The following is a 60,948-nucleotide window of genomic DNA, read 5'->3' as shown; positions in this document are numbered from 1 at the left end:
AAAAGCACTATGTAAATACAGACCATTTACCTTAGTGTGCAATTTTATGCAGCTGCTGTGATGACTCCGCCCACATTGAGGAGGTGCTATACGGCAATGGAAACACAACCAAACCGGGTAGAGGCGAGCTGAGAACATGTGGTGGACCATTACAGGTAAATATTCAATTCAATTCAATTTTATTTGTATAGCGCCAAATCATAACATACATGATCTCAGGTCTCTGTACATAGATAACATCAAGGAGAGCAGAGAAACACAACAGTTCACACAATGAGCAAACACTAGGCATCAGTGGAGAGAAAACAGAAGAAGAAATCTGTGACAGAACCAGGCTCACACATGTACAGCATCTGCCTCGACCGGTTGGGGTGAAAGGAAAATGGGGGACAGAGGAGAGGTGGTGGACAGAAAGGGGGGAGAGAAAGGACAAGAGGGAGATGAGGTAGAGACAGAATAGAGAGAGAGAGACCTGGAGCAGATACACAACAACTGTATCAAGTTATAATACACTGTAAAAAAAAAAAAACTGTAAAAAAACGGTAAAAGCACTGGCAGCAAAGTTTCCAAACGAATACCGTAAAATTACAGTAAATAACCGTATCACAGAACTACATACAATAACTGTAAAAATATAGGACTACATTTTACAGTCAAAATCAATTAAACTACAGTATATTATAGTTGATAAATACCAATTATAATGTAAAATAACATTCATATTATGTCAAAACACATTAAAATCAGATACCTTTCCGGTTAATCTATGTGATTTCACAGAATAAAATATTTATTTTAGGAAACAGCCAAGTCTATTTACAGTAATTTCATGTTAAAATAAATTTTTCCCCATGTGAAATAACAACGTTATAACGTATAAAAACAAACTACTCTCATAAAACTAAAGATAAATGTCTGCAAATTTACAGTATTAATCTGTCATTTTAGAGAATTAGTAGATTAAAAAACAACCATTGGACAGTGGAAAAAAGAGCTAAATACATTACAAATACATCAAAAATAGCTACATTTAAGGCCAATCTCTGTAAATTAAGGATATTCAGAATTTTTTTTCATTGAATGGCCTTGTCTATCTAGAGTGATTTCCTTTTTAAATATTGTTCTTTCATGTACAATGACTGAGAAATAATGTATAAAAATGCTTTAAATGCATTAAACCAATGATAAATTTCTGCCCATTTACAGTATTAATCTGCGATTTTAAAGAATTACGAGATTTAAAAATGTTCATTGGACAGTGGAAAAAAAGCATGGTACATTAAAAATACATAAAAAATAGCCACATTTAAGGCCGATCTCTGTAAGTTAAGGGTATTTAGTAGTCATTTCGTGAAACTGTCTTGTTTATCTACACTGATTTGCTGCATAATTGTGGTTTCCCCAAGTAAAAAAACAATGACACAATGTATAAAGACAATATTTACCTTTAATCAAATAGATATTTCTGCACATTTACAGTATTAGTTATTTAAGTGAATTGGATGATGGAACACTGTACATCAAAATACATTAACAGGTATATTTAAAGATAATATCTGTACATTTAGGGTATTAGACAGTCATTTTAGTAAACTGAACAAATAGTTAAAACATTTCATTTGACAGAAAAACAAGGATAGTTAGTCATTATACATCAAACAGCTAAGGATGACTATTTTTTATATGAAAAGAAAAAACAATGTTTTCAATATTTTTAACCCTGGGCTCAAATAACATGTTTTCAGTCATGATCCCTAATAGTAGAAACAAGATAGCTCCCTGCTCCGCCCATCCAGTAACACTGGAAAGCCCCCTCCTATTCTACTGCATGGACATAAGCAACAATCTATGTTAAACTTTTTCAAAACATGCCATGAGCAGTATTATTATACTGTAATCTTCAGTTATCTTGAAAAACATTGTTTAAAAAAAAAATGACTTGTTTTATTTTTGTATTTTTGAATACCATGGAGTTCAAATAGTTACATACATATATATATACATACATACATATATAACAGGCAATGAGTAGATTCTGCTAGTATATGTCTGATTTTAATCGCCATCTGCTGCTATGAGAGCTCGGTCAGACTGAATAATGCAGTGAAACGAAATGGCAATTCTGTCTATACTATATACTATACATACAACAACTATTTTGATAATCGATTAATCGGTTTGAAGCTTTTTTCATGATTATATATGTGTGTGTATATATATGTATGTATACATATATGTATACATCCAAAAAAAAAAAATATATATATATATATATATATACACACTATATATATTAATCATAATCGATTAATATGTCGATTATTTTCTCAATTAATCGTTTGGTCCATAAGGTATCAGAAAACCTTAAAAAATGTTGATTGGTGTTCGTCAAACCTGGAAATGATGATGTTCTCAAATGTCTTGTTTTGTCCACAAACCAAAATTATTAACTTTTAATGATTTCTTTGTTATCCGGAGCAAAGAAATTAAGAAAATATTCACACTTAAGAAGGTTAAACAATCGGAAATCTTGTTTTAATCACGAAAAACGTTTCAAACCGATAAATCAATTATTATAATAGTTGTTGTATTACTAGTATGCAGTGTGAGCTGACTGCACATACATACTCCACTCAATGTATTGCTAGCCTGATACTCAGACAGAATTGCCATTTCGTTTCACTGCATTATTCAGTCTGACCGTGCTCTCATTGCAGCAGATGGTGATTAAAATCAGACATGATGACGTGGGTTTTTGTAACATATACTAGCAGAACTTATTGCCTGTTATGTGCAATAAGAGTAATTTTTAGGCCTTTTTCTCGATGCAATGAATGTGTATTGGGAGCTGTACTCTTCCACAATTGTGAAGCACAGGAGCAGCTTATGAAGACAATCAACAATATTTGGACTTAAATCATGGCCATTAAACTTTGTAACCATTTCTTGCAAATTAAACAAATGTAAAAATCATGTTAGGAGACATTCAACGTGGGCAATACATACTGTGCATGAGAAACAGAGCCTGATCACTTCAAACTGTCTGTTCACTTGCTTGGCTGCTGGGGCCTCCTTAAATACCTCCGATTGTCCATCTATGGAGAAAACAGGCATTTGATTAGACAATCCATGTAAACCTTTTGGCGTTATACATAAACATTCATAAGGAACTAAAATTAACATTTCAACTTTTAGCTTTTTTCTTATGGAGACATTACCAGAGTATATGCAGGAATCCTGACGTTCAGTACCTTTAAGACTTTTTGCCACTTTAACTGTGAACTGTAATCAGCAACACATCTTTCCAACACGTGGAGTAATAAGGATTGCTCCAGACATTCTTGTGTAGACTTTGGCTTTGACTTTTATTTTTAATTTTAAAATATTTTTTAAATAAAAGAAAAATAATCATGTGACGAAGTATGGTACCGTTATTTGAAGCCATTCATTGAATTTACAGAACAATTACTATATTTTGATGTATACCGTTACTGTGGGGCCACACGGTGGTGTAGTGGTTAGGCGGTAGATGATGACTGATGACTGACCGTTACTGTGATTGAAGATTTTGGCCATATCACCATCCCTCAGTCCAACTGTGGAAAATTCAATTAATTGGACATCATTTATCAGGCTCAAACCTGTCTAAACGAGATCTCACAGCTGGCAATGCATATCAGAGCAAAAACCAAGCCATGAGGGGGAAGGAACTACCTTCAGAGCTCAGAAACAGGATTTTGTATAGGCACAGATCTGGGGAAGGCAAAAAAAAAACTCACAAAACTTTGTTCCGGGACACAGAAAAATATTTATTTCAGATTTATATTTCTATTATCTGCTGCTATGCTCCACCAAAATGTATTCTGGGATACATGGCCATCCCAAGTACGCTTAAGTCACCTCCGATGCATACTTGGTCAAAATGGGCGGAGCGAGAACACTTCCGGGTTTGAGAACCGTCCTCGCTGTTCGCTTACTTGAGAATTGAAACAGAACTTGGACTGAGGCTGATGACGTTTTCACAAGTACGGGAGTACGCAAGTACACACAAGTACGCACAAGTATGGATATTGAGAAACGGCCGGAGTCACCCTGCAAGGAGGGGAAGAAGATTGTGGTCAAGTTACAGGCGGGATTCGAGACTTCAGGCCCGGGTTCTGGATGAACGTCGGTTGCTCAGCCAGTAAGATTTTTTCCTACACCAAGGATTTCCACGGAGTCCAAAATATTTTATTTTTTTAGCTCAACACTAACTGCACAAATAAATTAGTGGGCCCACTGCTGCAGCAAATTTATAAATTAAAATTCTGAGTATTTTTTTTTTATTATTATCATTTCTGTTGGGGAAGTTTATAGAACTGATATCAACTTTTAATTATATCATATCATAATGATGATGATGATGATGATATGTATGATATAGATAGTCTCGAAAACTGGATCTGGTACCTGCAACCTGCAAGATGAGGATACAGAGAGAGAGAAAGAACAAGGTTAATGACATGTAAAAAGTCATATTCATATCCTGAGTGTGAGAGAGTGAGTGTGACAGAGTGAGTGTGACAGTGAGTGCAGCATAACTAAGAGATGGTCCAGGTTTGCCTGAACCAGCTCTAACTATAAGCTTCATCAAAAAGGAAAGTTTTAAGTCTAACTTTAAATACAGAGAGAGGCTCCGCCTCCCGAACTGTCATTGGAAGCTGGTTCCACAGGAGAGGAGGAGCCTGGTAACTGAAGGCTCTGCCTCCAATTCTGCTCTTACAGACTCTGGGAACCACAAGTAAACCTGTATTTTGTGATCTGTGGTCTGTTAGGATGATAAGGTAAGACTAGGTCTTTCAGGTATGAAGGGGCCTGACCATTAAGTGCTTTGTACGTGAGGAGGAGGAGAAGCTAACACTGGAGTGGAAACTATGGAACTAGTTTTTCAGCATCCTGTAAGGACAGAATGTTTCTAATTTTCATAATGTTCCGCAGGTGGAAGAAGGCTGCTCTGGAATGAGTTTTATGTGTGAATCAAATGACCTCACAGTGGAACTGGAAGCCATGGTGATGTCATCTAAAGTGACAATGTGATCAGAAAGTTTTTCTCTGAGGTGTTTAGCGAATGCACTGCATGAGATGTAATTAAAGAATCAGTCAATCAATCTTTTGTGTATGTGTGTATACATGTCTGTCGTTGGCTGTGTGTGGGAGAACATGTTATCTGGTCCTCACAAATCCAAAGGGCTTTTGAGGGACTTGATTTTAGGGTTGGGGTTAAAATATGGTTTGGATTAGGATTAGTGGGTTGAAGTCACGACTTAAGTAATTTAATTACTAAATTAATTAGTAATGGTTAAATTTAGGGTAAGGTGCTAGGGAATGTATTATGTAATAAGTGTCCCCTCTAAGAACACTGTACAAGAATGTGTGTTGTGTCCATTGATGGCTGTTTCTATTTTCATGTTTTTAGCATAAACAAACATCTGTCTGTCTCTCTGTCTGTCTGTCTGTAAATTGCATAACTGTACAACAACTGTACACTTCAAATTTGGTTCAAACTTGGCAGTTGACTGACTAATGGCACAAGAGTGTGTGATGGCGACGTTGGCTGTGTTTGGATGAGCGGTGCAAGAGATGTTGGTAAAAACAGGCACACATTAAACTAGTACTGCACTGATCTGTTATTGAATAACAACAAAGCTTTTTAGTCTTACAGAGCCCACTTCAACAGTATATTCTCGTCACTTAGTCACACATCGGCTTGCGAGCATTGTTGCCTCACAGCAAGAAGGTCACCTGTTTGAATCCCTGTTTGTTCATGGGTTCTCTCTGGCTACTCCAGCCTCCTACAGTCCAAAAACATGCAGTTGGGTGATTAGGTTCATTGGTTAATGTGAATTTTTGTCACACTCCCAGGGTGTCTACCCAGGGTAGACAATGAGTGTATGAGTGAGCCCTGTCCCTTCATGTTCTTCTTCATCTCATCTTTCGGCTGTCCTACTCTCATTCAGCTTTATCACTCTTTTCTCTTCTTGGTCTCTTTCTCTTTCTGTCTCTGACAATGAGAAGATACCCTCTGTCACCTTAAGTTGGTGTTGTTCAACAGTTTTAGGGTCAGGCTTCTTGTCGTTCCGCCTACCATTGCATATCTGATACTTCACACTTCTTTGCTCCAGCACAGATAAACCTCCTGAGGATGAAACTGTGGCTGTTATCATGGGCCTGGGAAGCTTCATCAGAACTCTCTCACACAGTGTTAAAGGTTGCTACCACATTGATGATTGTGAGAGGTTTATAGCTGGAATCCATCTTTCTTCTTCTTCTAATAATAATAACAGTCATTTAGAGGTGTAACGCTGCCCTCCACAGCTCAAACATCATACTCTCTGTGCTGGCTTTGATCCTTTGATCTTGTGAAATGTAGGTACTTTGAACTTTGAACACAAGGTTTTTTTGTCCATTTTGTCTTGGATAAAGTGAACAGTTGTTTTTTTTACCTGGCTGACCTTGAAATCAATTCATCACTATCAATCAATCAATAGATTTGTACCTAATGAAGCTCTCTCGGTCTTTAATGCCTGCCTCATGAAGCTTAAATAAAACTCCTTCCCTCTAGAAGAAATGCTAAAACTGCTTTAATGGCAGGTGATAATTCTTCTCAATGTTGAAAATGACTTTGAAGGAAAGACATTGTTGGGGCCTCAGTCTGCATCTGCAACCAGTGTTCTTCATGAGTACATGAGCCTGTATGCAGACTCAAAACCCCCTCTTTATGACTACAGGTGACCTTCCAGGGGCAGGATCTGATTAATGTCTCACTCACTCACTCATGAATGAGAGCTTCCTCATAGGCAGCCATGCTGTTGAGCTTTAGCCCAACATCTGCAGCCTTATGTTAATGTGTTTTTGGCGCCATCTTGTGTGGAGGTGTGTGTCTACTGTGCACATCTCCGCCATTTTGGTTCCAGAAGTGGGAGTGTCTTCACTTGATTTGATCTTCACTGTTCCCAGCGATTGAACACGCCCACACACACACACACACACAATGTGATTTTTAACTGTAAGTGAAATGTATTATTTTATTTATTATGTTTTGATGTTTATTGCATTGACTTAGATCACTCAATTAACTTTGTATTATTTTCAGTGAGTCAAATTGTTGAATTGACGTTGTCATTTGATTTAATAAATGATGACTTGTTATTCACTGAAAGGAACACTGTGTGTGTTTTGTTCATGAATACTGTGACAGACGAGGGTTGAGACAGTCAGGGATTCATTCCTTCAATACTGTTTAATTAGCATATCTTTGAGAATTACATTTTTGGATTTCTCCAGCGCCTTCAACACCATCCAGCCTCTGCTCCTGAGGGACAAGTTGTCTGGGATGGGAGTGGGTTCACACCTAGTTGCCTGGATAAGTGACTACCTGACCGGCCGACCCCAGTATGTGAGACTGGGGGAATGCAGGTCTGACACGGTGGTCAGCAACACGGGGCGCCGCAGGGGACTGTGCTCTCTCCTGTCTTGTTTACCCTGTACACGTCTGACTTTCAGCACAACTCAGAGCTCTGCCATGTGCAGAGATTTGCGGACGACACAGCCATTGTTGGCTGTATCAGGAGCGGAAAGGAGGCTGAGTACAGGGAGCTTATCCAGGACTTTGTCAAATGGTGTGACAACAATCATCTGCTCCTAAACACCACCAAGACCAGGGAGAATGGTTGTGGATTTACGGAGATCCAGGGTGCACCCAGAACCAGTTCTCATCAAGGGGGACTGTGTGGAGGTGGTGCACACCTACAAATACCTGGGAGTACAGCTGGATGACAGGCTGGACTGGACCACCAACACAGATGCTCTGTGCAGGAAAGGACAGAGTCGTCTGTACTTCCTTAGAAGGCTGGCATCCTTCAACGTCTGCAGGAAGCTGCTACAGACCTTCTACCAGTCTGTGGTAGCGAGTGCCCTCCTGTACACAGTGGTGTGCTGGGGGGGCAGCCTAAAGAAGAAGGACGCTTCACGCCTGGACAAACTAATAAGGAAGGCAGGCTCTGTTGTAGGCACAGAACTGGACAGTCTGACATCCATAGCTGAGCGACGCACACTCAACAGGCTCCTGTCCATCATAGACAATCCACACCATCCACTACACAGCACCATACACAGACAGAGGAGCAGCTTCAGTGACAGACTGCTGTCAATGTCCTGCTCCACAGAAAGACTGAGGGGAGATCATTCCTCCCCCATGCTGAACTGTGAATTTCTCTGTGAGATGAATAAAGTATCTATCTATCTATCTATATCAGAGAATGGAAGTGCACACAGGAACTTCAAAATAAAATCATATGACAGCATTTCTGGTGGAAACTTCTTGTATATTGTCATGGATTTATACGTGAATGTAACGAAAGGAACTTCATTACTGGTGATTTTGGGCTTTGGCTTATTTTGTTTTTAACATCTGAACATAAACAATGACACTTGACACTTTAATATTAATTGGCACTTTATTGCAAGTTTGCACAGAACATTTGCACATTTTCTATAATATATTTTAATAATTGGTATTTATTGAATGTTTGAATTGATTGATAAAAGAGACGCACGCCTGTAAAAGTGTCCACAGGACACCTGGAGACATGGACACAGGCATGTATAGATCTTTATATTCTATATTTTTAATTTATGGAGTTTCACATTTGTAAAACCTTCCTAAAGCCCATAAAAAGCCCCGAAAAATCTTATTTCCCAGAGTGACGTCACAGGTGTGTACACGAGCACGGCAAAGCGCGGTCATGTGACCACTATGACAAAGTTGTGTTTAAGGCAGAGGGGGCGGAGCTCTATCCAGTTCTTATAACACACCCATTACAAATGTGAAACTCTTTAGCAGAACTCCAGCGCATGCCCCGAAACGTTTCTGACTTCCGGGTTGTGCGGCTCATATCGTGATTATGTTTTAATAAAAATAAAAACATAGTTTAATCTTTAATCTCTCAACTGTCCATTGTTTCACCACAAAAAGAATAAATGTTATGAATCAGCTGTGGGAGAAACTCGGGCCCTGCGCGTCATCGTGCCGAATCACAAGCGCGTCACTTGTGAGACGCAATCGGCACACGTGGTTTTCAGGTGAGTGTGTTTGGATGATTTCAGCCGTGTGGACACACACACACACAGACACGCACGCACGCGCGCGCGCCACAGCAATTCCTCTAACAAGTTAGAACATGAGCAGAACTCCTGTGACGATGACGTGAAGACGTGAAGCAACGGACACCAGCTGGAGTTGATCATCTCTCTCTCTCTCTGTGTGTGTGTGTGTGTGTGTGTGTGTTGACGTTCGCTCCACCTCCACCGCCTTGAAACTCGTCGCAGCTCCGTTTCTCGAGAGGAAGCGGACTGCGCCCACAGCACACACACACACACACACACACACACAGGCAGGCAACGATGGCTGAGAACAAGATGGGTCCAAACTTGCAGGCTGGAGCCGGATTCCTCGCCAAACGGGTCCAGAAGTCTCTGAATAGAGCCCAAGAGAAGGTGAGACCGGGACTGCGGGGTTCGTAGACCATTGACTTTGTCCGCCATCAGTGTGAGGAGTCCTGACTCAGCCATATTATCAGTATTATTGTTGCTGATGTTATTTTTAAAGCTTGTTTTTGTTCTGGAGAAGATCACGTGCTTATACAACAACAATAACTGGCGTTTGCAACAAAGTAGACCGAGCACGAGAGCGTGAGAACAACAAGAGTTCACCGTGATGCTGCTGACATGCAACAGAGAAGCTCATATTAGTTAGAGCAGAGTATGAACACAACTGTGAGGAACGTGTTATTTAAGGTCGACGAGACCTGTGAGTGAGGAAGGTCTGATACTGTCAGGACACCACAGGGTTGTTTTTCAACCACTTCCTGACTAAACACTTCCCCCCTCTCTCTCTCTCTCTCCCCCTCACTTTCTCACACAGAGTTGATGTTTAAATTTCACTCTTCTTCACTCAACAGCAAGCCTGAGTTATTGTTATTATTCTGTGGAAACAAGCCATAATAGATAGGACGCAGGTCATTGTAATGTGTCTTTCAAACAAAGTGCAGTCGACTGTGAATGGATGATGTCATGATTTTGTTGGGGGGCCAAGGCAGAAGGTACTTTTGTGGGTGGGGTTGTTTGATTGTGTAACAGAAATAGATTAAAGTCAGAATTCAGTGGAAAAAGTATGACTTTTTTCAGAATTCATGCTGATTTTTTTTTTCTTTCTTTCAATTTAAAAGCACATTATTAACAGTAATTCATTTTTATGTTGTAATTGTATTAAAAAAATGATACATAAACTGTCAAATATCTCACAATAGCACCACCCACTCTCCTGTACCAGAGTCCATAGAGAACATCAGGATGTTTAGCTTGCAGGGAGACAGGTTAAGTGTCACTGAGGTAAATCTGAACTAGTAATGCACCCAAACATTTTTGGTTTTCAACACTGAAACAAAAGGACCAAAACAGGATGTTGTGAAGTTCACAGAGTCCCAGCCATAACAACGCATTACATTAAAAAAAACAATGGTACAGAATTGGCATAATCATTTTTACTGTGTTTCGGTTTTGGTTTCAGCCAACAATGTTACTTTTGGTGCATCCTGAATCTGAACTATGATCTGAGTAATTCAACCAAAGTAATCACAAAAGACACATTTGAACATTTGAACGCTTTTGTGCTGGGATGGAAAATGGGCTTTGTTGTAGGAAAAATGTGCTTTACAAAGCAACACAAATGTGCTTTACAAAGCAACACAAATGTGCTTTACAAAGCAACAAATGTCCTCTACAAAGCAACACAAATGTGCTTTACAAAGCAACACAAATGTGCTTTACAAAGCAACACAAATGTGCTTTAGAAAACAACACAAATGTGCTTTACAAAGCAACAAATGTGCTTTACAAAGCAACACAAATGTGCTTTACAAAGCAACAAACGTGCTTTACAAAGCAACACAAACGTGCTTTACAAAACACAAATGTGCTTTACAAAGCACTTTACAAAACAACACAAATGCGCTTTACAAAGCCACACAAATGTGCTTTACAAAGCAACACAAATGTGCTTTACAAAGCAACAAATGCCTCTACAAAGCAACACAAATGTGCTTTACAAAGCAACACAAATGTGCTTTACAAAGCAACACAAATGTGCTTTAGAAAACAACACAAATGTGCTTTACAAAGCAACAAATGTGCTTTACAAAGCACTTTACAAAACAACACAAATGCGCTTTACAAAGCAACACAAATGCGCTTTACAAAGCAACACAAATGTGCTTTACAAAACAAATGTGCTTTACAAAGCAACACAAATGCGCTTTACAAAAGCAACACAAATGTGCTTTACAAAACAACACAAATGTGCTTTACAAAGCAACACAAATGTGCTTTACAAAGCAACACAAATGTGCTTTACAAAGCAACAAACGTGCTTTACAAAGCAACACAAACGTGCTTTACAAAACACAAATGTGCTTTACAAAGCACTTTACAAAACAACACAAATGCGCTTTACAAAGCAACACAAATGCGCTTTACAAAGCAACACAAATGCGCTTTACAAAGCAATCCAAATGCGCTTTACAAAACAAATGTGCTTTACAAAGCAACACAAATGCGCTTTACAAAAGCAACACAAATGTGCTTTACAAAACAACACAAATGTGCTTTACAAAGCAACACAAATGTGCTTTACAAAAGCAACACTTTTCACTGTGAGGCAGTCTAATGTGAGACACATTCTTAAGATAAAGTTGGTTTTAGGTGTATGGGGTCAGTGGGGGCATGTGTCATTGTGTCAGTACTCTCCCGTTTGATGTTAAAGACCTACTGTATATCTCTCTGTCAGTTTTAAGTTTCTTGCTCTATTCATTCTCTCTCAGGTGCTTCAGAAACTTGGCAAAACCATGGAGACCAAGGATGAACAGTTTGAACTGTGTTTCCAGAACCTGAACCGGCAGCAGGTATGCCAGCACACCACAATAAGCTTTCTCTGCATGGTAAACCTGGGCCCGCTTCAGAAAGCAGGTTTAGTGAAAACTCTGAGTTAGTTAATCCTGAGATGAGGGAAACTCTGGTTTTTCAGTTTCACAGAGACAGTTCAGCTTAACTCTGAGTCAGTTACCTTGGCAACAGACTCCGTGAACCTAATCTGCTCGCTGTGTCTCCTCCTGCTGAGCCTGAAGCAACTGTCTGACACTCGTCTCATGTCCTCATTCATACAGTCCATATCAAACATGTATCAGAGCATTAACCTGTGAAATTAATGACATTTAAGTCTTTCAAAACATCCAAATCCTAATCACATGTTACTTCCAGTCTGCAAACTGTACCATGGTACCATGGCTCTACTCGCCTCGGCACGGTTTAGGTTTCATCCCCACGACAAAAAAAGTACATACTCAACTCGACACATCCATTATTACAAGAATGTACGTCTACTTGTCTTAAGTAAGCACATATCACCACACCAACCTCCACACACACACACATCTGAATGTTTCCTGAGGAGCTCATGTCTCATTAAGGGGGTCTGAGACCCCTCTGGCTCCCCCGTAGTTCACCACACCATGGTTACTTCATTAGGACTTTCTTTGATAGAAGCGCTTTTATGATGAATATATGATGGATGTGGACAACACTGTGACTCACTCACTGTGACTGTGACATTGTGAGAACATCGAGGCTGTAGCTGCTGTAGCTGCTGTAGCTGCTGTAGGCCTTTGGGGTGCTGAACTTTGGGGCCAACCCCACCAGCAGCAGGGCGGATCAACACTTGTAATTGTTAATCATGGTTGACGTAGAAATCGTTACCTGACCAATAACTATACAACTTTTCTGTGCACATAACTTTGAGTGTGTTTGAGATTTGTGAAAGTGAGCTGAACCAGCTGAAAACTGAAATAAGAAATCTTTAATAACGCGAGACAATTGACGAGGTTTGGCCGTGTGAAGAAGACGTTTATGAAACACATCTGTTCTATTTGCACTTTAATGTCCCGAGTTTGAATTTTTTTCAAAATTGCTTTGTAACTGAAATATTCATCCATTGAAGACCTTTATCTACCATGGGGGGCGCTGTGCCAATCTCAGCTGACATAGGGCAATAGGCGGGGTCACACACTGAACAGTTCACCAGTTCATCACAGAGACCCACAAAGAGACAAACGACCATTCACTCTCACACCTATGGTCAATTTAGAGTGACCAATTTACCTAATCCCCATATTGCATGTTTTTGGGCTGTGGGGGGAAGCTGGAGAACACCCACCCACACACACACACACACACACACACGGGGAGAACATGCTAACTCCATGCAGAAAGACCTTTGTTCCAGCCGGGGCTTGAACCCACCCTTCTTGCTGCAAAGGCAAGAGTGCTAACCACTACACCAACCGCATGGCCCTTGTAACTGAAATAGTCTAAATTTAATCAGAATGTAATTGAGTCGAATTGTGCATTGAATGTAGTTGAGACCTTGTGAATCGGAATTGAATCGATTCAGGAAATTGGTGGTGATACCCAGCCTAAGGACGGACCAACAAAAAGGGTTACTAGGTGTGAATAAACCTGTTAAACCACCTGAGATCCTCATGTAAGGAGCTCCACAGTTGCTTCTTCTTCCAGTCAATTCAGGTAGGGTGTACACTCAGAGATGCAATGCTGTGCGGGGGAAGTCCCCCACACACGACTTTCACAGCTGTGAGACCTTCAATGACATAATCTTTATTATGGAACAGTTCATAAGGACTCGCATGTTAACACATATGTGTTAAAGGTGACATTGAATGCTGGTATCGCACATATATGTGAGTTATGGAGGTCTACTTACATATATTAACTTGTTTTCATGGTCCCATATATGTTAGTTATGGAGGTCTACTTACATATATTAACTTGTTTTCACGGTCATGTATATGTTAGTTATGGAGGTCTACTTACATATATTAACTTGTCTTCATGGTCACGTATATGTTAGTTATGGAGGTCTACTTACATATATTAACTGTTTTCATGGTCACATATATGTTAGTTATGGAGGTCTACTTGCATATATTAATTTGTTTTCATGGTCACGTATGTGAGTTATGGAGGTCTACTTACATATATTAACTTGTTTTCATGGTCACATATGTGAGTTATGGAGGTCTACTTACATATATTAACTTGTTTTCATGGTCACGTATATGTTAGTTATGGAGGTCTACTTACATATATTAACTTGTTTTCATGGTCACATATATGTTAGTTATGGAGGTCTACTTACATATATTAACTTGTTTTCATGGTCACATATATGTTAGTTATGGAGGTCTACTTACATATATTAACTTGTTTTCACGGTCACATATATGTTAGTTATGGAGGTCTACTTACATATATTAACTTGTTTTCACGGTCACATATATGTGAGTTATGGAGGTCTACTTACATATATTAACTTGTCTTCACGGTCACGTATATGTGAGTTATGGAGGTCTACTTACATATATTAACTTGTTTTCATGGTCACGTATATGTTAGTTATGGAGGTCTACTTACATATATTAACTTGTTTTCATGGTCACATATATGTGAGTTATGGAGGTCTACTTACATATATTAACTTGTCTTCATGGTCACATATATGTGAGTTATGGAGGTCTACTTACATATATTAACTTGTTTTCATGGTCACGTATATGTTAGTTATGGAGGTCTACTTACATATATTAACTTGTTTTCATGGTCACATATATGTGAGTTATGGAGGTCTACTTACATATATTAACTTGTCTTCATGGTCACATATATGTTAGTTATGGAGGTCTACTTACATATATTAACTTGTTTTCATGGTCACATATATGTTAGTTATGGAGGTCTACTTACATATATTAACTTGTTTTCATGGTCATATATATGTGAGTTATGGAGGTCTACTTACATATATTAACTTGTCTTCATGGTCACATATATGTTAGTTATGGAGGTCTACTTACATATATTAACTTGTCTTCACGGTCACATATATGTTAGTTATGGAGGTCTACTTACATATATTAACTTGTTTTCACGGTCACATATATGTGAGTTATGGAGGTCTACTTACATATATTAACTTGTTTTCATGGTCACATATATGTGAGTTATGGAGGTCTACTTACATATATTAACTTGTTTTCATGGTCACATATATGTGAGTTATGGAGGTCTACTTACATATATTAACTTGTTTTCATGGTCACGTATATGTTAGTTATGGAGGTCTACTTACATATATTAACTTGTTTTCATGGTCACGTATATGTTAGTTATGGAGGTCTACTTACATATATTAACTTGTTTTCATGGTCACGTATATGTTAGTTATGGAGGTCTACTTACATATATTAACTTGTCTTCATGGTCACGTATATGTTAGTTATGGAGGTCTACTTACATATATTAACTGTTTTCATGGTCACGTATATGTTAGTTATGGAGGTCTACTTACATATATTAACTTGTTTTCATGGTCACGTATATGTTAGGTTTGGAGGTCTACTTACATATATTAACTTGTTTTCATGGTCACGTATATGTTAGTTATGGAGGTCTACTTACATATATTAACTTGTTTTCACGGTTACGTATATGTTAGTTATGGAGGTCTACTTACATATATTAACTTGTTTTCATGGTCACGTATATGTGAGTTATGAAGGTCTACTTACATATATTAACTTGTTTTCATGGTCACGTATATGTGAGTTATGGAGGTCTACTTACATATATTAACTTGTTTTCATGGTCACGTATATGTTAGTTATGGAGGTCTACTTACATATATTAACTTGTTTTCATGGTCACGTATATGTTAGTTATGGAGGTCTACTTACATATATTAACTTGTTTTCATGGTCACGTATATGTTAGTTATGGAGGTCTACTTACATATATAAACTTGTTTTCATGGTCACGTATGTGTTAGTTATGGAGGTCTACTTACATATATTAACTTGTTTTCATGGTCACATATATGTTAGTTATGGAGGTCTACTTACATATATTAACTTGTTTTCATGGTCACATATATGTTAGTTATGGAGGTCTACTTACATATATTAACTTGTTTTCATGGTCACGTATATGTTAGTTATGGAGGTCTACTTACATATATTAACTTGTTTTCATGGTCACGTATATGTTAGTTATGGAGGTCTACTTACATATATTAACTTGTCTTCATGGTCACATATATGTTAGTTATGGAGGTCTACTTACATATATTAACTGTTTTCATGGTCAAGTATATGTTAGTTATGGAGGTCTACTTACATATATTAACTTGTTTTCATGGTCACGTATGTTAGGTTTGGAGGTCTACTTACATATATTAACTTGTTTTCATGGTCACGTATATGTTAGTTATGGAGGTCTACTTACATATATTAACTTGTTTTCATGGTCACGTATATGTTAGTTATGGAGGTCTACTTACATATATAAACTTGTTTTCATGGTCACGTATGTGTTAGTTATGGAGGTCTACTTACATATATTAACTTGTTTTCATGGTCACATATATGTTAGTTATGGAGGTCTACTTACATATATTAACTTGTTTTCATGGTCACATATATGTTAGTTATGGAGGTCTACTTACATATATTAACTTGTTTTCATGGTCACGTATATGTTAGTTATGGAGGTCTACTTACATATATTAACTTGTTTTCATGGTCACGTATATGTTAGTTATGGAGGTCTACTTACATATATTAACTTGTCTTCATGGTCACATATATGTTAGTTATGGAGGTCTACTTACATATATTAACTGTTTTCATGGTCAAGTATATGTTAGTTATGGAGGTCTACTTACATATATTAACTTGTTTTCATGGTCACGTATGTTAGGTTTGGAGGTCTACTTACATATATTAACTTGTTTTCATGGTCACGTATATGTTAGTTATGGAGGTCTACTTACATATATTAACTTGTTTTCATGGTCACATATATGTTAGTTATGGAGGTCTACTTACATATATTAACTTGTTTTCATGGTCACGTATATGTGAGTTATGGAGGTCTACTTACATATATAAACTTGTTTTCATGGTCACGTATATGTTAGTTATGGAGGTCTACTTACATATATTAACTTGTTTTCATGGTCACGTATATGTTAGTTATGGAGGTCTACTTACATATATTAACTTGTTTTCATGGTCACGTATATGTTAGTTATGGAGGTCTACTTACATATATTAACTTGTTTTCATGGTCACATATATGTAAGTTATGGAGGTCTACTTACATATATTAACTTGTTTTCATGGTCACGTATATGTTAGTTATGGAGGTCTACTTACATATATTAACTTGTTTTCATGGTCACGTATATGTTAGTTATGGAGGTCTACTTACATATATTAACTTGTCTTCATGGTCACATATATGTTAGTTATGGAGGTCTACTTGCATATATTAACTGTTTTCATGGTCACGTATATGTTAGTTATGGAGGTCTACTTACATATATTAACTTGTTTTCATGGTCACGTATATGTTAGGTTTGGAGGTCTACTTACATATATTAACTTGTTTTCATGGTCACGTATATGTTAGTTATGGAGGTCTACTTACATATATTAACTTGTTTTCATGGTCACGTATATGTGAGTTATGAAGGTCTACTTACATATATTAACTTGTTTTCATGGTCACGTATATGTGAGTAATGGAGGTCTACTTACATATATTAACTTGTTTTCATGGTCACGTATATGTTAGTTATGGAGGTCTACTTACATATATTAACTTGTTTTCATGGTCACGTATATGTTAGTTATGGAGGTCTACTTACATATATTAACTTGTTTTCATGGTCACATATATGTTAGTTATGGAGGTCTACTTACATATATTAACTTGTTTTCATGGTCACGTATGTTAGTTATGGAGGTCTACTTACATATAATAACTTTTTTTCATGGTCACATATATGTTAGTTATGGAGGTCTACTTACATATATTAACTTGTTTTCATGGTCACGTATATGTGAGTTATGGAGGTCTACTTACATATATTAACTTGTTTTCATGGTCACGTATATGTTAGTTATGGAGGTCTACTTACATATATTAACTTGTTTTCATGGTCACGTATATGTTAGTTATGGAGGTCTACTTACATATATTAACTTGTTTTCATGGTCACACATATATGTTAGTTATGGAGGTCTACTTACATATATTAACTTGTTTTCACGGTCACGTATATGTTAGTTATGGAGGTCTACTTACATATATTAACTTGTTTTCATGGTCACGTATATGTTAGTTATGGAGGTCTACTTACCTTTATTAACTTGTTTTCATGGTCACGTATATGTTAGTTATGGAGGTCTACTTACATATATTAACTTGTTTTCATGGTCACGTATATGTTAGTTATGGAGGTCTACTTACATATATTAACTTGTTTTCATGGTCACATATATGTTAGTTATGGAGGTCTACTTACATATATTAACTTGTTTTCATGGTGACATATATGTTAGTTATGGAGGTCTACTTACATATATTAACTTGTTTTCACGGTCACATATATGTTAGTTATGGAGGTCTACTTACATATATTAACTTGTTTTCATGGTCACATATATGTTAGTTATGGAGGTCTACTTACATATATTAACTTGTTTTCATGGTCACACATATATGTTAGTTATGGAGGTCTACTTACATATATTAACTTGTTTTCATGGTCACATATATGTGAGTTATGGAGGTCTACTTACATATATTAACTTGTTTTCATGGTCACATATATGTTAGTTATGGAGGTCTACTTACATATATTAACTTGTTTTCATGGTCACATATATGTTAGTTTTGGAGGTCTACTTACATATATTAACTTGTTTTCACGGTCACATATATGTTAGTTATGGAGGTCTACTTACATATATTAACTTGTTTTCATGGTCACATATATGTTAGTTATGGAGGTCTACTTACATATATTAACTTGTTTTCATGGTCACATATATGTTAGTTATGGAGGTCTACTTACATATATTAACTTGTTTTCATGGTCACATATATGTTAGTTATGGAGGTCTACTTACATATATTAACTTGTTTTCATGGTCACATATATGTGAGTTATGGAGGTCTACTTACATATATTAACTTGTTTTCATGGTCACATATATGTTAGTTATGGAGGTCTACTTACATATATTAACTTGTTTTCATGGTCACATATATGTTAGTTTTGGAGGTCTACTTACATATATTAACTTGTTTTCACGGTCACATATATGTTCGTTTTGGAGGTCTACTTACATATATTAACTTGTTTTCATGGTTAAAAACCTCCTAATCGCTGCAAACGAGCCGATCAAAAATATCTCCTCACTGACGCTCTCGTCAGCCGCGCTGTTTCAGACCAAAACCACACCCCCAGACCGTGGACTGTGTTGTGATTGGCCAGCCAACGAGAGCTTTCCCACTGTCCTGTGATTGGCCAGGTACCTGGAAGTGACGTAATAGATAGGCCAGCTCTCAGATACACAGCTCCCCCTCTGGCACGGTGGATGCTCTGCATCTCAGCAGCTACAATGAGAGTAGTTCTTCTTCTTCTGCGGTTGAATGTACGCAACTGGATGTGCCCGGACTAGTGCCCGCACCAGGAGGCGCTAGGGTGGTGAGGTTTACTGATGACAACATCAACATATGGAAGTGCCGATCCGCTTCGCAGAGCCCAGTGAAACAATAAAAGCCTATTTTCTCAGCAGTGGCTGAACTGTTTGTTCTGAAACTTAAGGGTTTCATAAACGAGGTCATGACGCAGATACACACACAAACGCAGCGTTAATTGGAGCTTCCGCTCTATGTCCGATTTAATGTTTGAGTTTGCTGTGTAATGGACCAAAGATGACTAGTTTTTTTGTGTTCCATCACTCACTAATGTTACAAATGCATGTTAAGGTTCAGTGTTTTATGTCGAGGCAACAGCTGCAGCACATACCATAGTGTAGGGAAACAGGAAGGAAGTCCATAGTCTGACACTATGCAACTTTCACTTCACCACTGCCTTGCCAACGTTACATGTTTTGTAATGTCATGTGACTTCCACAGTGAACATAGACACAGTGACTATGTTTAAATGTAGTATGGAGTTTATGCAGCATCAGTGTCACCAAACCAAATGTGTATTTGTTCTTTTTCACGCAGATCGATGGAATCAGGTTGTTCAAGGATGTAAAAGCATACCACACAGCAGTGAAGGGTAGGTTTTTTGGATTTTGAACTCGTTTTAACTGATCTATAGTTCCACATTGTTAGGTTTGATTCACTTGGAACCTCGCCAGAGCAGGAAATAAAAAATGAGCAGGTAACAGGTACTGTCGCTAATGGAAAAGCAAAAAAAAAAGCACCAAGTCCAGTTGAGTTGTGCCTGGAGCATGTAGTGGAAAAGCAGCAGCAGTAGTTTTCTACAAGGTAATGACACTTGTGTTTGTGTTCATACACATACACATACATGGCTGTGGTTAATCTTCATGTGGCAGCCACAGGCAGAGATGGAACGTGAAAGTGTAGCAGCAGAGAATGATCAGATGATAATGAGATGAGTGACATAATGGACTGAAAAACATGTGTATATGAGAAAAAATGTAGCTAACAACTGTAGACGCTCTTCTGTAGTGAAATTAACCAAATATTTTGCATTCATGTCACAGCACGTGGGTATACATTTTCTTCATTGTGCAAAACAACAAGTCAAGGAGGCAGCAGCCTCTTCTGCCTACAATGTTTGTCATTAGTCATACTGGGCGATCTTGTGTGTGTTTGCCAATATTGTGCCGATAACGTGCATTCCTAACCAATATCATACAATTGTTGTTTTTTATAATCAGCGATGTGTTTGCTTGAGAGGACAGCACAAGTTCACTTTCTAATGTCAGCGTCACTTTATTCAAACACAAGACTGTCAGAATAACAGGAAGTGGGCATGTGCTCCATGCAGGTTAAATAGGCAGACGCTGACTGCCATGTAATTGTGCTGTGTAGTTGATATGTCTGAAGCGTAGCATCTTCATTAACACCATCATTCCCATCTACAACAGTTCTGCTCAGTAACGTAAGGAATAATTGGAAGGGAATTTTTTTCTATTCTGAGAGTCTCTGTTTGATTATTTTGCAATTCTGTGTTGTTCCAAAAGAGCAAAATCCTGCAGTTAAAAAGTTGCACACACAGCAACGCACAAGTGACTCATGTTCAACAACAGGCTTCTGTGTTTCTGGTGTCAGCTTTTACTCCTGCAGTGTGAACAGTCAGGAAACTAGTGTCTGTGGAGTCATGATGACGTAATGAGAGTGTTAGTTCATTTAGTTCTGTTTCGTATGATGGAGTTTTAGTGCCACATTGAGGGAAAAGAATAGAACTAATAATAGCTTTGCTGACTTTTCCACAGCTGTGCATGAGACGTCAAAGCGACTGTCCCAGACGCTGCAAGACATCTATGAACCTGAGTGGAATGGAGCGGATGACCTCACTGTCATCACAGAGGTAGGTTCACGATGTGCTCGGTAGTCAACAAGGTCAAATAACCTGATCCAATCATTTAATGTTCTCAGGAAATGTGACTTCACAAATCAGGTCTGAACAAACTTCACTTAGGTTACCATGGTTACAAGTCTAAAAAGAAAAAACAGGTCAGATAGAGCTCTGGACATCATGTGACTGGGTTTTTATGAACCAGCTAAAATGAATGGGTTGAACATTCGGGATACCTGCGATATCCTAACATCTTCAACTTCCTTATTAAATGATGACCGTCTTATTCCAGAGAGTCACTAAAAAAAGCAGAGAGTCACTAACGACTCAGTTGAAACCTGAATGAGCAAAAAACTGAATGTGACAAAAGGGAAGAGATAATTGAACAACTCGCCCAACACCAACGATGATGGCTGATCATCAGAGTGCTGCATGGCCAGCGACGCCACAGTGAATGCTCTGCTGGACACTCCTGTGCCTACAGCTGCTGATACTACGTGAATAAAGATGTTGGTTTAAGTCTGCGATATAATATGGGACACTCGCAAGCGCCCCCACAATTGCCGAGTGTAATCGTAAATCCACTCAGACACGCCTCCTCCTGCTCCTCCTCCTCCTCTGCCAACAGCAGGTCAAAAAACCTCCCCCTCCATCAGGGAGAGACGCTGGATAAGTGCTGCAGATCCATGGCCCTCCCCCCTCTCAGGGAGATCCAAATTCTTTGACATATTTGAACATAAAACAAAATGACGTAATAGTTACTTTCCCTGGTAACTACTTACTTTACAATGCACTAACTCAGTTACTTTTTGGGTGAAGTAATTAGTTATAACTAATGACCTTTAAAAAAAAATGATGTGCCTGTTACTTCCCAGCTTGCTAGGGGAGGATGGGAAGCACTGTTGTTTTTAGCAGCCATTTCAGATTTAGTTTTAGTCAAATTTTAGTGTGGTAGTTTTAGTCCAGTTTTAGTTGAAAAAACAAAAAAAACAAAACAAGTATAGTCTTTTAAAAAACCTTTTTATCAACTTTCAAACTTTTTTCCAACATATTTCAACTGTGTTTTTTCATGAATTGAAAATCATACATACAAGAGTGTCACACAGAAGTTGTGAAAATGAAATTCTCTCCACTGGTGGTGCAACGCGACTCAGGGCGAAGGTGGCTCCGGCCTTCTGCTTTAAAACGACCCCCCCACCCGTACCTCACACACTGCAACGACCCAAAACATGTGCAGGAGGGCAAACACACTGCAACGACCCAAAGCACGTGCGGGAGGTCAAACACACTGTAACGACCCAAAACACATGCAGGAGGTCAAACACACTGCAATGACCCAAAACACATGCAGGAGGTCAAACACACTGCAACAACGCTGCAGATTCACAAACAACACACACACATACACTCCAAAACACAAGCAGGACAGAAAACACACGCAGAAATGAAAACACACAAACCCCAAAAAACATGCAGAAATGAAAATACACACAAACCCCACAACACACGCAGGACAGAAAACACACACAAACCCCAAAACACACACGACAGAAAACACACACAGACCCCAAAACACACACAGGACCGAAAACACACACAAACCCCAAAATGCACACAAACCCCACAACACACGCAGGACAGCAAACACACACAAACCCCAAAACACACACAGGACAGCAAACACACACAAACCCCAAAACACACGCAGGACAGCAAACACACACAAACCCCAAAACACACGCAGGACAGCAAACACACACAAACCCCAAAACACACGCAGGACAGCAAACACACACAAACCCCAAAACACACGCAGAAATGAAAACACACAAACCCCAAAAAACATGCAGAAATGAAAATACACACAAACCCCACAACACACGCAGGACAGAAAACACACACAAACCCCAAAACACACACGACAGAAAACACACACAAACCCCAAAACACACACAGGACCGAAAACACACACAAACCCCAAAATGCACACAAACCCCACAACACACGCAGGACAGCAAACACACACAAACCCCAAAACACACACAGGACAGCAAACACACACAAACCCCAAAACACACGCAGGACAGCAAACACACACAAACCCCAAAACACACGCAGGACAGCAACCACACACAAACCCCAAAACACACGCAGAAATGAAAACACACAGAAACCCCAAAACACACGCAGAAATGAAAATACACACAAACCCCACAACACAGGCAGGACAGAAAACACACACATACCCCAAAACACACGCAGGACAGAAAACACACGCAGGACAGAAAACACACAAACCCCAAAATGCACATAAACCCCACAACACAAGCAGGACAGAAAACACACACAAACCCCAAAACACATGCAGGACAGCAAACGCACACAAACCCCAAAACACACGCAGGACAGAAAACACACACAAACCCCAAAAACTCACACAAACCCCACAACACAAGCAGGATAGAAAACACACACAAACCCCAAAACACAAGCAGAACAGAAAACACACACAAACCCCACAACACAAGCAGAAGTGAAAACACCAGCATATTTAGAAAGAAAAAAAAAAAAAACACGTCCGTGGGAGCGCTCGTTTTCCAGCCGCGACAATGCTCAAGGACTACTTAATTGTTACTTTATTGAAAGACCTTTATTAAGAGGTTATCCAACTGTGGTCAAACTACCTTGCGCTGAATTTTAACGCCTGAATTACAAAGGGATTTACGGTAAATAAATCCCTGCAGTCAAACAGATTTTTAAGAACATTGACGTCCAGTTTTCAAAATAAAACACCCAGATCACCGTATCTACACGTTTAAAAGCACACCTCCTCACAGCTATGTGTCAGAGACGTAAGCATCTGTACTGTATATATTGATATCTGATAGTGTTCTGTAAACCAGTTGTACTGTACAATGTTTGAAGAAAATTAAAAGTCATAATCGCTCTCTTAATACGAAATTATTATCAACTCTGAGATGTAATAAAAGCATACTTTTCTACGTCCAGAGCGAACTACTGCAGAATTGAAACACTGATCATAAAAACTGCGTTGTTACACGAGGAGAAACTCTTAATAAAAGTCTTAAAAAAAAATTCTAATAAAGTGAGAATTAAGTAGTCCCCGAGCATCGTATCGAAATGAGCGCTCCCACAGTCCCACGTTTTTCAATATGCTGTTTTTTTCTGTCCTCTGTGTGTGTGTGTGTGTGTTTCGGGGTTTGTGTGTGTTTTTCAGTTTTGCGTCATTTTCTTTTTGCAACATGTTTCTCTTGATACATGTGTTTCGGCTTTCTGCAGATCTTTTTTTTTGTGCAGCTCATTTCTCCTCCTGCATGTGTTTTGGCTTTCTGCAGATCTTTTTTTTTTTTGTGCAGCTCATTTATGCGCCTGCATGTGTTTTGGGTCGTTGCTGTGTGTTTGCCCCTGTGGGCCACCGTAGAAATGGGCAGTGGATGCTGCTCAAACAAAACAAGATGTAAATGAAAAACGATTCTTCAAAAGAAAGAGCTAAACTACATTATTGGTCAATGAAGAAACCCAAAGGAGTAACCCTGTCTAAATGAACTGTATTAAAGGTGGCATTGAATGCTTTTATCGCACATATGTTAGTTATGGAGGTCTACTTACATATATTAACTTGTTTTCATGGTTATAAACTTACTAATCGCTGCAAACGAGCCGATCAAAATATCTCCTCACTGACGCTCTCATCAGCCGCGCTGTTTCAGACCAAAATCACACCCCCAGAACGTGGACTGTGTTGTGATTGGCCAGCCAACGAGAGCTTTCCCACTGTCCTGTGATTGGCCAGGTACCTGGAAGTGACGTAATTGGTAGGCCAGCTCTCAGATACACAGCTCCCCCTCTGGCACGGTGGATGCTCTGCATCTCAGCAGCTACAACGAGAGTAGTTCTTCTTCTGCGGTTGAATGTATGCAACCGGATGTGCCCGGACTACTGATGACAACATCAACATACGGAAGTGCCGATCCGCTTCGCAGAGCCCAGGAAAACAATAAAACCCTATTTTCTCAGCAGTGGCTGAACTGTTTGTTCTGACACTTTAGGGTTTCATAAACGAGGTCATGACGCAGATACACACACAAACGCAGCGTTAATTGGAGCTTCCGGGCTATGTCGCCTTTAACTTTGTAGAAGATTGACAGAAAGCTCAGACTGGAACAGCATCCCTACACCTAGTGTATCTAAACAATTGAAAACAAGAAAAACTGTGCGAGAACAGTTCTTTTTAAAACTAAGGCGTGCCCACTTTCCTTGTACCAGACATTTAAAATGGCACTCAGCATTATGCCCCATGTGGACTGGGCTTCTTGTAGCCTTCCCTTTGGGAGTGGGTTGACCGGAGGTTCTGTGGCCCTGGAACCCCTAACTCTGACCCTGATCACATTTCATAGTCTCTGCCGTCTCTCTGCATCTGTGGGATCTGGATCTCTGCTCTCCTGTCAGCGTGGCTGGACTGTTTCTAATTGTATGAGTCCAAATGTGTTCCTCACCATTTTTTGTTTTGGTTTTGCTCTTTAAAGTCTTTGTAGTTTCATGACCTAATTTACCTGTCAGTACCTGTGCTGCTGCAGAGTCATCTAGTTTTTTTTTTTTATTGCTGTACAAATAATCACATCATTGATTTACTGCATCCGTGTTTTTGTTTAAGTAGAGGTTTAATGACGGCAACTTTAAAAGACAGGAAAAAATGTCCCTCATGGTTGTTATTTCAGTAGTAAAGAAGTTCATCAAGTCATTACTACCTAGATTGTTTTAAAGCATGTGTTGTGCAGTTACACCATGGGGCTAATCTTCTCTGACTCACTACACAATCTAGTGTTGCTCATACTGAAGGTGGACAGTAGCTTACAGGACAGGCTGTTGTCATTTCCAGTTTGGTTTTGGTTTGATGAACAGACTGGAGTGGACTCGGCCTGTGCTACGTGGAGTGTGTGTATAAATATGAGTGGGAGTGGAAATGGAAATGTAACCATGTTTCAGTAATAGATCAATGTGATTATCTGCAATTCAATTGTTGACTAAGAGTGACTTTGAGAAAAGTGACCTGATATTTAATAGTCCACATGTTAAGTCACTGCTCCTCCTGTATTTATTCTCTGAATGAATCATCTGTGTGGTCGGGGCACAGACGCTGAGACTGAGTGTCTGTGACTGCACCTCTGTTTCCTGCTCTCCACTCTGGATTGTCACGGTTTGAGTCAGGTTTCTAACTATGAGAGCTGCTCCATCCAAAGTGGGATGGACGCCGTCCGTCCCTCATAAGACCAGGTTTCCCCCAGACCGTTTTTCAGTTATGTAGTTCACCTCGACATTTATGATGTGATGGACAGGTGAGCTGTCCAGGATGTGACCCTCTGTCACCTCTGGTGGAGGATAAAGTGGCAGATGATGGATGGATGTTTAATTGAAAGCTGTGGGTGTTTCATGATCGTCCCCTTCTTTGTGCGACTGTTGTTGAAAGTGTTTGTGGCTGTGGTTAAACTGCAGTGTAACAGTCGTCTGATACCAGCTGTGTCTCTCAGAGTGAAGACTTGCTGTGGAACGACTACGAGGAGAAACTGAGTGACCAGGTCGTTCGGACGATGGAGAACTACTCAGGCCAGTTTCCTGAGGTCAAGGTAACGAGAAGCTTGTGATCCATGTTACTGGTGAAAGGTTAATGATGCTGTGACTCTGTTGGACTAATGATCTTATTTTCAGGAGCGAGTTGCTAAACGTGGTCGAAAGCTGGTGGACTATGACTCGGCGCGTCACCACCTGGAGGCGCTGCAGAATGCCAAGAAGAAGGATGATGGCAAAATAGCAAAGGTAGCTTTAGCGCGAGTGTAAACACTACACTGAGACTGGTGTCGCTGGTTCACACAACATCTGATCCAGAAAGCTGTTTCTACACTTTATTGTAGACAGCGGTAAAGGATAGACAACAGATGGATGATAGATTTCACATTTAAGCATTTACAAATACATAGAAGTAGTAAATGCTTTGTATTTCCATAGCACTATTCTAGTCTTGGTGACTACTCAAAGCTGCTTTACACTACAGTTCTGCAATTCACCCATTCACTCACACTTTCATACAGCGCACCTATGTGCAGCACACTTTCCTACACAAATAAAAGGATAGTATAAATCTGCATTTGACCAATTTAGCAACTTACACATGCATCCAAATCTATACAAACGCTATGGCACTGATCAGGTCTTTAAACACAGGAAACTACCAAGGATAAAACAATATCAACATTCAAGTTTTTATATATATATATATATATATATATATATATATATATATATATATATATATATATATATGTACATATACCAATTTAGCAACTTACACATGCATCCAAATCTATACAAACGCTATGGCACTGATCAGGTCTTTAAACACAGGAAACTACCAAGGATAAAACAATATCAACATTCAAGTTTTTATATATATATATATATATATATATATATATATATATATATATATATATATGTACATATATACATACATATAATCACTTACATACATATGTATGTAAGTGATTATATGTATGTATATATGTGTGTGTATATATATATATATACGTGTGTGTGTGTATATATGTGTGTGTGTGTGTATATGTATATATGTGTGTGTGTGTGTGTGTATATATATATATATTGTACACATATATATGTATATAAATATCATATATATATGTATATATGTGTATATATATATATATGTATATATATATATATCTCAAACAAATAAACATGGAAAGGGTCCATTCGAACTCACAGGTGCAGAGTCTTTGGCGGGAGAGGTCAAAGTTCTCTAGGGCTGGGCTTATATAACTTAGGGGTGTGGTTAGGACTGTGGGTGTGTGTGTGTCGTGTATGTGTCAGCCCCCTACAGCAGACCTGGGCATTTTACGGCCCGTGGGCCACATACGGCCCTTTAAGCATCCCTGTCCGGCCCGCGGTATGTCAGTCATAAACACAGATGGAGTATTTATGCTGAGCATGCACTACAACTGTGTTGCTTTTATTTTGAAAAGCCTGACGTATGGACGCACGTATCTGCGTCTGTCTGCACAGCGACAGGTGACGCTAGCGGCAGTTACCCCTGGCCCCCTAAAAATGTCGACTCACGTTAAAAAAAGAAAAGTTCATTCCGAATGGTGCATTTTCAACAAGACATGGACTGCTAAATATTTCTTTACAGGCGTCAAAGGTAACGCCGTGTACACAAGTCGTTTGTGGTACACAAGTCGCTGTGTTTAAGGATTACAATCTGAATCGCTACTACGTGACCAAACACCAAGAGAAATATAAGAACTTATCTGATGACGAGCGCGCGCAGGAGTCGGAGGCAGCCTATATAGAAGACAACGTTAAGAACGAGGTCCGTAGTACTTTTCTTCTACAAGTGTCTCGGTTTAAGTTCAGGAGTTATCATTATCTCCCTCCCTGTTCATTATCTCACCAGCGAAGCACCGTCACTCGTATGTAAACTCGTACGGTGTGATTGCAGCATTAGTGTGTAAGCGTGCAGGTGCGCTCTGCGCGTGTGTGTGTGTGTGTGTGGGTGTATATTCACTGCACTACACCACACCACACCACAGTAGTATAGTATAATAGTATTCATTATATAGTGTAGTCATTTGATATTTTCAATAGAGTTGGTTAGTAATTGTGTTTATTGTGTGTTTGTATGCTGCCCAATTTACACCAAAACAATACAATTTACTGCTTTTTTTTTTAGATGAAAGTGATACAAATAAATTAAAATGAATTAAAATTTGGCTCGGCCCTCAACGATGTTTTTTGTTTTTCATGTGGCCCCTTGTGGAAAATAATTGCCCACCCCTGCCCTACAGTGTGGTCTGATTCAAAGGTCAAAGGAAGAAGAACATTCAAGTATTAAAATATTCAGAGATCAGAGTGATTATGTAGAATAACGGTAAGATTGTGGATGTTGTTATATTGTGATAAGATATCTGTGGTGACTTTTCCTGGTTTAAAAGGCTGTTGCATTTATAATCATCATGTTAATCATTAAATAACACATAATCATTTATTTGTCTTATAGCAAAGTGTGACTATATATTTATTTGATTGTTTCTAGTACAGGTAAATATCCTTCATTTACCTTAAAAAGCCAAAGAAATAAACAGAACAGTTTGTTTCAAAGCATGTGTGCGGCTTTATATTCTGACATATCTCATACATGGGTACAACCTAAAATATTGACATTATTCATATGGAATGATATAATATAAAGTATATCTTAATAAGATTTATGTCCACAGAAATCCTCTGTACATATTCATAACTGTATACATATGGCAAAAACCTTTAAATATGTTAATATTATATATAATATATTTAAATAATACGGTATACATGCAGATTTTAGCAGCACAGGTCCTTCTCTGGCTCGTACGCTCGTATTTTTTTCTCCTTATTAAAACAAAGTTTCAAATTGTCCACAACAGGCAGAAGAGGAGTTTAACAAGGCCCAGAACGTCTTTGAAGAAATCAATAATGAGCTGAGGGAGGAGCTGCCTGCTCTCTATCAGAGGTGAGTGACTGATCGTGACCTCAGGTCAAAGGTCGACTCAATTTTTCCATTTTTGGAGGTTTGCAATTTCACAGTTTAAACAAACAGTTCATGCTGAAAGCATTTATTTCTGGATGTATGATGTACAGGCGTACAACAACAAACACCCACAGTATGAGACCACGAATGTTCAGATCATTTTCTTGTCAACTAAAAACAGTATTAAACATATTAAACCCCATATTAAAAACTTTTTTTTTTTTAAAGCATAATGCTGTGGAACTTTCCAAACTCAGTTTCATTTGTATTTGTTTGTTTTCAAATGTCACATGAGGTGAATTCACTCAATTCCAAAAGTTTATTCATTTTATTATTAAATAATCACAGGGCACAGAATTGGCCTGTACCTTTATTAGGGTTTTTTTTTGGACAGAACACATATGTATGTATGTATAATTTTAAATGACAATAACTCTTAGAACTCATTAATCAATGAACTTTAACTTTATTTCATCTGACAAAACAATGTGTACTGCAGCTGAAAGTCCATGATTAATCGTCAACTATTTGATCATCGATGAATTGGTTTGAAGCTTTTTTATTTTTAGGATTATTTTTAGGATTCATTTCTAATTGTTTTATCTTGTTAAATGTGAATATTTTCTGGTTTCTTTGCTCCACAAAACAAAGAAATCATTTTGGTTTGTGGACAAAACATCATTACGTCGAGAACGTCGTCATTTCCAGGTTTGACATTTTATGGACCAAACGATTCCCTGATTCATCCAGAAAATAATCCACAGATTAACCGACTATGAAAATAATGGTTAGTTGCAGCTCTGATGTGTACACGCCATTTTATTTGTATGATTCTAGATGACGTTGGAGATATGAGAAAAATGAGAGACAGAGATAGTGGGTAAAATCATACTAAATAATAATAATAATAAACCTGCTTCCTTTCACATTTATCAGGCTCAGTTATTAATTATTAACTTCCCTGAACAAAGGCTGCAGTAGAGAAGTAGACCAAAGATACATTTGCAAAGCAGTTTACTTCAGAGCCACTTTGTCTGTGGAGGTTCTCAGGATCCACTTCTTAGACCTCTTTAGTGGTTTTAACTCTCACTCTAGACGCTTCACAGGTTTTACTAACTGGTGGAAGAATTCAGGTCATCATGTGAAAGAGGGGCCCCCCAAAAATATTTAGTTTTTAAAACGTGACAGTTTTTTTCATTATAACTTACAGAGTTTAGAACCCGATCGTCCAGTTTCAGTCCACCTATAGAAAAAGAAAAACCTTATTAATATGACTTCATTTTTAAAATAATAAAAACAAATGTTAATGCAGTGGTTCAAACACAGGTCGCGGTCAATTTCTGTGTATATGTAAATAATAGCATGCATAAAATAAATAACAGTTGACTTGCTTACCAGTTCAAAAAGAATACATATATGGTTGTAAATGACTTATTTTGTCACAAGTGATATTGTGATCCAGGTCATGTGTCAGGATCTTTCTTTCCTTAAGCCGGACACATCGTGAGCTCACCGAGAGTTAACAGATCATGACTGTGATGAGTGTCGTCTAAAAAAAACAGCTGATATGAGTTTCTTGCTGCAGGACCAGCAGAAGAGCACTCAGACATATTTACAGAGATTTGAGATATCAGAAAGTTGCAGACTGCACATGTGCCGTCATGGGTTTGCCACTGGATTGAATGGAAGGAAAGAGAATTGTGATGTTAAACGTCTCCGCTCTGACGCTGATGAACTGAGCCGCTGTCCCTGTTTCTGCAGCCGCACAGGCTGCTACGTGACGGTGTTCCAGAACATCTCCAACCTGAGAGACGTCTTCTATAAGGAGATGAGCGTGGTATGAGACGACACGTGTGTTCACAGTGTGTGATTGTGTGCATGATGTTTGCAGTGACTACAGTTTTACATCAGATATCATGATTTCAACATTGCTTATCTTTGTTTTGCAGCTGAACCGAGAGCTTTACAATGTGATGAAGAAACTGGAGACGCAGCACTCTGGAAAATCTTTCATCATCAAAGGTCTAAACAGGTGAGATTTCTGTGCTTAAAATAAATAAATAAATAAATAAACAATAGATAAAAGAAATACTGTCAACAGCAAAAGAAAGCGAAGGAAGGAGGTGAAGATCAGCAAAATGGTTTCATACCACAGTGATGTTTGCTTTGAGAGACAAGACAAGAGCAGGAGGACAATGAGACAGTGGTGAAGTGTTCAGTCATTACAGGGTACAACCACTCCTTAAAAGTGCAAGAAAACAAACACACTTAAACAAGTAATATTGTAACAAATATTGCACATTTTGTAGTAGAAGAATAATCGACGTATGTTAAATGTGCATAATCTCCATCATAGATGCTGATGTGATCACTCTCCTTTCTGTAAGATTTACACTAAAACCTTTTCTTTCTTCAAATAGCACATCAGGCAAATCAAAGAAGAGAAAGTCCCTGGTGATCTCCAATCCCATCCCCTGTAATACTGCCTTCCCTGCTGACCACGTCTCCATCTATTCCTCCACCCAAAACGGAAATGAAAAAGACGAGGCGCAAACAGAAATCACACAACCACAGGAGAGCAGCGTCTCATCACAATCTGACCTCAGTTCCACTGGCACCAACACACCCAAGAGGCAATCCGTGTGTGACCATGAGAACGCCAGTGACGGGAGCACAGGGCGACAAAGTCCTGATGACGAGCAGGAGGAGGAGGAGGAGGAGGAGGAGGTGCAGGAGGAGGAGGAGGAGGGGGGAGTGGCTGAAGCTGAAGCAGAGGTTGCTGTGAACCAGTCGGAGGACTCTGGGGTTGGAGTCCCAAAGTCAGAGGGTGAGAGTCAGCAAGTGTCCGATCCCTCTGACTCTGCAGACACTCCTGAGCCGAACACTGGTGGGGAGTCTCCATCAGTGGATCCTAAACCCAAACCCCCACCAGTCCCTGCACCTCGCCTCTCCTTCCGCTGCACAGACAGACGCACTCTCCTCCCTGCTGAGCAGCGAGAGACGGAGGAAACAGCACAATCAAGACCTGACTGCAGTTCTGACCAGCCACCTGGTCTCCTACACGAGGTGAGCCATGATACTTGAACTGTCTTTGACTTCTTATTGTTCTATAAGGTGTTTCACACTGGGACCCACTTTAGATATGTTTGCTGCTGTTGTGTAGCAGTAAGAAAGACTCACTCCTCACACCATAGGCCACAGAGCAGGTGTGTTGATGCACTGCTATTGTGGGGATGAAAGGGTGGAGGGGTCGTGCTGAGGTGTGGGGGCTGAGAACATCTGTGGGATAAGCCAGTGTAGTGAGTGGAGGATCCTGGCAGCACTGCTCTGCATGTACTGGAGTGTTTGAATCCGGATGAAACGTGCATCGCAGTCGTCAAGTCTGGCATTGATGTATTGTGTGTTTTCCACCAGGGGGTGGCAGTAGAGAGCCATGCAGCGTCTGAAGAGGATCTGCTCCAGTTTGAACAGGGAGACGGTGTCCTGGTGCTCGCTGAAACTCAGGAGGTTTGTGTTTCCTGGGGTTTTTACCTGCTGCTACTGTAGTTTCCTCCTGAGCTGTTGTTTGGGCCTCTATGTATGACTGTATATGTGTATGAATGTGTATATGTATATATGTATATATATATATATATATATATATATATATGTATGTATGTATGTATGTATGTATGTATGTATGTATATATATATATATATATATATATATATATATATATATATGTGTATGTATATATATATATATATATATATATATATATATATATATATATATGTGTATGTATATATATATATATATATATATATATGTGTATGTATATATATATATATATATATATATGTATGTATATATATATACATATATATGTATATATATATATATATATGTATATATATATGTATGTATATATATATATATATGTATGTATATATATATACATACATATATATATATATATATATATATATATATATATATATATATATACATATATATGTATATATATACATATATATGTATATATATATGTATGTATATATATATATACATATATATGTATGTATATATATACCTGTGTGTGTGTATGTATATATGTGTATATATTTATACAGTGTGTGTATACTGTACGTGTATATGTATGTATATATATATACATACATATATATATATATATACATATATATGTATATATATATATATGTATGTATATATATATATATATACATATATATGTATGTATATATATACGTGTGTGTGTGTATGTATATATGTGTATATATTTATACTGTGTGTATACTGTACGTGTATATGTATGTATGTGTGTGTATACTGTACGTGTATATGTATGTATGTGTGTGTATACTGTACGTGTGTGTATGTATGTATATAGACAGGCTCTTTCTGCAGAAACCAGGAGGTTTTTGACCATAAAAACAAATTTTTGACCTTCATAACTCACATTTTCTCCCCTTTCAAGTTTCATTCCATATATTCAAGATATTCACTTTTAACCTTTTTTTTTTCCCTAATTTATTCTACATCAATATTTCCTTTTCTTCACACAATCCACTGTCATCTCTTCCCTGAAGTCTGGTATACATTACACAGTCATTTCGTAACATTATGAAATTATTTCTTTGATCGTCGTCCTCTGTCTCACTGAAAGACAGATGCTGTCACTGTCTGGTGGTCATTTTCTCAGTATTAACCAATGACATATGAATCAGTGCAACACACACAAAGTTTAAATATAATCCCACTCTGTTAGACTGAGATGCAGACAGTTAGACTGAGATGCCGAGAGTTAGACTTAGATGCCGAGAGTTAGACTTAGATGCATAGAGAGAGTTAGACTTAGATGCAGACAGTTAGACTGAGATGCAGACAGTTAGAATGAGATGCCGAGAGTTAGACTTAGATGCACAGAGAGAGTTAGACTTAGATGCAGACAGTTAGACTGAGATGCAGACAGTTAGACTGAGATGCCGAGAGTTAGACTTAGATGCACAGAGAGAGTTAGACTTAGATGCAGAGAGTTAGACTGAGATGCAGACAGTTAGACTTAGATGCACAGAGAGAGTTAGACTTAGATGCAGACAGTTAGACTGAGATGCAGACAGTTAGACTGAGATGCCGAGAGTTAGACTTAGATGCACAGAGAGAGTTAGACTTAGATGCAGACAGTTAGACTGAGATGCAGACAGTTAGACTGAGATGCCGAGAGTTAGACTTAGATGCACAGAGAGAGTTAGACTTAGATGCAGACAGTTAGACTGAGATGCAGACAGTTAGAATGAGATGCCGAGAGTTAGACTTAGATGCACAGAGAGAGTTAGACTTAGATGCAGAGAGTTAGACTGAGATGCAGACAGTTAGACTGAGATGCCGAGAGTTGGACTTAGATGCACAGAGAGAGTTAGACTTAGATGCAGACAGTTAGACTGAGATGCCGAGAGTTAGACTTAGATGCACAGAGAGAGTTAGACTTAGATGCAGACAGTTAGACTGAGATGCAGACAGTTAGAATGAGATGCTGAGAGTTAGACTTAGATGCACAGAGAGAGTTAGACTTAGATGCAGACAGTTAGACTGAGATGCAGACAGTTAGACTGAGATGCCGAGAGTTAGACTTAGATGCACAGAGAGAGTTAGACTTAGATGCAGAGAGTTAGACTGAGATGCAGACAGTTAGACTGAGATGCAGACAGTTAGACTTAGATGCACAGAGTTAGACTTGGATGCTCATGGGTCCAGGTCCTGTGAGTCTGAGCTGTGGATCAGAAAGATGTGTGATTTATAGTGAGATTATAAGATTGCTGAAATATCACAGTCGGTTTCAAGACATAAAACAAGACTTTACACTCTGTTTTTCAGCAGGAAGGCATGGTGAAGGGGATCAGGGAGGAGAACCTGGACCAGCACTCAGATGTTGAAAATCACTGTGAAAAACAGCCTGTTCAAGAAGAGTGAGCCAGTATTCGTCATATTTTGTCTTTCCACCAGACCGTTATGGTCACACACTCGTGTGTACAAAAACACACACACACAGTGCAGAAGCTGTACTAACAGATGGTTACTCACATGCTCTGATGTTGCAACAGTGATCAAGAGATGTTGAAATGGATGATGACAGTTCCAGTATCTTTGCTCTTTTTGTATTTCTGTCCTTTTAATGAAACACTGTGAATCATAAAAAATCTGTTTTATAATGATGCTTTAATCCTGTATCAATTTTCAATAAAGTTCTGAACAAAAGAAAATTGGAGGTTTTTGTCGTTTTTGGAATCTTAAGTGGATCGCATTCAGTAAAGTCTGATTTGCATTTTATGAATAAAGGAAAAAAGAATGCAGATAAACAGCCACTGATGTTTCAGGTGAATGGGATGTGAAAATAATGTGAGGACCTGAAAACTGCAAGATGTTTATAAAAGAAGCCTTAAAACGATCTGATATTGACTATTCTTGAGTGTTAAAAGCAGTCTGTTAATGTACCTCATTGAATATCATAAACAGAAGTAAAAACAAAAAAACTTGTCATCAAAATTACTCCATGAAAAACCTGAATCCAGATCCATATCCACATTATGTCCAGAAAGTCCACTTAGGGCCACTATGGTCCACATCCATCGTCTCCTGTTAGAATGATGCCGCTCACAGTGCCCAGGATCATTAAAGGATTTCAGCTGTGTGCCGGGTCTGTAACACAGATTTTTAAGACCGATCCTCTGTGGTTTTGTTGATTGGGTTGAGACTTGTGTTTGGTGTGGTACTTTTTAAGGGCCAACAGCTGGCGCTGTCAACATGGCCGTTAGCTGCATGCCCATAATATATTGAGTCTGCAAAACAAGACTGAGAAGAGAAGATTACCATTCCTGTGGTGCTCTATCAGCTCTGTGAGCCTGTGCACAGCCGTGCTAACACTAGCATGCTAGCATTGTTTCTCTAGAATGAACGAAAATAACATCCTGTGAAAGTGTTGATGGCATGGACAATGTTTCTTCAATCCCACAATCCAATGTGCGACATATTTAAACCTTCATACGTGTCTGAAGTCAGGTCCTTCCACACCGGGAGTGAATGAGCTCTCGTAGAACAACTGTACTCGGAACCCTACTAGGCCCAACAAGTACTAGTAGCCTTCCGAACCCTAACTAGTAGTGCCAAAATGTCCACTAGTAGCACTAGTGAGACATGTTCACTAGTGTTACTTTTAACACTGAATATTTCTTTACCAGTGGAACTAGTGGAGGGAAGTTTGTCTTACTAGTGAAGCTCTGAACCTCACAAGAGTTTTGCCGTACTAGTATGTGACTGTGCACTACTAGTATACAATGGCACGCTACTTTTGTAAAAAAAAAAAAGCAGCAATGTATCCTTAAGATATCACAAATGAGCCACAATCTGTTTTCTTGTGTCCCTGCTGGCAGCCATGTTTTCAGCATCTTCAGGGCACAGTCACTGCTTACACAGCCCCTTCTCCACCGATGGTCCCAGCTCGGAGCTGGAGTCATCACTGCACGGCTGCTGTGACTTTGTTTTAAGTGTAACTGAATCATTAGGGTCATTAGAATCAGGTCGTTCAGTACTTCCTCCATGACCGGAGCACAGACTCTGTCTGACTGTCAGATATTGCATTTTAAACATTTCCCTGGTAACTGTTGGAGTTTTTAACTGATCTCCAGTTCTGCATTGTTCTGCTTGATTCTTGTCGGACGTCTTGCTCATGCCTCTTCCTGTGACCGCACTCGACAGTCTGGTAGAACTCAGCTTGCTGAGAACCTCACCAGATCAGGTACTATCACAGCGAGCCGGTGGAAAAGTGTCAGTTTCTCACACAACCATATTTCAAAATGTGTCTAATTTATCTATTCATTATCATCATCATCATCATCATCATCATCATTATTATTATTTTTATTATTATTATTATCATTATTATTGTTGTTGTTGTTGTTGTTATTGTTATTATTGTTGTTATTATTATTGTTGTTATTATCATTATTGTTATTTTTGTATTATCATTATTATTGTTATTATTATTATTACTACAATCATGCTTATCAACCAAACAAAATAAGCAGATTTCAGAAGGCTGCTCTATGAACTCTTTTTTTGAACTATCAACAATTTCAGTGATATGATGACAATAACAAAGCAGTCATAGTTCTTTTTTTGAGTTCTTTAACACAGACTGAAGTCACTGTTTGAAGGTTCCTTCAACACAATTCAACATGCCTTCAAAGCCATTGTTTGAAGGTCCAAAGTTCCTCAGTGTGCTGCTGTGTAACAGTCACAACTGCACTATTGACACAGTTCAGAGTTCCTCTCAGTCTCATGCAGTGCAAAGTTCATCACCACAACTCCTCAGTCTCTCCTTCATTTGCATCCTCATTCTTTTTTCCTTGTTTCTTAATTCCTTTGGATTCCTACCCTCCCTCAAAGCCTCTCATGTCTTCAGTCCCATGTCCTTGTTTCTCCTGTCCTCACAGTGTTTGATCCAACAGCCTTGTTAATGTCTTTATTTTATATTATAAATTACTTTAACAAACATACACAGAGAGGCTGTCATGTTGTAGTTCATACTTGTTGCCAGTGGAGGTCAAATGAAGGATTGCTTGTTAATTATTTGAACAGAATGACTGCACATGTTGACATTAAACACAGAGTGATGTGACATGACTCCATACACCATACCATACATGATGTGATGCAGGAACACAGAGTGAGTCTTGTTTGTAATCAAGGAAGTCATTGTGGAGATGATTTGGTTGATTAGATTTTACAGTGTTCCATGACGTAACCTCCTGGATGAAGTAACATCTTGGCATCATCAGCTGGTGTTTGTTGCTACATGCTCTGCAGTTGTGTGCTTCCTGTGTCCATGTAAGAATGTGTTCACATGGACACACTGTTCGGCCCTTGGCTGGTAACACACAGTGACTCACACATGCATGCAGCTGCACACACACATGTCCCCGAGTTACTGACACACTGACCCCAGCTTCAGCCATTAAATGAACATATTTCTGTCACTTCACAAAAGTACATTCAAGCAATGAATTCACAAAATAACAATGATTGAACAGTGGATCAACAACTCCTGTTTGCCATCATGTAAATTGCTGTTATTTGGACTTTTACAAAGTAACACACGTATATAAGCTGAGAGTTTGCTGTTTTTACAGCATGACAGGCCTGCTGCCACAGGGGGTGTGTCTTCTGTGTACATTATTTGCATGAATAGAAAAGTATTGGAGGAGACATGTGAAACTGTAGGACTGTAATGGAGCAGAGCGTAAACACAGTGTTCATAAGTACATCACTGTCACTGTGCTGGCTTCTTTTGAAGGAAGCCTATACTCTGGATGTGAGAGCAGGATGGAGGGATTTTAGCAGGAGAGTTCAGTGGAATATTTAAAAGAACTGGGCATGCCGTTATTAATATTATTATTATTGTTGTTATCATTATTATTGTATTATTAGTATTGTTTGATTATTCTTATTCTCATTATTATTATTATTATCATTATTATTATCATCATCATTGTTATTATTATTATTATTATTATTAGTATTATTAATAATGATAATAATAATAATAATAATAATACATCATACTTATATAGCGCTTTTTTGGACATAAAGACGCTTTACAAAACACAAAACCGTTATTACAGTTATTAAAACATTATTATCTCTGAAGCACATGTATTATACAAACCTTTATTCTCTGTTCCACCAGTTTACAAATCAATGGCTAAAAAGTCTTTATGTTAAAAGCAACATCAAAACACCTGCTTCATCCATCCTTTGTGCACATCAGTGAAATCAGTTGAAAGGTTGGTGTGGTGGTTAGTGCTCTGGTTAAGACCTGGGTTCATGCCGCGGGTTGAACCCAGGCATGAACTGTTGAACATGTGTCTTTCTGCATGGAGTCAACATGTTCTCCCTGTGTGTGTGTGTGTGTGTGTGTGTGTTCTCCAGTTTCCTCCCACAGTCCAAAAACATGCAATATGGTGATCAGGTGAAATTAGTTACTCTGAATTGACCATAGGTGTGAGAGTGAATGGTTGTGTGTCCCTGTGATGAACTGACCCCCCCATCATGATGGGTGGAAAATAAGTTGCCCCCTCTCTCTCAGTGCAGTTCTCCTGGTGAGGGAGGGGCCAGCAGCAGTACAGCACATTGTCTGGTAATATTTAAAACTCCACCCCAAAGACTGAGGCTGAAGTGATCCCCCCCCACCCCCCCCCCCAGCCCTCCTCCCTGCCTCCTCTCTCTCCCTGACTCAGTCCTTCCTTTCTTGTGGACTGTGCAGCAGCTCACAGAAGAACTCCGCAGCAGATGATGTGTGTTTTTCCAAAGCTGTTCAATGACAGAAGAGACGCACGAGAGAAGAGATGGGCAATGTTCCTGGACCTGCAGGGAAACGGCGTCAGTGCTGCGCGCTGCTCGGACTCGTAGTGGCGGCTGTGCTTCAGCTATGCGCAGCGTTTAACTTGGACACGGACACGCGCCTGGTTTTCAGCGGACCGCCGGGAAGTTACTTCGGTTATTCAGTGGAGTTCTTCGGTAACTCGTCCAGGTAAAGCAGTCTTTATCCCGATGTTCTCAGCTGCTGTACACATGTTGTCGTCACAGTCCAGCTGACTGAATGCAATGTGTATGAAATGATAATTATAAGGGCTCAAAAGTAGAGAGAGCATTATAGCAATATCCACAGATGCTGAGATCATTTTAAAGCTGGTAACAACACAATTGTCCAACCAACTCAAACTAATATAAAATAAATAAAAAAAGAAGAAATAAATGAATAAAATGAAAACACACACAAACCTCAAAGCACACGCATGACAGAAAACACACACAAACCCAAAAAAAACCGCAGAAATGAAAACACACACAAACCCCAAAACACATGCAGAAATGAAAATACACGCAAACCCAAAAACACACACAGGACAGAAAATACACAAACCCCAAAACACACGCAGGACAGAAAACACACACAAACCCCAAAACACACGCAGGACAGAAAACACACACAAACCCCAAAACACATGCAGAATTGAAAATACACACAAACCCCAAAACACACGCAGAAATGAAAACACACACAAATCCCAAAACACAAGTAGAAATGAAAACAGCAGCATATTCAAAAACGCAAGTGCTCGGGTCTGTGGGAGCACTTGTTTTCGTGCAGCTCTACGACCAGCCGTTACGATGCTACTTAATTCTTACTTTATTAAAAGACCTTTATTAAGAGGTTATCCGACTGTGGTCAAGCTATCTGACACTCATTTCTCTGTAGTCAAACTACCTGACGCTGAATTTTAACGGCTGAATTACAAATGGATTTACAGTAAAATCCCTGCAGTCAAACTGATTTTTAAGAACATTGATGTCCGGTTTTCAAAATAAAACACTTAGATCACCAAGACCCACTTCTGTTATTGAATCTGCAGCGTGTTTCTCCTCCTGCATGTGTTTTGGGTCGTTGCAGTGTGTTTATATTTAATTTATCATATTTATTGTATTTCACAAATGTATTCAATGTAATAAATGTGATGATTGTCAATGCTTATCATGACCAGACCAGATCTGTTCTCATGTCACAATATAGATACAATATCCATATGTTGCTCAGCCCGACTTGAAGTGTTTGCTGACAATTGATAATACATTTCAAAAACCTATATCGGCCAATACTGTGTCATCTGTTGAATATGTTTAAAGAGACTTTCATGAAGAATGAGGAGACTGTGATGTGAAGTGATTTGGAGGAGGACGGTGTGAATGAGTGAGAGAACATCATTAAAGCTAATGAGGCAGCAACATATAAGAGCAGCTGATGAACAGGTTAATGCACCACTGACAACCTGACAGCGAGGAAGTGAGAGTCTGCAGTATGACAACAGGAAGCTTAGTTGTTATAAAACGTTGTCTTTCTGGACTTTATTATATGTGATATTACTATATATGTGTTAATAATGTATGTGTCTACTCTGCACTGTTTCCATAACATCTTCATTCCTACAGACAGCCCCTCTGGACAATTTCAGGAAACTAGATAGATTTCAGTGCAGGGGCCCCCTCTTATTTTGGGGCCCCAGGCCTTTGTGTCTGCCCTTTTGTAACGCACCTGGAAATGATCAGACTATATTGGCTAAATTATTTATCACCTGATATTTGTTTCCTCTATCATTACATTATGAAGCAACATCACACACACACACACACACATGCACACACATACACACAGTGGTCCTGTCATGTGAGCATACTAGCAGCCTGAGTATGATTAAAAACAGACGTGTGTGTGTGTGTGTGTGTGCGTGAGAATGGTTTTAACCTACAGCAGAAATATGCTAATGTCCCTGTGGTACAGTCAGAGTTTCTGACAGATGAACTGCTGAGTGAGACAGGGACACATACATGAGGACACAGGTTTGGTTTGAGTGAATGAACACAACAGTTCAGGTCAGCTCTGTGAGACAGAGGCCAGTGTCAGGGGGCGGGGCCAATGTGGTTTGTTCACTGACTCATTTCTAAAATCTGAGTTGAACAGAGGGGTTTGGTGTATGTAGTGAACTGAATCACTGTGTTTCACTTCAGTGACTCGTGAGTCGGACGGAGTCTGTGCTTCGGTCATGAACAACTCAACCATTTGGTGAGCAAATGTTTTTAGTGAACTGTTGTTTCCATCAGTATCACAGCATGACCTGTTTTCTCCTATGATTTCAAATGTGAATCCAAAACAACACAAATGCCTGAAGCATGTAATTGAGCAGTTTAGGATTAGGCAGATTAGAAAGTTTTTTTTTGCTGCTTTATCTCACTGTTAGACAGCAGCACACGGGCATTGTTGATTCACTGCTGCCTTCATCATTCAATTCAAATATGTTACATTGTGACTTTGGTCTTGGAATCATTGATATTTAACTTTACCCTCATGACACAAACAAAAGAGCAGCATCTTCTCTGTGGAGTCACTGAAATGTGCAGTCAGAAAAGGCTGAACAACAAAGTTCAGGCAAACATTTCCTGACCCAGTTTTAACTTCCAGATAACAGGCAGACAGTTCCAGTGAGTTTACTGTAAAACAGAGGCCTCTGACCCAGTCTTCACAGCCAGCTTTCTACAGCTGTGGTGCGCTGGTTAGGAAGCTCTGTTTAACTCAGATGTATGTGACTTTCTGCTGAAGAGGAGCATGTGGCAGACATAATCTGAATGGTTTTTACATGAACATCACTGCGTCTATGAAAGATGAATTCTCAGTGATCAGCTCACACCCTCGAGGGCTCACAGACATATTCTCCTATGAGGAAGTTGGTGAAGTGTCTCTCAGTTTGCTTTACTCAGCCTGAGGCAGTTGGAGGATACATCATGAAGTCATTACTGTGATGTTAGCACTGGCTAAACTCATTTTTGCCAGGAATAATTGTTCTCTCCTGATGATGGGACTGTTTTTGCTGGTTGTCATGTGTTCTGACCACGACTGGGCTGTGAGGCTGCAGGGAGCCGTGTGCCACAAACGATTATTTTGATAGTCGACTAATCACCGACTATTTTTTTGGATTAGTCGACTAATCGGATCATACGTAAATTGAATGTATAACATACAGTTTATCGCACAAGCATCCAGCTGCTCTTATATAACAATCATTAGCTTTCAGCTTGAAGTGTTTAAGGTATATGCTAACTAAAAATGAAGATAATTAAGATGATAGTTCATTAAACCTTTAATGAAATATGCTTGTAGCAACAAACAATTGTAATTATAAAGTGCAAACAGCTGAGTGAAAGGCAAGTTCTGTCTTGCAGATATTGCATTGCACTCTGTTTTCTTTTGTTTTCTTAAAATGCTCCCACACTTTTGAGCTCCGTTGCCGCCGTGTAGCCATAATACCAGAGAGCCCGTCTGGTATAACGTCCGGTGACATCACGGCTGATCCAGATTACCACTACTGCGCATGTGTGTCAGGGATAGAAAGACAGGCGTGGCAGTGGAAGGTGCCGCAGCAGTTTTGAGAGAGAAAACAAAGTAAAAAAAATGACGCGTCAACTATTTATTAAATTAGTTGTCGGCAATTTTAATAGACGACATAATCGTGACTAGTCGACTAATCGTGGCAGCCCTAGTTTAGAGTTGTTTACATGTACAACAAACGTGCAGTTTAATCCAAAAAGGTTCATTCAAGCTGACACATTTTAATACTGTAAACTAGGGATGGGCATGATTCATCGACCATCATTAAGAATTTCATCTTTTAATGATAAAACTAATACAGGTTCTGTTGCGTAGTGTGAGTCTTGAAGGAATGCAATGAATTTCGCTCTGTGGCAGCAATTAAACATTTTACCACACGGGGACAATATTTGAAGAAAAACGCCACTCAGTTACTGCGAGTTTCTGTGTATAAGTCAGTAGCGTACTGTGGGGTTTCAGTCAGGGCCTTCAGTAAAAAAAAAAAGAAAAACGCACACAAACACCGACTATATTCACAAGACAGTTGATCTGCAACAACCATAGCGCACGTACGCACACCACTGCGCATCTATAGGCTACTGCATCATTACCACCACATCTTCCGTTATGTCACTCAGCAACCGCAATTTCACAAGCCACCATATGACACAAAAACAAGCTTCCACATAAGCATAGGCGTCAGATACACGGGGAACACGTCCACGGCACTATTTATGATCAACAGTTTTGTCCTCACCACTTCTAAAAAATGTTATACATTTATCATTAACACTACCTACTAAATGATGTACCTCTTCGGTGTAGGTCTTCCTCTTGAAATAATTTCCTTCTTTTCTCCCAACGATCGCCGTGAAAAGTTCACACGAAGGAGATCAGAAACATGATGGATCGGTGGTGTTAATGCAGTGGTCATAGCTTACTTCAAAACCCGCCAAAGGTTCAAACGTTGTTGATGACAACAGCAGGGGGCTAGCGCCAGACACATCGCTGGGCCTGGGGCGTTCTGTCACTATGCATCACATTTTGATTGGCTGACGACACAAGTCAGTCAAAGTTATAACCAAATAGGAAATGGCAGCTTCAACGAAAGGCCAGCAATGCTACTAGAGCAGGTCCACAGAGCTATGATGCGTTTAATGACATCCAGGAAAATCCAGCTCAGCTTCACAAAAAATAACCATATTCTTTCTGGAAATATAATCATAACATACTGAAAAAGTAATTGAATTCAGACACCTTCAGACACACATTAATTTGATTATTAAAATAATAATAATAATAATAAAAAAATATACTTTTTTGATATTGTCAGGGCCAGCAGAGAAGGCCCTGCTGGCCCTGACAGCCCACCACTGGTATAAGTAACCATGAAGAGGTCACAACTGTTCACTGCCAACACTGCCGAGCTACGACTTATGTACCACCTGAACAACGCACGTCCGACCATGGTTAGTGGTGCTCGTCGTCGTCCTGCTCTCAGCACAGACACGGAGGCTCCGCTGCTTTAGAGCACAGCAGTGCATATGTCCCGTTTAACTGCCACAGGAGTGCATGTTGTAATAAAGATGTCATTGAGGAAAACACGCTGTTTTTTGTATTTCCATTGCATTTTTAATATATTTTCATATAAATATAAATAGTGATTTTTAATATAAAAACATTTAATGGAATGCCCATCCCTTCTCTAAACTGTGTTCTTTTCTCTGGCTCGTGTAAGTTTGTTTGTTTGTCTTGACAATTACGACTGCACTTCCTGCAATCTTCCTCAGAAGTGTCACATGACTTTGCAGTGACCTCCAGTGTTATATCCAGGTGCAACCCCCTGGTGGCTGGAGGACCTTCTCACCACTAGGGGGGTTGTACCATCACGTGTTGTTCTGGGGTGAAGTGTGGGTGGGGGAGATCAGACGACAGTGGTACAGATACACCGCCTGTTGTATGTTGTAAGAATATGTGAGTCACCTGTAATCTCAGGCATAACAATACGTCCGTCACCTGTCATCTCAGGCAGAACAATACGTCAATCACCTGTAATCTCAGGCAGAACGATACGTCCGTCACCTGTAATCTCAGGCAGAACAATACGTCAATCACCTGTAATCTCAGGCAGAACGATACGTCAGTCACCTGTAATCTCAGGCAGAACGATACGTCAGTCACCTGTAATCTCAGGCAGAACAATACGTCAGTCACCTGTAATCTCAGGCAGAACGATACGTCAGTCACCTGTAATCTCAGGCAGAACAATACGTCATTCACCTGAAATCTCAGGCATAACAATACATCAGTCACCTGTAACCTTAGGCATAACAATACGTCAATCACCTGTAATCTCAGGCAGAACAATACGTCATTCACCTGTAACCTCAGGCATAACAATACGTCAATCACCTGTAATCTCAGGCAGAACAATACGTCAGTCACCTGTAATCTCAGGCAGAACAATACATCATTCACCTGTAACCTCAGGCATAACAATACGTCAATCACCTGTAATCTCAGGCAGAACAATACGTCAGTCACCTGTAATCTCAGGCAGAACAATACATCATTCACCTGTAACCTCAGGCATAACAATACGTCAATCACCTGTAATCTCAGGCAGAACAATACGTCATTCACCTGTAACCTCAGGCATAACAATACGTCAGTCACCTGTAATCTCAGGCATAACACTACGTCATTCACCTGTAACCTCAGGCATAACAATACGTCAGTCACCTGTAATCTCAGGCATAACAATACGTCAGTCACCTGTAACCTCAGGCATAACAATACGTCAGTCACCTGTAATCTCAGGCATAACAATACGTCAGTCACCTGTAATCTCAGGCATAACAATACGTCATTCAGCTGTAACTCAGGCATAACAATACGTCAGTCACCTGTAATCTCAGGCATAACTATACGTCAGTCACCTGTAATCTCAGGCATAACAATACGTCACTCACCTGTAATCTCAGACATAACAATACGTCAGTCACTTGTAATCTCAGGCATAACAATACGTCTGTCACCTGTAATCTCAGACATAACAATACGTCAGTCACTTGTAATCTCAGGCATAACAATACGTCAGTCACCTGTAATCTCAGGCAGAACAATACGTCTGTCACCTGTAATCTCAGGCAGAACAATACGTCAATCACCTGTAATCTCAGGCAGAACAATACGTCAGTCACCTGTAATCTCAGGCAGAACAATACGTCAATCACCTGTAATCTCAGGCATAACAATACGTCAGTCACCTCTAATCTCAGGCAGAACAATACGTCAGTCACCTGTAATCTCAGACATAACAATACGTCAGTCCCTTGTAATCTCAGGCATAACAATACGTCAGTCACCTGTAATCTCAGGCAGAACAATACGTCAGTCACCTGTAATCTCAGGCAGAACAATACGTCAGTCACCTCTAATCTCAGGCAGAACAATACGTCAGTCACCTGTAATCTCAGATTTAACAATACGTCAGTCACCTGTAATCTCAGACATAACAATACGTCAGTCCCTTGTAATCTCAGGCATAACAATACGTCAGTCACCTGTAATCTCAGGCAGAACAATACGTCAGTCACCTGTAATCTCAGGCAGAACAATACGTCAGTCACCTCTAATCTCAGGCAGAACAATACGTCAGTCACCTGTAATCTCAGATTTAACAATACGTCAGTCCCTTGTAATCTCAGGCAGAATAATACGTCAGTCACCTGTAATCTCAGGCAGAACAATACGTCAGTCACCTGTAATCTCAGGCAGAACAATACGTCAGTCACCTGTAATCTCAGGCAGAACGATACGTCAGTCGCAGGTCTCCCCTGATGTCGAGTGATATTTCATTTTGACGTTGCATATTTTGCAGATTATGATTATTATCTTGATTTGTAATTTTTCAGGCATTTGTGTTGTTTTGGATTCACATTTGAAATCATAGGAGAGTCAATGAAAACAGGTTTGTTCACTAAATGGTTCAGTGGTTCCTGCATGACCGAAGCACAGACTCCGTCTGACTCAGCGAGTCGCTGAAGTGAACCACAGTGATGTCACTTACACCAAACCCCTCTGTTAAACTCAGATTTTTGAAATGTCCTTAATAAAAGGTTTAGTTTCCATTTTCTGGAATTTCAGGTCTTTCATAACCGATCTAGAGTTTGGCGTGGTTGCTGAGGCAGATTTTCTGACAGATTTTCTGACAGATTAAGCGCTGAATCACTGATCTGGTGAATTAGCACGTTGATACACACAGTTCGTACTGTTTGGTCAGAGTGTTGTCACAGGAAGAGACGTCCAATACAAGAATCAAGCCGACAGTTAACAATCCTAAAAACGTGGATTAATCTCCAACAGTAACAGGGAATATTTAACAAAGGAGTGTATTCAGGGACAGCACTGCTGACTGTGTCAGACGGACTCTGTGCTCCGGTCATGGAGGAAGTACTGAACTAATGTTTCTAATGAGCTGATTCTCATGATTCAGTTCCACTGAAAACAATCAGAGACTTCACAGCATTCACACAACAAGCCTCTGTCGGCCTCTGTTGGTCATGTTGGCAGTGCGGAAACACAAACAGACAGACGGACAGACAACAAGGCTTTTCAGAGGGTCAGGAGTGGTGCACCAGTGTGCATTTGGACTTTCTGGTTATCTCACAGGACTACTGGAATTAAGCTAAGTATCACTTCTGTAGGTCTTTCTTATTTGGTTGCTATTTCATTAATTGCTATTGTATCTAGCTGGGTTGCTTGACTTTTTGTGACTTTTGACTTGTCTGTTTAGTTAAGGTGAAAGTTATTTAAAGATATTTTGTCTGCTAGGTCAAAGAGAAAGTTGTTATTGTTGCTGTTTTGACATAGTTTCTATTGAGCCATCACCATCACCAGGTGAGAAGTTTCACTGGCTACAGGGGAGTGGCCAACACAGCTGTAACCAATCAGCCCCTAATCAGCTTCACTGAAGTTTCATTGGCTACAGGGAGTGGACACACAGCTGCAACCAATCAGCACCTAATCAGGTGTCTTTTAAAAAGCAGCACTCACTTTGAAGCGGCAGCTTCAGCGGCAGACTCTTCAGACGAAGACTCAGGAAGACAAAGACAAAGGAGTCTAAACCGGAGTCTAAAAGGTACTAACGAGGCTAAGTACCTGTCTGCAAGTGTTTTCTACCTTTCACATATGTGCATTTTTTCCATTCCTGTTCATGTCTCTTCTCATAGATACTACAAACCTCACAATCACTCACAGCATCACCGTAACCTGTCCTCACTTATCTATCCCACCCGCTCCACACACATCCAACACCTTGTCGCAGGGGGCCTGTGGAACTGCCAGTCAGCTACCCGCAAGACTGAGTTCATCTCTGGCTTTGCTACTGAGCAATGCCTGGACTTCCTTGCTCTCACTGAGACTTGGATAACACCCTCCAACACAGCCACCCCTGCAGCTCTCTCCTCCGCCCAGTCCTTCTCCCACACACCCAGATCCACTGGAAGAGGTGGCGGGACAGGTCTGCTCATCAACCCCAACTGGACTTTCACTCTTTACCCACTGCCACACTTCTCTTCACAGTCGTTTGAATTTCATGCTGTAACTGTAACTCGCCCAGTAAAACTAATCATTGTTGTCATCTACCGTCCACCAGGCTCATTGGGACACTTCTTGGAGGAACTAGATGTCCTCCTTTCAAACATCCCAGAAAATGGCCCACCACTTGTTCTTCTTGGTGACTTCAACATCCAGTCAGAGAAGTCATCCGATCTACTTCTTTTACTTTCCTCTCTTTCTCTCGGCCTTTGGATAAGGCCTCTTCTAACCCAGAAGGCGGCACAGGTTCTGGTCCAGGCTCTTGTCATCTCACGCTTGGACTACTGCAACTCCCTCCTGGCTGGTCTCCCTGCGTGTGCCATACGACCTCTGCAACTCATCCAGAATGCAGCAGCTCGACTGGTCTTCAACTTACCAAAGTTCTCACACACTACACCACTCCTCCGCTCCCTTCACTGGCTTTCTGTAGCTGTTCGCATCCGCTTCAAGACTCTAGTGCTTGCATTCCATGCTACAAACGGATCCGGTCCAGTCTACATCCAGGACATGATCAAAACCTACACGCCAGCCCGCCCACTCCACTCTGCATCGGCAAACCGGCTTGCTGCCCCCTCACTGAGAGGATCGCAGAGGCATTCACAGAACTCGAGACTGTTCACTGTCCTAGCTCCCAAATGGTGGAACGAGCTCCCCATCGACATCCCGACAGCAGAAAGCCTCCACATCTTCCGCCGCCGACTAAAAACACATTTCTTCCGACTCTACCTTGACTAAGACGACGATTAGCACTTTATAGTTTGGCTTACTTGAAGCTCTTACTTACTTCTAGCTCTTGTTTGTCCCCAAATGTTTAAATGCACTTATTGTAAGTCGCTTTGGATAAAAGCGTCTGCTAAATGACATGTAATGTAATGTAATGTAATGACCTCCGTTTTCTGACTGAACTAGGATTGTTGTGATTCAGAAAACTTTATTGTTCTGCGAGGGTCGTACGTGATAGGCAGAGGAAAGAGTCGCCACGTTTTAACATATGTATTTAAACAATTCAAAATACACATTAATACAGATTTTTTTAATATTCTAATTATATTTGACTCCGGAAATTCGTTCCAACAGCCCTACTTTATATTTAATAATAATAAACTTCCTAGACTTACATTAAACCTGTTCAATTGGTTAGGGTAAGGGGTCATTTAAATTTTGCAATATTGATTCATATGGCATGAGTATGAATCATACTCACCCAGTAGTCGCTCACAATGAAGCAGCGGCATGTTTATGTCTGGTTGACATTCACAAGCTTAAATCTGACGTCTGGAACCATTTCAGATTTTAAACAACACAGGACAAAGAGCTGGATTAAACCAAAGCGGTTTGCTTAGCGTCACACGACGCTAACGTTAGCTTCCGTCAACAAGACGTCCGGTACAAAACAAACTGAGGGAATCGCTAACATTACCAGCTGATTCTCCGCGGGCTATCAAGATTTTAATAATCCCCTTAGGGAAAGTATTCCTCTGCATTTGACCCATCCTAGAATTAGGATGGGTCAAATCCTGCAGGGCTCCCCGGGCTGCCACACTGAGTAGCGCCCGGGGAGCATTGGGGGTTGGGTACCTTGCTCAAGGGTTCCCCAGCCCTTTTTGGCCAGGTGGGGATTTGAACCGGTGACCCTCCGGTTACAAGTCAAGTTCCCTTTCCACTTGGCCATGGGCTGCCTTCAAGATATCAAGATAACAAAGATTTACGCCTGCACTCTGTAGCAGAAAAAGAAGGCTTGAAGCAGCTCGTTCAGGTGCTCGAACCGCACGACGTAAACATCTGACTGAAACTGTTCTCCTCATGATGTGTACATGTGTGTTGTGTTTGTTTACAGTTCAAGTTTAAATGTCCAATTTACAAGTATGTCATTTAGCAGACGCTTTTATCCAAAGCGACTTACAATGGAATTAAGTACAATCAGCCAGGGGTGGAGTTGATCTTGCGACCATGATGTCTTTTGCACACAGGGTACCGGTCTTAACCACTGAGCCACTCCACCCCGAAAATAAAGTACATTTGTGTTTTGGAACACAGTTGAGACATTTTCATTATTTAAGAGCAGATCCAATCAACACGCTTCGTTTAGTGGTTTGCAGCAAGAAGACCTGGGTTCGAGCCCCGGTTGGAACAAGGGTCTTTCTGCATGGAGTTAGCATGTTCTCCCCGTGTGCGTGGGTGTTCTCCGGGTTCTCCAGCTTCCTCCCACAGTATAAAAACATACAATATGGGGATTAGGTGAATTGGTCACTCTAAATTGACCATAGGTGTGAGAGTGAGAGTGAATGGTTGTTCGTCTCTGTGTGTGTGTCTGCGATGGACAGGTGAACTGAACTGAGATTGGCACAGCGCCCCCCGGTGGAAGATAAAGTGGTAGATAATGGATGTATGAATAATGAATTCATCTTTGCAGCCCTAATTCATACTTTATAGAACATTGGTCTTAGTGTGTAACTTTTAATTCTAGACAATTGTCACATGTTACATTACATGTTACGTTACATACAGAGCCTGTTTTCAGCATACAAATAATGTGACGTTGTTTCTGTTGACAAAGTCTTTCAACCATGAGGGAATTATTTATAAATAGGTCTGTGTTGCAGATAAATCAAGTCAGACCTACAATTAGGATTGAATAATGTGGCCATGTAACTGCAGTCAGCGATGCATCATAAGTCTTTAAGTGAAAATTACAGGTTACACTTCCTCTGTTTGCAGATGTTCATGCTGGAGGTGAGTTAAAGAAGCTTCTGTCATCACACTGATACAACTACACTGTAAAAGTGACTGTTGTTGAAAGTCAGGTTTACATCATGACTGCCTTTGACTGACTCAGGGTCTATATTTGAAGTCCACATGTGGAGATCACAGGAGGAGGCGGGTCCTCTGGCTTTTCCAGCACTGTAAACATTCCTTCTTTGTGGGGGATGGGGAGCACAGTGTGTGTGTGTGTGTGTGTGTGTGTGTGATCTCTGCTAATGCCATCAGTCACCAGCATCTTAAAGCTGTGCCATTCTCTCTGGTCCAGACTGTTTTAGCTGAGCTTTCTGAAAGCGTTGATACCATACACACGTTTACAGTGTGTTTGTTGTTTATTCTTCCTCTCACACATTTCTTCATAAAGCATCTGGTTAAATGCTTAAAGCCACCACCAGCAGCAGCAGCAGCTATCATAGCAGGAAAGATATGTGCATTTACAATAAAAACGCTCATTTTATTTTGTACTCATGCACTTAATGTAGCTGCAGAGCCACATTGCCCATGACACAGCCTTTCTTCTTCATCAGATCAGTGAAATGACCAGTCTGTGTATCAGTCATTCATTAGTTTTTCAAAATAAAATGAAAAATAAAGAAAGGATAATGACACCAATTTCATTTCATTTCCCCAATTTCCAACATTGTGTTCAAATGAAAAATGGAAAAAAAATAAGAGCGTTTCCCGTTTCATCCATTCATCATCATTCATTTTCCATCTAACACAAGTCACGTGACCCAAAGGTTGCGTAACCTGGAAGTGACCTGTGACAACCTGTGACGTGACAATGATCAATGATCGATCACTTGGGCTTACAATACCCTGCAGCATATACAGTGTATATATATATATATATATATATACATACATATATATGTATATATATAAACATACATATATATGTATATATATATATACACACATATATATGTATATATATATATACACACATATATATGTATATATATACATACATGTTTTGTTTTTTCTGTTCTCAGATTAGAATAATATTTTGTCTTTTTTCTCTTCTCAGATTAGAATAATATTTTGTCTTTTTTTCTCTTCTCAGATTAGAATAATACTTTGTCTTTTTTTCTCTTCTCAGATTAGAATAATACTTTGTCTTTTTCTCTCTTCTCAGATTAGAATAATACTTTGTCTTTTTTTTCTGTCTAGTGTCAGTGTTGTGATCGGGGCTCCAAAAGCTAACACCAGCCAGCCTGACATCACTGAAGGAGGCGCAGTGTTCTCATGCTCCTGGAGCCAGACTAACTGCAGCATCATCAACATTGACAAACAAGGTAGGATGTCTTTGTTACAAAGATGTTTGATGACCGATGATGGAACCTCTGGACTCAGTGATGAGTGAAGTTCAAAGATTTATTGTCTTTATTATCTCAGTTTACTCTGCAGAGCAGGAGCCTGTTAGCACTGTTAGCACTGTTAGCGAAGATGGCGGACACTGTTTACATTGTGGGAATGAGGAGGGAAGAGAGCTGCCTTTTTGCTCTACTGTTGTACTATTGTCCCCTAAATGTTTAGGTCTTACCACCTAGTTTTCTTTTTAAATTATTCTTTTTTGAAATCTTTTATATTCAAATTTTTATAGTCTAATTTAAACTTCAGTGGTGAGGACAGAAGAGAAACGGTATTTCGGTGTTTCTGTATGTCCTGTACTTAAGAAAAACTGACAATAAAAGTCTTTGAATTTGAATAATGTTTCTGAAGGTGATGGAGCCGGTTAGCTCTGTGTCATTGTAAGTTGAAATTGTTATGATTGGAAATGGGGAAATCAGATATAGTACAGTTAGAAGGAGTTGCACCTGGGCAGCCTCTTAGAGTGTGAGTCACATCCACCCACGCTTTGCTGTGACATCACTCTGGGAAATACCATTTTTCTGGGCTTTTTTATGGCCTTTACAAATATGAAACTCCATGGATTAAAAATATAGAATATAAAGATCTATTAAAGCCTGTGTCCATGTCTCCAGGTGTCCTGTGGACACTTTCACAGGCATCTCTTTTATTGTGCTCAATGGGAAAATTGCTTTTTGGGGCTCATGAGTATTATTTGGTGTGTATTAGTGGCCGCGGGAAAAAAACTGTCTTCAAGGCAGAGGGGGCGGAGCTCTATCCAGTTCTTATAGTAGTCCATGGCTTCACTCAGTAAGAAGGGGGCGGGGCCCAAGGCTGTGCCTCGCAGGGCAGTGAGGCATGAGTTGTTGTTGTTCATCTACATGAGCCATAAACACATTTTTTGCCTTTCTCAGCCCAGAAGGCACTGAATTCAAATATTATTTCACATTTCTACGACATAGATGATCCAGTTTTAATAAACATTCATCGTTGCAGCTGTGAATTAATCCTTTAAAGTTGGCTGAAGATTAGAATTTTCTCTCACAGTCTTGCTCAATGTGAATTGATAAAAAAAATATGATCTGTAAAAACCCAAGCTCAAAATCTAAAGCAAAAGTTATCTGTGCATCATAATCATGAGAATCACTGCAGTCGTTAATAACTCACATTGTTAAACCCTTCATACAAAACTGTAATGTTATAGCACCAAATTATAACATACATTAACTTAGAATAGAATAGAATAGAAATACTTTATTCATCCCCAAGGGGAAATTGTTTCGACATATATATATACATATATATATATATATATATATGTATACATATGTATATATATATATATATGTATATAGACTGACATGTACTGTAGACAGTGCTGATGATATTTTAGTACCAGGAACTTGAGCCTCTAAAGAAAACAAAAGTAAACCTATTGTTAAGATTAGCTTAGCCGGTATATGCTAGCCTCTCGTGAATTTGGCCGACAAAAAAAAAATGACAAAGCTCATAATAATTTTCTTTAAAATTAGTTTTTTCTTTTGACCGAGTCGTGTGTTTTCATACGTCACACTTATTTCCCTTATTTTTATTATTTATGTCACAGTTAATGCAAGAGGTAAGCGTGTGAAGTCGTCTTAATTTAAAGGAGTCGGACTGGGCATAATGTGTTTCTGCTTAATTCACTGTTTATTTCTCATTTAGTTCATAATATTTTTTGCCTGCTCAGTTTACAGTTTGTGAAATGTTTGTTTTCCAGAATTCAATGAAAACTAAATTTTTAAATATTAACAACAATCTCTCTGCTTAGGTGACTAAAATCTGATTTTCCTTGTGTTCTCTATGAGAGCAAGCATCTGTGTCTCAGCATGAGCATGTGCAAAACAAACACACACTGTCTTTTTAATGACAGTGTTTTCACAGTGCTTTGATTCCCCGCTAGACTCTTACTGTACCCAGGCTGAGTCATGATAGGTAAAAGGACCCAAAGGACCTGGGCTGTTGCCAATCTGCCAATGTCAGGAATATGATCACCCACATCACAAGTACATGAAGTGATAAGGATCCAACAACCAGGAGTTTAATGTCACCGCTCTCACAGCAGACACTTTATAATATTCACTGTTCAGGGTCTGATAGGATGCTGCATGGGGAAATATGGAACTGTGGGTGTGACCCAAGTTCCACATGTTTAAGAAATCAGGACCAGTAGAAAATATCACACAAAAGCTTTTGTTCTTGGGTAAAAGTGTGAGCAGTTGTGTTTTTTTACAGTGTTATGAGACATGAAGGTAACTTGACTCAAACGTTTAAAAAATAGAAGTAGCAACTCCTTTGACTCATTGAATCCTAGAGAAATAAAAAGTGTTTTTAACGACATGGTTTTAAATGTCTCCTCTTCTTCCATGTTCCTCTAGGTGATCGATATTTTTATGTTAATGACGTGAACACTCAGGTTGAATATAAGTCCCATCAGTGGCTTGGGGCTACCGTGCGTTCCCATGGCAACAGCATCGTGGTAAGAATTTGACCTTTGAACATTAGTGCATTATTAGTGCACATTATACTCAAACTAATGCAAATTGGTTGGTGGTATATATAATATATATCAATAATCTTTGTTATTAATATGTTGGCAAACAACCAGCAGACAAGGTTCAGCTTACAAACCAGTATGTACAGATAATGTATGAGGAATGAAAAGTGTTGGTGAATGAGTCAAACACTGGAGAGGTTAGTTTGACTTACATGAGATTGCAAATGTTTTCAATCATTCCTTATTCCTTATATCAGGGGTGTCAAACTCAAATGACCTGGGGGCCAATGAGCATCTAGTCTGGTCAAGCGGGGGCCAACATAGAGGAAAACAAGTGGAAAAGAACACTATTTAGTAGCCGGTGGGCAATATAAGATATTCATTATATTAGACAGAATTTCAAAGTAAAAGTGCTCGTTTTGATTTATGATGCACAAAAATGGAGAATTAAATTAAACATTTATCAAATAATGACAAGGATAATTGTGATTAAAACAGCCTCAATATATGTCATTTCATGTTGAGTGTAATACATTTAATAAAGCAATGATTACAACCCAATGTCTTATTACTATTATAAAAATACATTTAGTCTTATATTCTGTCTCTATTCCATCACCTCGCACAGTGGTGGGCGGGCCGCATGTAATCGATTGGAGGGCCACATGTGGCCCCCGGGCCACCAGTTTGACACATGTGCCTTATATCATTTGTGTCATTTCCATGTTTGTGGTGATGTATGTGGTTTGTGTGCTTTTGTAGCTTATTCTAGTGTGTTCTAACTTTACTTCCTTAGTGCTTGTCATTGTCTGATCCTGATGTGCATCTCAGTCTCCTTGTTCACTTTTTGTGTTTCTTAGGTATTTTGAAATTTCTATTTGTTTTATTCTCTAACCATCACCTGTTTTCTTCTATGGTATTTTTGCTCTTTGTTGACCTGTGACATCATGGTGTCATGTGTCATGTGTTCACACGTGTGAACACTGTAGAGTCCATTGTCAGACCTGCTCCCAAAGTGTGACATCACACTTTGGGAGCAGGTCTGACAATGGACTCTACAGTGTCACACTCGGCTCAAGACTGCAATACTCCAATATATTTCTCCATGGCTAACATCTGTTCTGTTGTGTTTTGTGAGCTAGTTTGTTGCATACAAGACGTTAGCTCTGGATTAGCATTTTTGTGGTTTTTGCATTGAAAATAAATTGAAAACCCGTTAAGAGATCTGAAGTTTTCATGTTGACTCAGCTGTTGGTCATTCTTCTTCTGCCAGATTTATTATCAACATTTTAAGATACTATGCTATTTTTACAATGTTGGCTATGAGTCAGCATCCTATACTTGTACAACATGGATGAGTCATTGATTAACACTGTTTCATACGTGCATCATGAGTTATGTTGTGCCTTCATCATGACAGAAATGTGTCATCCATACTTAGCTGCCAGAACTTGACCTAAACCTCAGATTAAAGATTTATAGACTCAGTATAGAAACTTGTAAGAGGTTTACATACATGATAGCATTGTTGCTGTTCACTGAAGGGATTTAGAGCCACTTTAAAGTTTTTAGGAAAGGAAACATAATCCTTTTCCTTTTTCAACAAGCCGACTCTCTTCTGTTTCCAGGCTTGTGCCCCCAGGTATTACTGGAGGACAGAACATGACACGCCCTTTGCTGATGTTACGGGAACCTGCTACCTCTCTGTAGACAGCCTTAAAACGTTTGTGGAGTACGCCCCCTGTCGAACAGGTACAGTAATGATGGAAAGTAGATAATAACACAAGATTGCAAACAACACGACCGTCAAATGTGCAAAAGCTCACTGTCGGATTTAAATTTCCATTTCTTCGAATCCAAAATCAAACGAGTCAGAATTAACTACTTTGACATTGTCTCAGCAGAGGAAAAAGCTTCACTTCTGTCCCCTCAGAGGTCGCTGTCTGTCTCATGTCCCTCCTCTTCCACTTGTGTGACTTCTGTATCTGTTCATTATTCTTTTTTGTGTTCTTTAAACAGATCATCTCTTCAGTCAGTCATGTTTACGTCATGATCTGGGACGGTTTGATTGTTTATATGAATACCAATCTGAATGACGATCAGTTGTTTTGAATGAGCTTTTTTCAGATTAGTGTGTTTACACGACATATTTTTATTCAGATTACATGTGTCCATGTAAACTTAAATGTGTGTCTTTAGTCAGAAAACACAAAGACATGATTCAGACGTCCTGTCGATGTTATTATCATCAGTGTCCATCAAACATTGGTCCTCAAACATCATCATGTCCTTCTCCTGTTATCTTCACATTCAAATCCCCACCCGGCCAAAAGGGCTGGGGTACCCCTGAGCAAGGTACCCAACCCCCGTTGCTCCCCGGGCGCCACTCAGTGTGGCAGCCCACTGCTCCTAATTCTAGGATGGGTCAAATGCAGAGGAATAATTTTCCTAAGGGGATTAATAAAACTAAAAAATTCTAGTTCACATTCCAGTGTCCTCTAATGCTAACTTAGCATCAGTATTATTGTTAGCATCCATCTCCAACAAACCATAGATGTGGAGGCACACTGTGGTCACTTCTTTGGATGATGTGCATTTGGGGTCAAAGGTCAACCACATTTTCACACCACTATTTTCTGTTGGTGCAGCATTACAATTAGACATGGGACAGTTTATGTTGAGCATAAGCAACATTGATAGTATAACATGTTACCAACACATGGATGGATGGACGGACGTCTGATCCTACAAACTGTTACAGCATTGCAGTTATACATGTTAGGAAAATCAAGTATAAAATAAGTTGTTAAAGGAGATTAATAATGGCTCATACTTCAATGTCACATTTCCGTGTCCCACATCATGAAGTGTTGCCTCTGGAAACATCTGGTTCACTTTTAATCTTGCTTCTGATTTTCCAAACACAATGATTTCTCCTGTCGTGCATGCAAGAATAAGGTCTACACCTGTAATCAGGTTATTTACCTGATTGCAATCATGAAATGTGAAAGTCAGGAGTGTTTCCCCTCTGTTGGTTCTGTTCACTGAAGAGAGACATGGACCTGCTGGACAGGGATACTGTCAGGGAGGATTCAGTGCTGACTTCACTAAGGTAAGTCTTTGTTTGTGCTGATGTAAGCAGACTGTACATTAGACTTACAGCAGTGTGTGTGTGTGTGTGTGTGTTACTGTGATGTGTGTTACAGGACGGGAGGGTTGTGCTTGGAGGACCTGGCAGCTTCTACTGGCAAGGTGAGCTCACAGGAACCCCGTGTATGTGTGTATGGGAATGATTGTGAACTATCCAGGGAATCAATCAATCAAAAGAACTAACAACAAAACAACATGTCTTATTTTAACCGCTGACCTTTAACCCTCTGTAACCCTTCCATGGAACAGGGCAGCTGATCTCAGCCACCACAGAAGAGATTGTGAAAGCCTACTACCCGTCTTATTTCCTGCTGTCAGTCGCTGGGCAGATTCAGACCCAGCAGGTGCAGGGCAGCTATGACGACAGTTACCTTGGTGAGAATGAACACATTAAACAACTCATCATCACATTTGCTCCAAAGAGGCCGTTTTTTTCTAATTTAATTTTGCATTATGCTTTTTTGTCACCTATGATTTTGAATAAATGGAAGGGTTGCATCAGGAAGACCATCCAGAGGAAAAATCTGTGGATTATGTGTCTAAAAGAATCAAACATCCCAGCAAAATGTTATCTTAAGATCGTTTCTTGGCTCATAATTTGTGAAGTGTATGTGTCATTCTCTAGTGTTAGGAAGGACACAATTCAAATGTGTTAGAAATACAATTTACAATGAGGCATCATCCCCATCAAATATTATTTTTTATACATGTACCCCTGCAATGGCAGTTCCAGTCATGAATGTGTGTGAAGTGAGTGTGATAGTGTGATGATGTGAGATAGCAGCAGTGAAAACATGGCTGTCAGCAGGGACACAAGGAAGAACTGATTTTAGCTCATGTTTGAAGGACATGTTTGCGTCCTGTCTTACTGTGAGAAACCATTTTATGTCTGGAAACTCACTCACTCACTCTCCTGCACCAAAGTCCATGGAGGAAATCTGCAACATTACACCATGACACATAGGAGTTGTTGACCCATGACTTGGTTCATATGTGTAATTTTGTGACTTTTTGGAATGACTTGTTCAGATTTATCTAAGTGAGCAGACTAGCAGCTCACATGTGACTTAAAAACACAGGTTTTCTCTGTTGACTCCGATGAGGGAGAGGCTGGTTAACAGCAGGATCACGTGGCAAACATAAAAACTTAAAATGGTGACACCATCAACACGAGTGATATATATTTCTTAATGCCTCTAAAGTCTGTGGTAAACTTCCACATCCAAACTCAGTTCACTCTTGTGTAATCTCCACTTCTCCTTCAGGTTACTCTGTGGCTGGTGGTGAGTTCAGTGGGGACGATGAAGAAGGTGAGGCTCATATTTACAGTTCTGACACCTGAGATGTATGTCCTCATTACAGTCAAATATACATTTGTAAAGACTTTATTAAATCATTGAGA

The 60,948-nt window shown here is 39.5% G+C and overlaps 2 protein-coding genes across 4 annotated transcripts in view; both read left to right on the top strand.

The window, feature by feature from the left end:
* The first annotated feature begins 9,019 nt into the window (after positions 1–9,019).
* bin2b (bridging integrator 2b) lies at positions 9,020–36,434 on the top strand. 2 transcript variants are annotated; one of them, XM_058632543.1, is made up of 13 exons: positions 9,020–9,120; positions 9,367–9,534; positions 11,916–11,996; positions 20,248–20,302; positions 21,489–21,583; positions 27,121–27,216; positions 27,299–27,406; positions 30,070–30,155; positions 31,935–32,010; positions 32,123–32,205; positions 32,594–33,239; positions 33,588–33,680; positions 36,049–36,434. In XM_058632543.1, exons 2-13 carry the CDS (start codon positions 9,442–9,444, stop codon positions 36,142–36,144), a joined length of 1,608 nt encoding a protein of 535 aa, XP_058488526.1. In that variant the 5' UTR covers positions 9,020–9,120; positions 9,367–9,441; the 3' UTR covers positions 36,145–36,434. The 2 variants fall into 2 exon arrangements, with proteins under 2 accessions (XP_058488526.1, XP_058488527.1); XM_058632544.1 differs by lacking the exon at positions 9,020–9,120 and having other exon boundaries at positions 9,177–9,534; positions 36,052–36,434.
* Positions 36,435–40,455: 4,021 nt separating this feature from the next.
* Positions 40,456–60,948, top strand: part of LOC131460397 (integrin alpha-5-like) — a 76,178-nt gene continuing 55,685 nt past the window's right edge. Inside the window, exons 1-8 of one of the 2 annotated variants that reach the window (XM_058630857.1) lie at positions 40,456–40,759; positions 53,681–53,805; positions 56,278–56,378; positions 58,025–58,148; positions 59,447–59,508; positions 59,603–59,648; positions 59,796–59,921; positions 60,812–60,856. In XM_058630857.1, the coding sequence (XP_058486840.1) occupies positions 40,575–40,759; positions 53,681–53,805; positions 56,278–56,378; positions 58,025–58,148; positions 59,447–59,508; positions 59,603–59,648; positions 59,796–59,921; positions 60,812–60,856 (814 nt within the window). In that variant the 5' untranslated portion in view covers positions 40,456–40,574. Of the gene's footprint in view, positions 40,760–42,780; positions 42,848–53,680; positions 53,806–56,277; positions 56,379–58,024; positions 58,149–59,446; positions 59,509–59,602; positions 59,649–59,795; positions 59,922–60,811; positions 60,857–60,948 lie in introns of those variants that run through there. The other variant, XM_058630858.1, reaches the window with a different exon arrangement.

Source organism: Solea solea, chromosome 6, assembly GCF_958295425.1.
Source record: "Solea solea chromosome 6, fSolSol10.1, whole genome shotgun sequence".
NCBI classification, from domain to species: Eukaryota; Metazoa; Chordata; class Actinopteri; order Pleuronectiformes; family Soleidae; genus Solea; species Solea solea.
Note: the sequence above shows the minus strand (reverse complement) of the source record. Positions and strands in the feature narration are given on the sequence as shown.

Bases quoted from the DNA above. Each gene is read 5' to 3' on its own strand.
- bin2b (XM_058632543.1), top strand. From the start codon at position 9,442: ATGGCTGAGAACAAGATGGGTCCAAACTTGCAGGCTGGAGCCGGATTC. The intron at 20,303-21,488 runs GTAGGTTTTTTG...ACTTTTCCACAG, and splicing joins ATACCACACAGCAGTGAAGG to CTGTGCATGAGACGTCAAAG. The intron at 21,584-27,120 runs GTAGGTTCACGA...TGTGTCTCTCAG, and splicing joins ACCTCACTGTCATCACAGAG to AGTGAAGACTTGCTGTGGAA.